Here is a 72089-nt window from a genome sequence, read left to right on the forward strand (position 1 = left end):
AGTGATGTCGTCAAGTCTGGAGCTGGAAGTGACATTGTCAGGCCTGGAAGTTACATCATCGAGGTCGGAAATGGAAATGACATCATTGGGCGGGATTTCCCATGGCAGGTCTGCAGGAGAAAAAGAGAAAGGGTTAATGCACTCCACCCTTCCCTGGTCCGCCATGGAATTACCCTCATTTGTGCCATTTGGCTGTCTTTCATACCCACGTGTATGTTGAGGGTATTCACATAAAATTTGTGACTCAGAAACTCATGTTTCCCATCAATCCGAACACAACAAACGCCACTCAGTGTATGTAGAGATGAATGGAAGAGGAACGGAGCTCCCAAAGGATGGTTCTGTAAGGCGCTGTGCATACAGTGAATACACACTAAAAATCATCACATGGCAACATTATCTTCAGTTTGAAATGTCACTAACCCTCTAAATCAGGGGATTAATATGTGGTTATGGGTGTTTTGTTTAAATCCAAATGCTTAATAAGAAAGAAATATTAGCCCATAACAAATTTTATTCAATTATATGGCTCGTTAGTGATTTCATAATAAGGAGAACTGCAGTCTGTTTGCTTTTTATTGCTAATAAGGAACAATTAAAAACAGTGAATGTTATGTGGACCTCGAACCCCGGACACAACCAGACACCGACTCACAAAATCCCAGAAATGCACACATTTATTATTTCCTTCTCCCTCTGCATCCACAATATAGTGCACAAACCCCAATACTCTCTGTTCAGTCCGTTCTTTGGCTTTCCTTCTCTTTCTCTTCAGCAGCCTCCACTCCTCCCATTGCAAACTCCGTCCTCTGCCTCCTGACTCCGGCTCTCCAAATGGACTGAGGTAGCCTCTTTTACAGTATACTTCACCCCGATATGCTCCATGTGCTTCCTGATGATCTTCCGGCAGCACTTCCTGGTGTGGCAGAAGTGCTGCAGTCCAGGGCTCCATAATCGTCCGGGCGCCCCTTGGCGGTGGCCGCGGGCCCAAACAGGGATGAGCTTCCAAGCACTGATCTCGTGGCCCCCATGTAGACCAGGGCAGCTGCCCTCTCGTGATCCAGGGGAGGTATTGTCCCTCTCCCAGTCCTTCCAGGCGTCCTGGCTGGGCAGGATCCCCAGCTGTCTGCCACAGCTGATTAAGCGAATATCTAAAACAAGTGTAAAAATGTTGCTTGAGCAATAAGAGTTTCAACAGAAATTATTCACTTCTCATTAAGGAATTGGGTAGGAACAAAAACTTGCAGCCACTTACGGCCCCCCAGGACTAACATTAACAAAATCTGCTCGAAATCAGCAAAGTACCATAGTGACCTGCTGTCCATCATGGTCATTTGTAACCAATAGTTGTAGCCGGAGACTTCTACATACATTTTTACTCTCTGTCAGGTCCTTCTTTCAAAACTTTTATGTTTAACAAATATTAACCACAATTAGTTACAAACTCTCCACAACCAACAACTAGCAATAGTACTGCAATTAATGGAATTTTGTCATTTCCTGTGTTGAAACTGTCTATGAAAATCAACACAAGCCTATATGAGCTTTAAAAACATGTATTTTATTTACACTCCTAACACATTTTGGATAAGACCCATGTATTGTTATGCCACTTGAGAGTTCCCAAGCATGCAAGTCTCAGACTGTTCCTAAAATGCATACTAGAGGGGGAAATCCCATCAAAAACTCTGGCTAACAACACTTAATCTTTATAAACTAAAAGGTTTCTTTTACAAGAGGTTCTATGGTGCACACATTGTAAAAAGGAATTACCTGAAAGGCAAAGCAATCTGAGGTGAATAAAGTCCAAATCCCAAATCCAAAGCAAAGTCAAAAACAGAGCACAGGTTCAAAAATCCTGGAAATCTCCAAAGAACACGTAAATCACAAAAAGCACAGGAACTCCCTCCTCCCTAGCACATTTAACAATGAACTGCCAGGAGCTGTGGGAAACTCTTGCTTTTTGATCCCATCTCTCAGGGAACTACTCACAAAACACAACACACATAGCATTGACACATTGATCAAATTAAATAAAAAAAAAATGCAAATAAATACAAAGCAAGAAAATCAGAAAATTAACACAGAAGACATAAAACAAAAACTTGAACCGCAGCCAGTGGAGGAACTCTGGCTGAAATTTAACTTCTGTAAAAATATTCAATAGGCTAAAATCTGAAAATTGTCCCATTGAAGAAGCATATAATCAAAATCTTAAAAAGTTTAAACTTTCTAAACAGTCATCTCTAAATGTAACTAAATACATTTCTTTTCGAACTTGTCTTATATTGTTAACAAGAATGGGTTATGAAACCGAAAACCTTTGAATCTCAGTTAAACGATCGATGAATCAGACTGAACAATGCCACACACGTGTGCCTGCAATGAAGAAAAAATATTGAAACCTGAGAAAAGCCTAAAATGACAATATATTACAGTCAGGAAGATGGGAGAAAAAATCGCAAAAATATAAAGCAAATGCAAATTTATTAAAAATATGCTACTGCTGTATTTCTGGAAAATGGTGATAATTAAAAAGTGCCATTACTCAGCAATTATGCTTGAATTAAAGCCACAGTTAAAAAAAAAACAAAAAACATTGTGCGTTAGGAAAGTAGGGCGAAGTCGAGCAAAGCGACCCCTTTTATTGGCTAATTAAAAAGGTTACAATATGCAAGCTTTCAAGGCAACTCAGAGGTAAAGTTTATGTGTGATAATGTAATGTAATGACTGAAGAAAGGGCCCCTCAGGCACATTTTTAGTAAACTAAAAAAACTGAAATAAGTTAACAAAAACGTATTCAGAAAAATAAATTAAAAAAACAGTGTTCAGTTAATGTTTTGAAAATCATGCATGTGCCCTGCCCAGGATTGGTTCCTGCCTTGCGCCCAGTGTTGGCTGGGATTGGCTCCAGCAGACCCCCGTGACCCTGTGGTCAGATTCAACGGGTTGGGAAATGGATGGATATTCCAGCGCTGACTTTATATATTGAAGATTTGACTTTATATATTCGGGAATGACTTTATATATTCTGACGCCGACTTTATATATTCAGAAAATCAATGCATTTTCCTGTTTGGCACCCCATAATATATATATATATATATATATATAACTTATGGGATATTAATCTGGTCAGTTAAGTAGCAGAGGGGGTTGTTAATCAGTTTCAGCTGCTGTGGTGTTAATGAAATTAACAACAGATGCACTAGAGGGGCAACAATGAGATGACCCCCAAAACAGGAATGGTTTAACAGGTGGAGGCCACTGACATTTTTCCCTCCTCATCTTTTCTGACTGTTTCTTCACTAGTTTTGCATTTGGCTACAGTCAGTGTCACTACTGGTAGCATGAGGCGATACCTGGACCCTACAGAGGTTGCACAGGTAGTCCAACTTCTCCAGGATGGCACATCAATACGTGTCATTGCCAGAAGGTCTGCTGTGTCTCCCTGCACAGTCTCAAGGGCATGGAGGAGACTCTAGGAGACAAGCAGTTACTCTAGGAGAGCTGGAGAGGGCCATAGAAGGTCCATAACCCATCAGCAGGACCAGTATCTGCTCCTTTGGGCAAGGAGGAACAGGATGAGCACTGCCAGAGCCCTACAAAATGACCTCCAGCAGGCCACTGGTGTGAATGTCTCTGACTAAACAACCAGAAAGACTTCATGAGGGTGACCCAAGGGCCCCATGTCCTCTAATGGGCCCTGAGCTCACTGCCCAGCAGCATGCAGCTCGATTGGCATTCACCATAGAATACCAGAATTGGCAGATGCACCACTGGTGCCCTGTGCTTTTTACAGATGAGAGCAGGTTCAGCCTGAGCACGTGACAGAAGTGAAAGGGTCTGGAGAAGCCATGGAGAACATTATGCTGCCTGTAACATCATTCAGCATGAGCAGTTTGGTGGTGGGTTAATGATTGTCTGGGGAGGCATATCCATGGAGGGTCACACAGACCGCTACAGGCTTGACAAAGGCACCTTGGCTGCCATTAGGTATCAGGATGAAATCCTTGGACCCATTATCAGACCTTATGCTGGTACAGTGGCTCCTGGTGCACGACAATTCCTGGCCTCATGTGGTGAGAGTATGCAGGCAGTTCCTGGAGGATGAAGGAATTGATACCATTGACTGGCCACCACACTTTCCTGACCTAAATCCAATAGAACACCTCTGGGACATTATGTTTTGGTCCATCCAATGCCACCAGGTTGCACCTCAGACTGTCCAGGAGCTCAGTGATGCCCTGGTCCAGATCTGGGAGGAGATCCCCCACAACAGCATCTGTCATCTCATTAGAAGCATGCACCGATGTTGTCAGGCATGTATACAAGAACACAGGGGCCATACAAAGTGCTGCGTACAATTTGGAGTTGCTGCAATTAAATTTGGGCAAAATGGACTAGCCTGCCACATCATTTTTTCACTCTGATTTTTGGGGCGTCTTTGAATTCAGGGCTCTGTAGGTTGATCATTTTCATTTCCATCAAACGATGTGGCATCCTTTCGTTCCTAACACATTACCCAGTCTATATCAGTATAGATATCCAGGAGGATTTCTTTTTCCCATTGAGATCTGATGTATTTTCAAAGTGTTCCTTTAATTTTTTTGAGCAGTTTATATATATATATATATACAGGTCCTTCTTAAAAAATTAGCATATTGTGATAAAGTTCATTATTTTCTGTAATGTACTGATAAACATTAGACTTTCATATATTTTAGATTCATTACACACAACTGAAGTAGTTCAAGCCTTTTATTGTTTTAATATTGATGATTTTGGCATACAGCTCATGACAACCCAAAATTCCTATCTCAAAAAATTAACATATTTCATCCGACCAATAAAAGAAAAGTGTTTTTAATACAAAAAAAGTCAACCTTCAAATAATTATGTTCAGTTATTCACTCAATACCTGGTCGGGAATCCGGAAAGTATTCACAGCGCATCACTTTTTCCACATTTTGTTATGTTACAGCCTTATTCCAAAATGGATTAAATTCATTTTTTCCTCAGAATTCTACACACAACACCCCATAATGACAACGTGAAAAAAGTTTACTTGAGGTTTTTGCAAATTTATTAAAAATAAAAAAACTGAGAAATCCCATGTACATAATTATTCACAGCCTTTGCTCAATACTTTGTCGATGTACCTTTGGCAGCAGTTCCAGCCTCAAGTCTTTTTGAATATGATGCCACAAGCTTGGCCAGTTTCGCCCATTCCTCTTTGCAGCACCTCTCAAGCTCCATCAGGTTGGATGGGAAGCGTCGGTGCACAGCCATTTTAAGATCTCTCCAGAGATGTTCAATCGGATTCCAGTCTGGGCTCTAGCTGGGCCACTCAAGGACATTCACAGAGCTGTCCTAAAGCCACACCTTTGATATCTTGGCTGTGTGCTTAGGGTCGTTGTCCTGCTGAAAGATGAACCGCTGCCCCAGTCTGAGGTCAAGACCGCTCTGGAGCAGGTTTTCATCCAGGATGTCTCTGTACATTGCTGCAGTCATCTTTCCCTTTATCCGGACTAGTCTCCCAGTTCCATCCCCACAGCATGATGCTGCCACCACCATGCTTCACTGTAGGGATGGTATTGGCCTGGTGATGAGCAGTGCCTGGTTTCCTCCAAACGTGACACCTGGCATTCACACCAAAGAGTTCAATCTTTGTCTCATCAGACCAGAGAATTTTGTTTCTCATGGTCTGAGAGTCCTTCAGGTGCCTTTTGGCAAACTCCAGGCGGGCTGCCATGTGCCTTTTACTAAGGAGTGGCTTCTGTCTGGCCACTCTACCATACAGGCCTGATTGGTGGATTGCTGCAGAGATGGTTGTCCTTCTGGAAGGTTCTCCTCTCTCCACAGAGGACCTCTGGAGCTCTGACAGAGTGACCATCGGGTTCTTGGTCACCTCCCTGACTAAGGTTTTTCTCCCCCGATCGCTCAGTTTAGATGGCCTGCCAGCTCTAGGAAGAGTCCTGGTGGTTTCGAACTTCTTCCACTTACGGATGATTGAGGCCACTGTGCTCATTGAGACCTTCAAAGCAGCAGAAATTTTTCTGTAACCTTCCCCAGATTTGTGCCTCGAGACAATCCTGTCTTGGAGGTCTACAGACAATTCCTTTGACTTCATGCTTGGTTTGTGCTCTGACATGAACTGTCAACTGTGGGACCTTCTATAGACAGGTGTGTGCCTTTCCAAATCATGTCCAATCAACTGAATTTACCACAGGTGGACACCAATTAAGCTGCAGAAACATCTCAAGGATGATCAGGGGAAACAGGATGCACCTGAGCTCAATTTGGAGCTTCATGGCAAAGGCTGTGAATACTTATGTACATGTGCTTTCTCAGTTTTTTTATTTTTAATAAATTTGCCAAAATCTCAAGTAAACTTTTTTCACGTTGTCATAATGGGGTGTTGTGTGTAGAATTCTGAGGAAAAAAAATTAATTTAATCCATTTTGGAATAAGGCTGTAACATAACAAAATATAGAAAAAGTGATGCGCTGTGAATACTTTCTGGATGCACTGTATATATATATATATTTAATATGACTTTTTCAATACAAAAGATTTTTTTCTCAAACAAAATCATTGCAGGATGAGAGTAGCCCTTTGACAGGGCAAGAGCAGCCCACCGAGGCCGGCCTAGAACAATGATTTTCGAAACAACTGATTCCTGACTTTTTCTACCGCTACTGCCAAGACAGACTCCAGATAGACGAGTTGTTCATTTCAATCATAATCATAAAAAAGTTTAAGAATAAAATTGCTAAGAGGATTGCAAACACAATATTTAGAATTCATAACTACATTGAGTATAAATATTAACAGGATTTTGAAGATACCAATTCCAGAAAATATTTATTGAGACAACGGTATTGAAACCTTCACAAATTAAACAAATATTTCATATAAAAGATTTCATTGTACGAGTCACAAAGTAGAGAGGAGCCTCCAGCTTCAGTGTCCCGTCACTTCCTCATGCTGATAGTGGCTCCATGTTCTCTGTGCTATCTGGGAGTACACCACGCTGCTGCGATGCTCTTTTGGTGATTTGCTGACATCTTGTGGTGTGTATTGCAGTTCAGAGTACATAGGTGATACGTCTGCTTCCTAAAGACAGCCATTCAGCAAGAAAGAGTCACTTAACCATACATAAAATAATTAAATGCACATTAAAATATTTTATTCATCACAGTTCTCCAGAGGATCCCCAACTTATTCCAGGGTTGACTATTATTGATATACAGACAAGGACAAATGTGTTGGTCCTCTTACAGCTCATTGAAAAGTGCTGTATGCCACCTGAAAAGGGATGACATGAAGGGCATCGAGGAATCGAGGAAAGCAAAGCAACCATGAAAAGAGAACAAGTATTGCTTTAATATTCTTTAAAGATTTTCCAAAATGGCCTTGACACATTTGTTGGTATCCCTCAAAATGATTTTAAAACATTGGATTTGAGTTTTCTTGAATTTGTATCATACATGTCTCTAATCGTGCAATCAGTCATTCAGCCAATTGAAATGAAGAAAAGTAGCTACTCTATTGTTTGATATCATTGTGTGTGCCACACTAAACATGGACGAGAGAAAACAAAGGAGAGAGTCATCTGAGGAGGTCAGAAAGAAAATGATAGACAAGCATGTGAAAGGGCAAGGCTTGAAACCCATCTCCAAGCAGGTTGATGTTCCTGTGACAACAGTTGTAAATATTATGAAGATATTTAAGGTCCATGGGACTGTAGCCAACCCCCCTGGACACAGCCACAAGAGGAAAATCAACCCCAGAATGGACAGAAGAATATTAAGAATGGTGGACAAAAAGCTGCAGACAACTTCCAAAGAGATACAAGCTGAACTCCAAGGTGACATGTGACATTTTTTGAATGACAGTGGGCTCAATGGAAGAAGTCTCAAGAAAGAAAAACATATAAAAGCCCAACTGGAATTTGCTAATATGTATATTGACAAGCCACAATGCTTCTGGGAGAATTTCCTTTTGACAGATGAGGAAAAACTGGAGTTTTTTGGTAAGTCCAATCAACTCCATGCCCACAGACAAAAAAAATGAAGCTTTCAAAGAAAAGAACACCATCCCTACCATGAAATATGGAGAAGGCTCAGTTCCGTTTCTGGGCTGCTTTGCTGTGTTTGGCCCGGGATGCCTTGAGTCTATGTAGGGAGCAATGAAATCTACTATCAAGACATTCTGGAGTGAAACATACTGCCAAGTGTCTGAAGGCTCTCTCTCAGTCCCAGGTAATGGATCCTCCAACAGGATAATGATCCAAAACACACAACTAAAAGCACCCATGAAGGCGAAGAATAAAACTTTGGATTATTCTGAAGTGGCCTTCTATGAGCTCTGATTTGAATCCAATCAAACATCTATTGAAAGAACAGAACCATGCAGTCTGGAGAAGACCTCCTTAAAACTGACAAAACTGGAGCAGTTTGCCCAGGACAAGTGGGCCAAATGACTTGAAGTCAGGTGAAGAAGTCTCTTTGAGATCTCCAAGAATTGCCTGATTGAAGCGGTCGCAAACTCTAAATGTTATGCCGTGATATATGAGGTTAAGGGTCACATCATTTATGTCCATGCCATTTACATTTGTGTTGTTATTTGAAATATTTTGTCAAAACTCTAAAGCAAATTCTGTTAAACACAAAATGATGAGTGACAAATTCTTATTTCAGAGACAATTGATGGTTCATCTTTTTCCATGGAGGGGTACCAACAAATTTTTCCATGTCCGTATATCCAAATTTTATATACTGTATATATCAAACATATTTTTATATTATGCATATTGACCACAAAGCATTGAACTGTACTCAGTAGTATAACCAGGTCAATAAAAGCAACATGATAAGGATCAAAATTAGGTTCGTAAGGCATTATTGTGAATAATGGAGGTCAGTACTCACCATTGATGAAGCGCTTGTCTGGATTTGAGGTTCTGCACCTGTGCAGAGGCAAAATAAAAATACATATAAATTAATAATTTGACTGGGATAGTGAGAAGACAAAATGTTCTGGTATTATGTTATAGTAATTGCCTATTGTTACACTGTAATTACATGGTAATTACATGGGACTCTGGTGTGGTTATTACCCTGCACTTCTCTAACATCAGTAACTATATTAGTACATGCTCGTCGTTATTTCAGACTTCAGCGTGTACTTACATATACTAAATTAAACAGCAAGTAAATGATAATAAGTCTTAAACTGTGGTTATATTAGCAATTACTGCATAAGTACTTATATAAGTGCACTGTAATAAGTGGTAATATAAAGTGCTGGGCTAATTACTTATTAGCAAATCTTCATCTAAGACGATATGCTATACTGCTTATGCATAAAATAAAAAACAGGAACAGTTTAAAGTGAATGGACAGGCACTTTGTAACAATGTATTGTGATTCATTTTGTATCAATTATGATAAATACATAATTGAAAATAATCGACAAATGTTTTTCAAAAAAATCATTTGATTGGAGAATAATACACCCTGTGAGAAACAATATGACATAGAAAAATCGGGAGTGTTCTCCTCTAGCCTTTCTCGTATATTCAGATATGGGGATGGATATTTGAGGAGTAAACCTCAAGACAATGATTATATTTTTGTATTATGTACATTAAAGAACCATCAACAACAAATCAAATAAAATTAATAATGTAATGAGCAATTATTATAAAAGTAAAGTTGGATAAATCGGACTCTGCAACTGCATAAATAAAAAGGTAAAGTACAACTTCCAGTTAGCGGAAATAGCTCAAAAGTTGATTGAAATTTACATTTTGTACCTAATAACTATGCAAAATTTGGTTGACCTAAGTGAAAGCGTACTCAAGTTTTTGTGTTTACAGACACTCACACTCACACACAGACACACAGACATAATTCCAAAAATGGCATTTTCGAACTCAGGGAGGTCTAAAACATCGAGATTCATCAAAATCTCAAAATGGAAATTTTGGAGGATTCCAATACTTTCGCAATACTTCGTATATGAGAAAGTCAGGGAGGTCTAAAACATCGAGATTCATTAAAATCTCAACATCTTTGCATAATCTTTGCATAATTACAATACTTTTCCTATACTTCATATAGAAGAAACTAAAAAATAAAGAATTACACAGCCTCAGCTCAATGGCCAGCAATCATACTTTGGAAAAACAATATACACAAATATATATATAAATCCAATGTCTGTCTGTCCGCTTTTCACGAGAGAACAACTTGATAGATTGAGTTTTTTTCTATAATTTGCCTGAACATTCCGGTTGATTTTGTAACCTCTCTCATTGTATCATAGTTCGCTTGCAGAACCAATTTATTTGTGCAAATCCGAGAGTGACGCAGAGGGCCGAGGGGAGAGGAGGGGGCTGGGGCCCTCCTCATTAACGCTCCAGCCTTGGGGCGTATCTTACATCCACTTAGCTAGAGAATGAAAGAACTACTTAATCGGATTTTGATCGTGTTTTTTTCTAGAGTTTGCTTGAACATTCCAGTTGATTTTGTGACTTCTCTCATCATGCTAAGAATCGTAGTTCGCTTGCAGGGGCCATATAATCACGCTAATCCAAGACAGAGGCTGTGGGCCGAGGAGAGGGGAAAGCATGACGTCAGGAGTTGGGAGCCGGGCAGGGCCATCCTCACTGTCCTGTTTCATTTCTATGCTGACAAAGCCACGGGGAATGGCTAGTTATTAATAAAGAAAACCAGAAAAAAATGTAAGAAAGTTGTACGCCAATCATCACTGACCAGCAGACTTCCACCTACCTACATGCTTGGTATCAAACCACCATTTCTTGAAATTGGGGCTCAAAACCAAGAGCTCTAGAACAAATAAACTATAGAATTTTTAGACAGAGATGATTTTGTTAAGAATAAATAGAGTAAGGGCGGCATGGTGGCGCAGTGGTAGCACTGCTGCCTCGCAGTTAGGAAACCCGGGTTCGCTTCCCGGGTCCTCCCTGCATGGAGTTTGCATGTTCTCCCCGTGTCTGTGTGTTTCCTCCCACAATCCAAAGACATGCAGGTTAGGTGGATTGGTGATTCTAAATTGGCCCTAATGTGTGCTGTTTGTGTGTGACCTGCGGTGGGTTGGCACCCTGCCCAGGATTGGTTCCTGCCTTGTGCCCTGTGTTGGCTGGGATTGGCTCCAGCAGACCCCCGTGACCCTGTGTTCGGATTCAGCGAGTTGGAAAATGGATGGATGGTAATGACTGACTGACATGACATAATAATAATCTTCAAAGTAGCAAAATTATAGAACACTCAAATGTGGCAAAATAAAATTAAAATTATCAAAACCGCAACAGGGCTGGCACTCCTCAATGCCTTATTACAGGCAGATTTCATTCAAAGTATAATCACCTCTTACTTGTTTTAAAACTTGGCAAATATCATTCTCCATTTCTCATCCCCATCTAGAACGTTCCATCTTGGCAAGCTAAAAAAAAAATCTCCCCGAGGCTGTGCATTGTTTGAATCGTTACATTGCCCCATTTGCTTTTGTTAGCGAGTGCACTGCGAATACGACAAATAGGCAAATATGAAAAATGATCATTATACTTTATGCTCACTGAACTGTGTGACTAAATTAAGCTTGTGAAAATGGATGGATAAATACAGTAAAGAATGCATGCTTCAAAAGCTTAATAAATGAGTGAACCAAAAGTAAGGGGAAAAAAAACAATCAACAAATTTGGCTGGAACAAAAATCTGCAGAAGCCACAACCCTAAAGGAACCTTGATTTAGTGGGATAAGAAGTAAATGATAAAAAGTACTGTGCTACACCCTGAGTTTGAGTTTACTTGAGTTCAAAAAATGAATGGCTGGACTGATATACCTTAGTTTATTACGGAAACTCTTTTAAGGATTATGTTAACTTACCTAATCTTATGTTGGCAGAATCTGCAGGAAAAATAACAGCAGTGAGCACATTCTTCACTCGACGTCATTTTTTGTTGTATAAACTGTAGCATGTGTGGCTACCTTCGGTATATGTTCAGGGGGAGCAACCATGGACTATTTAATATCTCCCCCTGGACGTTAGATGGCAGTGCCTCGGTCTCCCGCAGGGCACCATGGGAATTGGAGTTTGGTGAAGCCCTGTTGGGTCCCGCAAATTTGCCGCCAAGGGGTGCTGCATCTGGGACTCCTGAGCCCTTATGGGCAGTATTTTCACCACACCCAGAATAGCAGCAATCAAGCACCTGGAGCACTTCCGGGTGGAACAAGCAGCCACCACTGAGGAGGCTGAGTCGGAAGGAGGAGGACAACGCTTGCTGAGAGGAGTGGTGAAGAAGAGCATGTTGTAGTGTGCTTTACTTTGGTTTATTTGGTGTGCTTACATGCTTTGGGGTTGTGTACTGCCTGCGGGGCATGGGGAAGACGTGCCCCACAGGTGAAGAGAAATAAATCATTTTTGTTGATTTTAACGTGTCAATCTGTGTAGGGTGCATATATAGCACCTTTATCACATATGTTAAATGGGAAATAGCCTCTACAATTGAACTGTCATAACATGGGGCCATGAACAGGACACAAGTTGGTTTGAAGCCTCCAATTTGCACCTCATATCAAGTCGGGCCTTCAGTTTTCATCCCACAAGAGGAACAATCCAAAAATGAGCTTGTCCTCAACTACTACCTGCTGGCTTCGGCTTAAACAGGCCTAAAAACCAGGAGCTTGATTTTAAAGTTCAAATTTTTCAAAATGCCCAAGGAAAGAATAAAAGTTAAAAACAGTTATAAACAAAAAGGACAACTAATAACCTTTATTGACAAAAATATAGAAGAATGTCAAAGATATTAAAAAAAAGCCAAAGGATCACACCTATAAAGACAATCCAAGTTAACTAGACCCACAGTCCGAAAGCAGTAAGCACAGGAAGATCCAGGAAAAGAAGGGTTTGGGGTGAGAGAGGAGAGAGAATTTAAAACAAATTGCTAACAAAGACTTTTAGGAAGCAGTGGTGAGAAAAACAAAATGTAAAAGATATCTGCCGACAGGAACAACCAGATGCACGTTTGCATCATATCAGATTCTGGCAGCCATTTTAAAACATTTTAAATGTGTTGATCGTGATCAAAATGTCACTTACCTCTCTTTCGTTTGATAAAATATGCTATCCCGCCTGCCATTAATATTAGGAAAATAAATATTCCCATTGTAACAAAACCTGAAAAAATAGAAAACAGGGTAATTCCAGATTTTTCAAACAAGGTTATATTTGTGTATGTTAAACCTATAATGTCATATTTTATTGTTCATGACAACAATTTAATTTCCTTGAAAGCTGCTTATATCAAATTGCATAAAATGACATTCTAAAACGGGCGGCACGGTGGTGCAGTGGTAGCGCTGCTGCCTCGCAGTTAGGAGATCGAGGTTCGCTTCCCGGGTTCTCCCTGCGTGGAGTTTGCATGTTCTCCCCGTGTCTGCGTGGGTTTCCTCTGGGCACTCCAATTTCCTCCCTCAGTCCAAAGACATTTTAAATTGTGCTTTGTGTGCGCGTGTGTGTGCACGCGCCCTGCGGTCGGGTTTTGTTTCCTGCTCCAACAGACCCCCGTGGCCCTGTGTTAGGATATAGTGGGTTGGATAATGGATGGATGGATATTCTAAAACCCACTTGGTCCATTTCAGGGTTGTAGAGCCAAAACCAACTTGAGCTCTCCAGCGTGCAATCCTGGATGTGATGTCAGCCCATTGAGAAGCCAATTCATGTACACACCCAGTGCAGAATCGCCAATCCACCCAACAAACACGTCTTAGAGATGTGAAAGGAATGTCAGAGTATGTGCACATGGGGGGCATCTTCAGAGCTCTGAAGACGTTGGCAGTCCCACCTCGAAAAAAGAGTGGGCACTGATGCTAACGGGATCTTCTCTTTCCACCTCCCACCCAGCACCAAAAAGCCTCTCAATCATGCTTAGCCCTGCCCACATCACCCTGAGTAGGCTCCACCCCTCCACATTGACTCCATAAAATCAAACCAAAAAGTGGAATCATAGACTGACCTGGTAGAGAATAGAAACAGAGCTCCAGCATACCTCTACTCATGTGTTAGGCTATCTGAAGCCATCTTGTTTTTGTTTGCTTGTTTCTGAGCTGAACGGCCGACTCATTTGCAGTTAAAGGGATGACCCAGTTGGTACCCTAGCCTTTTCTCATTGTGCTTTGGTCAACTTCCTGGCCATGTTACAGGGTCAAAAACCTCATGCAGCCTTCAGACTCAGGCAGTAGCATTAACCCCTGAACCACAATGCCACCCTTCATATATCACATACCGCGTACCTTCACTTTTAGAGAACGTGCAAAACATCACGAATGAGTGCAAGATGTTGAGCAAAGACACTGGGTATGTGAAACAGTAGAAGTGACCACTACACCTCCCTCTGCTTTTCACACAGCTTGCTTTGCAGGTGTTAACATTTACCGAAAGAGGAGAAGCTGCAGGTTTTCATTTCAGTCAATTTCCAATCAAGAAAGCAGATCTTGCTACTGAAATATGGCATTTAATTATATGATTATATGCTAGCACTCAGATTCTGATGTATCAAAAGTTTATATGCTAGCACTCAGATTCTGATGTATCAACAGTTTTTGATATTGTGCTTTTTTCTTCAAGAACATAGTGGGAATGCAAAAAAGATGACTATGTTTCAGTCCTCTAATATTTCTTTTTTATCTATCCATCCATCACCAAACCGGCTATATCCTAAGTACAGAGTCACAGGAGCAAATCCCAGCCAACTCAGGCCGTGAGATAGGAAATAAACACTGGGCAGGGCAACCGCAGTATTTCTTTTATACTTCTTTCCAAATATTTTATTGAAACTCTTTAAGATTAATGTACAAGGGAAAATTGCACCAGATTAGTTTTTGTTATTAATATTAATTTACAAAAAAAAAAAAAAAAATCCCCCTTTTAAGGAAAGACTAAGGAAATGAAGGGTTCCAAATCTTAATAAATGTGAACCAAAATTAAGGGACACAAACTATCACCAAAATTGTCTGGAATTAAATTTTTTAATTATCATAACCTTCCAGGAGACCCCGGAATTAGTGGGACGAGAAGTAAATTAGAAATGTGGGTTCTGCTAGACCCCGGGTTTAAATATAGTGGGTTCACAAAATGGATGGCTAGACTCATACACTGTAGCTTCTTAAGGAAAGATTTTTGGGAGTAATGTTAACTTACCTGATCTTGCATTAGAAGCTGTGTGAGAAATAAGAATAATAATTAAATATTTCAGTCATCATTTTAATCACACAGTATACACTTTCCCATGTTGAGAAGAAAACGGACATTACCATTGCAGTTTTATAATGTGGAGCCAGGAACTTTTGAAGGACAAAAGTGGGCATGAGGCCTCCAAAATAAACAGCACAAGCAGGCCAGAACCTTCACTTATGGGCACAGAAGAGACTCGCTTCAAAATCAGCCAGACCCCCAACTGCTACCTGCTGGCGCCGGCCTACACAGGTCTAACAATGTGGAGCTTGTTTTAAAGTCCAGAATTGCACAAACATATTAAAATGCCCAAAAAGGTAAAAAAATAAAAGTTTGGCTTGTAAACTAAAAATGCTACAATAATCTACTGGAGGGCTCCCCAACTCTGGTGCTGGAGGGCCCCAGTGGCTGCAGGTTTTCATGCCAACCCTTTTCTTAAGTAGTGACCTGTTTTTTGCTGCTAATGAACCTTATTTTAATTGACATGTTTTTTTTAAGATGTGTTTCCCTGAATTTCTTCATTTCTTTCTTCAAATTACACCCAAACTGAAATGAAATGTGATGTGAGCGAGCCAACAGAAAGTCAGGGCCTGAAACTCCTACCAATTTCACTTCAACCAGTTGCTTCATTAGGCTTTGATTACTGCACTGTTTTTGCTGCTAATTAACTTCTTTTGAATTTTATTTTAATTGACTTGTTTTTTTAAATTTGTTCCTCTGAATTGCTTCATTTATTTCCTTAAATGGCACCCAAGAAGAAATGAAATGTGAAGTGAAGGAGCCAACAGAAGATTACGTAAGTCAGAGCCTAAAACTCCAACCAGTTGCTTAATCAGGAGCTGATTCCTGTCGTTAATTAAACCCGTTCTTTAATTCCATGGCTTGTTGCTGCTCTCACTGTGTAATAGCAGGCATTTCTGAAATTGCTGATTTTATCTTTTCTAAGAGCACTGGGGACCTGAGCAGATCCACATTCCTGAGACCTTCATCTTTCTTTATTTTCAGATATTGTATGATGGACACCAGTTGTTTTGGCTCATTTTGTATCTCATTATTGTTTGGCTGCTAATTAAGGAAAAGAAAACAATTAAGGGGTCTGAGTCTTCAAGAGCAAGTCAATTAAAATGAATTCAAAAGAAGCTCATTAGCAGCAAAGACAGGTCACTCATTAAGAAAAGGGTTAGAATGAAAACCTGCAGCCACTGGGGCTGTGATCTACTGTATACGGAGTTTATTAACAAAAATTAAAAAGAATACCAAAAGGATGCACATAAAAAGGCAATCCAAGGTAAACACATCCAATCCATAATCTGAAAGAGGTAATCCAAGAACAAAAGCAGAACAATCACAACAACGTTAAATCCAAAAAAGAAGATAATACAATACATATTCAGTGCACCTCCGCTAGATCTTTCTTCTAATAAACAGCCTGCCAATGTGTTGCCGTGAGTAAGAGATCTTGGATTTGGTGCGCTAAAGGGTTATCACCAGCTGACATTATCATCACCGATCATCTGAGGTGGTGCTTGGGGACTTCAACACTCACATGACCAAGACACTTGTGGGGACTTGACTGGATGACAGTGAGACTGACCAACAATTTAATGTAGCATCAGCTGGTATTTAAACATTGTGCTGGACAATGGTGGTGAAAGGGACACAACATCACAATTTAAAAATGTGTCATTCTAAATCTCCAATATTACCTAAAGATAAGATCTGGATAGTGGCTGGAAGAATGAGATTCTAAATATAAATTCCCAAAGTAAGGTCCCTATTCAGGGTTGCTGGGGTTATCGTCTGGGATAGGGCGAGGAGCTCAGCAATACAGGAGGACTCTACAGTTAAACTGCTGCTAGGCTGAAACAAGAGGGACTTGTTGAGATGATTTGGGTCTTAAAGTTAGAATTTCCCCTTGACATCTCCCACAGATGTTCCTCAAGGCATATTTAGGGAACAGCCTGACTTTGAGAAGATTTCAGGGCAGACCCAGGGCTTGCTAAGGGGTTGTGGATCTCAGTTGGCCTGGAAGCACCTGGGAAAAATGCAGAAAGTGTGGTAAAGATTTGTTAAAGACAAGGCGGCCTGGTCAGCTGCTACAGTCCTCACCAAGATAAGCGGAGGGAACGTGATCACGAAAAAGATGAAAATAATCTGTGCACTTGCCTGTTTCTGTATTTTGTGTTTCGGTGGAACTGACGACCTCTGTGTGGAGAAGAAAATGGCAAAACTTTGTAAAACAATTGGAACAAAAGAGTTCATTATTTGAGGTTTTATATTTCAGAGCATGCATCAGTTTTAGGCATTTCACAAAATACACATATACTGTATTATTATTATATATTGAATTATTATTATTACGGTAGCATATTTGAGTATATAAACTGTCTTATCGGTGTGAAAAAAATTAATTCATCATTGATGTTTTTTTTTTCCTAATACCCCCTGTGGAACGGGACCCAGACACAGACAGACGGACATCGTTGTTTCTCCCAACCCATGTTTATTTACACCAACTATTTACAATATATACAAAGTCCAGTGCACTAACCCAGTGCCTCCAGCACCGATCCCCCAAAATCCGGGCCTTTCACAGTCTTTACCAAGCCTCTCTTCTGGCAGCCTCCAGTCCTCTCTCCAGCTCCGTCCTCTTCCACCCAACTTCCGCTCTCAAATGCAGGGAGGTGGCCCCTTTTATACCACCCCGGATGGGCTCCAGCTGCTTCCCGGCACTGCTCCTTGCACACACCCCCGTGTGGCGGAAGTGCCGGCTGCAGGGTTCATCAGGCACCGGGGCTCCGCCTGGCGGTGGCCACTGGCCCCTACAGGCCCTAACTGGCCACCAACAAAACCAGGGCGGTCACCCTCTCGTGGTCGGGAGGAGGCACCAGCCCTCCTCTGGTTCCCTCGGGCGTCCCAGTTGGGCTCCACCCCTAGCCGCCTGTGACACCCCCAATACTGGCATTACTTTAGTTTACCATTTCATATTGAAAGCAAATTGAAATTTTTGCACACTTTTTAACTCTAATATTTCATTATGTGGTGCTTTTTGGTTAGAAAGGTGTGTGAAGGGGTAATGTCTTGGGTTTATCAAATAAGGGAAAAATAAAATAATAAAATATATGAAAGATACAGTGCCTATAAATTTCATTCGCCTCCTTGGAAATTTTCACATTTTCTTGTTATACAAAATTAAGTCCCGGTGTTTTTAATTTTCCTTTTTTTGACAATAATCATCAGGAAAAAGAATCTTTAATGTCTAAGTGTTAGCAGATTCCTGCAAAGTGGTGCAAATAATCACAAATATATGAAGAACATTCAAAAAATTTTCGCACTTTGTATTTTTGTTGGAAACAATAAAAGTGGGAGGAGTAGAAATTGAGCATTAAAAAGTTGGTATGACGCTGTGAAAATTACATCACAAAGGAAGGTGACTATATAGAAAAGTGATGGAATTTGTTTTTGAAATTCTTAATAAATAGAGTTAAAAAAAGGTGCGGAAACTTTTTGAATGTCCCTCATCTAACACAAAATCACTGATCACTTAAATATTCACCCTCTTTAATATGACACCCCGAATATCCATACTGGTGTTTCCAATTGATTTTAAATGTCACAGTTCAATGGAGGTCACCTGACTGGCTTTTCCATCTGAATGTGCACAATGAAGACAAAGGAACACTTCAAGCAAGTCTATGAACAGCTCAAGTCAGGAGATAGAGACAAAGAGTTGGAAATCTTATAGAGCTGGCTGTCCACAAAAACTGAAGAAGGTGAATGAGGGAGACCACTAAGAGACCTCCTAATTGTCTAAAGTGGATGAGACTTGGGAGACTGTGTGGGCAATAACCATTGTCTGGGTGCTTCACCAGTCGAATCTTTATGGGAGAGCGGAAAACACACAAGACATCTTAAGTAGAGTTTGCCAAAAGGCCCATGGGAAGCCATTTAGGAGAAGGTTGTGTGGTCTGATGAGACACAAATTGAGCTTTATGGCCATCAGTCTAAACACCATCTTACACTGCTCATTATCAAAAACACATCAACTCCACCATGAAGCATGTTGGTTTGAGCATCAGGTTGTGGGGATCCGTCTTTACAGGAGGTCCTGGATATTTTCTGAAGTTAAAGTGAAAACAGCGGAAAATCTGATGCACTCTGCAAAAAACCTGCACCTTGGAAGAAGATTTGTTTTCTAGAAAGACAATGACCCCAAAGCTACACAGGAGTTTCTTCATAACAGCAACGTTAATGTCCTGGAGTGACCGAGTCAGAGTCCAGATCACAAATTGGCAGATTTCCCCCTGGGAATAAATAAAGTTCTGTCTAATCCAGCTGAGAATTTGTGGCTGGACTTGAACAAGGCCATTTACTCAGGGACACCGGGATACCTGATGGAGGTGAAGCAGTTGGCAAATAATAATAATAATAATAATAATAATAACAACACATTTTACTTTTATAGCACCTTTCCCGTGCATAAGGATGGAGAAAAATGGCAGAGCTGATAAAGAGAGACCCACGCACACAGACTCAATGCTGTCATGGCTGCCATCTACTAAATGCTGACTTGAAGGGGCGAATGCTTACAGTACGTCTTCAATTATTTTGTGTTTTATTTTTATAATTTATTGGAACAACTTTGTAGAGATCTGTTTTCGTGTTGACATTAAAGAGTCTTTTTATGTTGATCAGTCTCAAAAAAGCCAAATAAATACGGTGTTGTACTGTGTTAGCCATTATGAACATAGTGAGAAGTCAAGCAAAATGACACCTTTTATTGGCTATTGGCTATTGGCTGTTGGCCTGAGTTGCCTGGAAAGCTTGCATATTATAATCTTTTAGTTAGCCAATAAATGGGGTCATTTTGCTTGACTTCTCACTAAAAAAGCCAAATGAAATCCACTGGGGATTTATTGTTGTGTAATAAAAAATGTAAAACTTCCAAGTTAGCACTGCGTAACATAGAATAGTAATGCTTTGTAATCTTCTTATATAATACGCTACCATGGCTGTCCATTTTTTCTGTCCAGGATTTTAAATCATCTGTAGCTTGCAAACCGTTTGAACTCGTTCAGGGGCAGCTGTGTGACAGACAACTCTGCGAAAGGACAACTCGGCGAAAGACAACTTGGCAAAAAGACAACTCGGCGACATCCTTTACCAGTTAGGTAATACAGTAGTTAGGTTCAAAGAGATTTTTTTAATGATATTTAAATCACAGCGTAGGGAACCGGAAAATCCACAGAATCACCTGCTTTATGAGAGTCCCAATACGTTGAGAGTAAAGATATTCCTTAAGCCGTACTCGCAGGTCACCTTATGTATTCTAAATAACGTTATCATATGATTACAATCAATACAATTTATATAAAGGATTAGCAATTTTGGTTTCAGAAGATAATGTAAGATAGAGTTTATTCCATCTGCAGAAAAATGTTTGTTCATCAGTTATATGAATTTATTTTCAACATGTTAAATCACGCTGTCATTTAAATATAATTAAAAAATTTCTTTGAACCTAATTATTACCTAACTGGTAAAGGATGTCGCTGAGTTGTATTTCGCCAAGCTCTTTCTTCGCCGACTTGACTTTTCACTGGGCTGTCTTTCGCAGAGTTGTCTTTTTGCCGAATTTTCATTCGCCAAGTTGTCTTTTTTCACCGAGTTGACTGTCGCCCAGTTATCACCGAACCATTTGAACTATTGACCTGAAATTTGGTACACATATACTACGTGACGTCTACTATCTGCTTTCGGGGTGATGATTGACCTCCAAGGTTATTCCTCTTTTAATTTTATTTTATTGTAGAATCAACTCTTGGCAGTGGCCAGCAGGGCGGCAGTGCAGCGCATGCATACGGGTGCCGTTTTCTCATCCCTACCACCTTTGCCATCACTTCCCCTCCCTCTTCATATCTTAAATAATTCTTGAGGCAGACTGAAGACTTAAGTGCCAGCTTAAGTGAAAAATTAAAAAAACATACAAAGTAATTGCAACACAAACACTAACTTAATCAGTTTTAACGCGAAAAGATGCAGAGGAAAGAAGAGATGAAGCAGCGGGCCGCTAGGGTGGAGAATAGAAGAGCTGCTCAGGAAACAGCAAGCGCATCAACCTCTGAACAAATGAATGATAAACAGAGACAGAGAAAGACGATGAAAACTAGGAATACTCAACTGCATGTTATCGTGCAGTGCGCCATTACTGGAGCTTTATAATGCCTGAAATCTGAACAAGTCATAAATGGCTAATTTTATTATCAATAATAATAATAACACTTTTGACTTTTATTATTGTTATAAAAATAAAAACAGTAATATCAAGATACAGATCTTTAGAATGTTCATCTTTATGAATGAATTATTAGGATGTCACGATGATGTAAGGGTTAGCTCTCCGTGACTGTTGGCCTGGCCTTGGGCTCTGTATGTTCCTGTTGTGTTTGCATGCTTTATTTCTACAAATCCTGTCCTATACCCCATTCGATATACACATGTGTTCATTTATTTTATGACCCTAAACTTAACCTTTATGAGTAAGCATGGCCTTTAATGGACTGGTGTTGTCTAGAGATGGTTCTTGCTAAAGAAATGCGCTTGCACTCCCTCAATCATGAATTACTTTCCATGGAGTTGACAATAAAGGGGTAGATTGCTTTTTAATTCATAAAATAATACACATGAAAAAATTCATTTCATAGAACAGCTTTGCATTAATTTCTGTTGAGGGAGGAAACTGATTTTGCCTCCTTGTACCTAAATGCAAATATGAGGGTGGTCGGGACTCACCGTTATTTCGTAGGATGAGAGATGCACTCTTGACGATGTAAGGCGTGCTCAGCGTGAACACACACCAGTAACTCCCATCGTTATTCTTGCTGACATTTGAAATTGTAAACTTGGTTGCAGGCAAACCCACCATGGACTTTGTGTCGAGCAACTCTCCATTCTTGTAAAGCTCAAAGGTGCCCCTCGCATCGAGCCCGAATCTCTCCTTAGACGGTAGCAGGCATAAAAAGATTAAATCTGTTCCTTTATCTGACTGCTGTTTTTCAACTGTCAGATGAACCAAATGTTGTGCTTCTGTAAAAGAAAAGAAAAATCTGAGAGCAAGAACTGATGGCGTTCTTAGAATTTTCAGAGAGACATTTACTGGATTGCTGATTTGGCTTCTCCAGTCCTTCCCATTCATTTTACATCCAAACATACATTTATAAAATCCACAGAGCTGCTTAGGAATTTACTGGTGTTTTAATTCATTACATGAGATATAAGGGGTCATATAAAAAGGTGTCATAGGGAACTTATGCTTTTATTCACCACCACCTATTTTTGACAGATCTCATCTAAAATTTGGTGAGTACTGATATGTTGTACTTATGCAAAATTTGCTAAAAACCTGTTTTTTTGTCTATGCTCAGGGATTTAAATATTTATCAAAATAATTTTAAAGTTAGATAAATCTCCCATGACCATTACATATCTCCCTTTAGGATCCAATACTACATCTGATGCTACAAATGGTACTGTTTTATGTATGAGAATTCCCACCCCTCTAGTTTTCTTTGTAAAACTAGAATGGAACATTTGGCCAGTCCAGTCTTTTTGCAGCCGGAACTGATCCTTACTTAGTAAGTGGGTTTCCTGTAAAAATACTATTTTAGCGTTTAAACCTGTTAGGTGAGAGAGTACTTTCTTTCTCTTTAATTCGTGATTCAGGCCTTTAACATTCCAGCTTATGAAGTTAACTGTCCCATCATGGAGACACTGATTCTGAGTTTTTGATGTCATTTTATAGTCTTAACTGGGAGTGAGACATCTTTTGGTCTTAATTTCCTACGGGATTTAAATATTTAAACATTTTCCAAAAACTTAGTAAGTTATCTTCATACATTTTACTCTTATGAATCAAATTTTTGCATTCTACCTTTACTCAGAAATGAGCAGACTCCTGCAGCATTGTGTTATATATTTTTGTAACGCAGACATTCATTGTTTGCCAGCTGTGACTTGAAAGAAGCGACCTGTAACTTGTCATTTTTGTTGTTGACTTGGTCATTAATACAGATATTTATAACTTCCCCTGCATATGAGATGTTGCTGCTATATTTATATACGTATACAAAGGTTTAAATGTACTTATGTGGCCGTGGTAAACAGTTTCCACTGAGGCCAGTCGAATTGGTCTTTGCACATGAGTTTGTATTGTTTCAGAATTAAACTTCAGTCCATTTCACAACTTTCATTAAAGAACAAGCATTCTGCATTTTAATGCAAATGTTCCAGCAAGAACAGTCCACCTCCATAGTCACTGAATAAACATTTACATGCAAAGTGGAAAAAAAAATAAATTAACTTTTAAAAGAGCATACAGTGTGCAAAACACTTTTATGTGAAAAATGAAAACTGCAAACGTGTTGAATGGCATTGTCATAGATAGATAGATAGATAAGGCATTCTATAATAAATAGATAGATAGATAAGGCACTATATAATAGATAGATAGATAGATAGATAAGGCACTATATAATACATAGATAGATAGATAGATAAGGCACTATATAATAGATAGATAGATAGATAGATAGATAGATAGATAGATAGATAGATAGATAGATAGATAGATAGATAAGGCACTATATAATACATAGATAGATAGATAAGGCACTATATAATACATAGATAGATAGATAGATAGATAAGGCACTATATAATAGATAGATAGATAGATAGATAAGGCACTATATAATAGATAGATAGATAGATAGATAGATAAGGCACTATATAATACATAGATAGATAGATAGATAGATAGATAGATAGATAGATATGACAAGCACTGTATAATAGATTGATTGTAATTCATTTTTCTCCTGGAATGAATAACACAGTTACCCTGAGGAATGGAGAGATTCAGAGCATACTAATGATGTACAGTACTTAACTTCTCTTTTGTTTTTTTGCAGGGATATTCCTTCTGAATAACAAATTTCATTTTTCCAAAATGCTACAAATGTTGTCGCCCTCTCAAAACTGTTCTGATATTTCTGGTAAGTAAAAGAAAACTTAGAGAAGCCGACATGGCCCACAGTTTCATAACTTAAGAGATTCTGAAAGGCCTGTTCAGGTTTCAATCAGCATTGGTATTTTAGTTCAGCGTAGAGCTACAAAAGGCATTTCTACAGCGTATGAAGATTTTAGAGTAAATTACCATAAAGTACGTCTCACATATTTTATTGTCTTACGGTGTTCTTGTCCCTTAATTAGTGATATAATATACAGAATTTTCATATATCTTTTTATGTTTCCTTTTAGAGTTCATCTTATTTACCTTTATGTTTCTATATGGATACGTAGTAGAAAATGAATGAATGGATAGATGAATGGTTTCTCTATGGATCCCAGTTTTTGGCATAGTGCTTATCTGACATTGTGTGGAGAAAGATTTATTTTACTTTATTTTAGCACTACTAAGATCTAAATTTTCTAACTGATGAAAATGACCCTTATGTCACCTTCGTGGATAACGCTGTGGTCAGGTGGTCAGCATTGATCCTTAAGAGCAGCAGGGTCGAAGTCAAGTTCATGCTCTTTTTCAATGTGTGTCGCCAATAGAGTGGTGACAGAAAAGTGATAAAGCGGACATTGAATACACCAGCCTGTGTTAAATGCTCGGCACAATATATACAAGAAACACACCAGTCCGCTAATGCAGTTGTGAGTATGTGCAGTCGTCGAGTAGTTTATGACCAGAGGATCAGTACCATCTGTGAATGTAATGGTGCAGAACTCGGACGATTCTGACATTTTCATGTATCTGTGTAGGTTTAATGTGACTATAAATTGGTTCATCCAGGGTAGACGAGTGAGTTGTGCCCGATGACAGCACGGTTGGCTCCTGCCTTCTGCTTTGTGCTGCCAAGATAAACTCCAATTTTTTCAGTCCTTCCAACAGCTGAAATGGGTTCCACCATGAAATGGATTTATATGAACACATGAATAATTTGGATCCTTAGATTCTTACAAATGTTAAAAAGATTTTCAAGCACAGTTAAGCATTCCAGAAAAGTAAAGTTTCATGTTACCATATTAAATCATCTCAAAAACTATATGTGCTGTATATTAATATTCAACTATTAAATATTTTAAAGAATAAGTACATTTTCTGAGGATACATACCTGCTGAAATCAGCAGCATGCCGAAAGCTGATAAACAAACAGGAAAAATTAAAATTACAAAAATTCAAATAGCATTCTATATTAAATAATACAAAAGAGACAAGATGAACGAAAAAGCACAAAGAGCTCACCTAGCAGAGCTTCACACACAATCCACATTGTAAACCTTCTCACAGCAGGAAAGATGAAAAAGAGTGAAAGTTGCTGTCACCAAGGCTGACCTTCTGAAGTGGTCAGCAGACCATCTCTAGTGCTGAATGTGTGTGATGTGAACCTAACAGAAGATAAGACGTGAAGATCCAAGCATAAGCATAAGACCGCCCTCAGCAAACTGGGGGACTCGTGGGACCACAATGCACCTCTGCTTTTAGAAGCAATTAATTAGAGCAAAGGCGGGCAGAAGAATTTCTTCAGATATTTCAAGGTCACATAATACGGCCATCACCTGCTTTTATTTAATAATAAGTCTAAGTCAACCTTAAAGTTTTAAACTGAACATTACAGTTAAAATAAAAGCTGAGTAATGTCATTGCTCAAAGAAATGCAATGAATAAATAACTGAAATAAATATAATTTATATATCATATATTGCTTGATCAGCTGCTGGATTGCCGCGGCACGTGATCTGCATCTCGCATGGCACTTTGAACATTTAAAAGCCTGTACATCAGCTGTCCTACTCTTTGTCTTTTATTTCCGGCCCCAGGCGTGGTTAAATCTTTTGGCACAAAGTCTCATCTCATCTCGTGAGACGTGAATTCTTGATATTTTTTAGTTTATAATTTAAAAAAGGAATAAGAATCTGAAAATCTAACAACATCACATTAAAGTTCTATAAATTCTGAAAAGAATGATGCCAGACATATATATGTAGGTTTTAAAATAAGCCCGATTTAAAACGTGATGAAAAATGTGACATACTGTAAAAATGTCACCGTTGCACTTTTAGGCTTATGATTTTATATATAGAGAGTAGATAATACCATATATGAGTACATATGGGCTCTGCGCATGGTAACAAACAATCAGGACTTATAGTCAGAGTGCCAACAGTTACACCAGAGGATATAGAAAAGTATACAGGGGGTCCTCGGGTTACACAGTTCCGTTCCTACAACAGTGATGTAACCCAAATTTCGGTGTAAGTCGAAATACAGCCTAGCCTAAGTTACTTACCTATCCAAACACATTTGCAAAATCATAATCTAGAACATAAAAACACAACTAAGCCACAGAAAAAGGAAGAGGACATAAATATACTGTAATCTATTAACAGAAAAAATGACAAAAAATGAATGTAAAAAAAAAAACCTCCTTACCTTTATTCCTTCTGGTCTCTTCACAATGTCTAATTTCACTTCCATCGAGATGGTTTTTCTCTTCTTCGAAGCACTACCATCTGAAGACTCGGACTTTCATTAAGGAGTCATGATAAGGGCCAAAAAAGTCGCTAAACAAAGCAACACAACACAGTTTGTCTATATAGTCTGTAAGTACGACGCTAACGGCGTAAACCGAAACACTCAGTTATTAAGTTTTTATGGGTGTGAGTGTTGTAAACTCAAAATGTCGTATGTTGAGATGTAACCCGAAGGACCTCCTGTATTCTTAAAGTTAATTTGCAAATTTTCAAAGAGAATCATGAGCATATAAAAAATAAGCATTATATACTCGTGCATGTTAGTATAGTAAGGATTAAATCACAAAAGGAAAGCACCGATATTTCCAGAGTGAAAGTCAGGCATGTAGAGAGAGGCTGACAGGCAGAACCAACCCCCCCTTCTCTCTAAGGCGGTTAACGTGAGAGATAATGGTGGCAGGATCTGGACGGTGTGGTGAGCGGCTGGAGGCGGTGCCCAGCCGGGATGCCTGGAAATATCAGAAGAGGGATTATGCCTCCCCCGGACCACAAGGGGGCAGCCACCCTGCTTGGTATGGGGACCATGGGAACAGAGCATGTAAACTCAAACATATAGGGTCCCGTGGTCACCGCCAGGGGGCGCCCGGATGCCTGAAGAGCCCTGGACATCAGCACTTACGCCACACCCCGAGGTGCTGGTGGAAGGAAAACCAGGGACACAGAGTGGTTCTGGGTGCTCAGCCGGCACTTCCTGGTGTGGCGGAAGTTTATCAGGAGGCACCTGGAGCACGTCTGGGTGAACATTAAAGGGGCCGCCTCCCTCTATTCAATAGCTGGAGTCCGGTGAAAGAGAACAAAACCTGGAGGAGAGGAGTGGAGGCAGTCAGAAGGAAAGGCATTGAAGAGAGAGGCCTGGACTAGTGATTGGTGCAGGCGCACTGGGTTGTGCATGGCATCTATAAATACTCAAAATAAATAAACCAGGAGGCACCCTGATCAGATGCCCGAGCCACCTCATCTGACTCCTCTCAATGCAGAGGAGCAGCAGCTCTACTCTGAGCTCCTCCTGGACAACCTGTGGAGGAAACTCATTTCAGCCGCTTGTATTCACAATTTTGTTCTTTCAGTCACTACCCATAGCTCATGACCATAGGTGAGGGTAGGAACGTAGATCGACTGGTAAATTGAGAGCTTTACCTTACCGCTCAGCTCCTTTTTCACCACCACAGACCGATGCAGAGCTCGCATCACTGCGGACGCCGCACCAATCCGCCTATCGATTCTTCCCTCACTCGTGAACAAGGCCCCGAGATACTTGAACTTCTCGACTTGAAGCAGGATCTCGCCCCCAACCCTGAGAGGGCACTCCACCCTTTTTCGGCTGAGGACCATGGTCTCGGATTTGGAGGTGCTGATTCTCATCCCAGCCACTTCACACTCGGCTCCGAACCGATCCAGAGAGAGCTGAAGATCACAGCCTGATGAAGCAAACAGGATAACATCATCTGCAAAAAGCAGTGACCCTATCCTGAGCCCACCAAACCAGACCCCCTCAATGCCCTGGCTGCGCCTAGAAATTCTGTCCATAAAAGTTATAAAAATAAAAATTGCTAATCCTTTATATAAATAGTATTGATTATAATCGTATGATAACGATAGTTAGAATACAAAAGGTGACATGTGAGTACGGTTTAAGGCACGGGTGTCAAACTCCAGACCTGGAGGGCTGCAGTGGCTGCAGGTTTTCATTCTAACCCTTTTCCTAATCAGTGTCCAGTTTTCACTGCTAATAAACTTCTTTTCCCTCTGTTTTAAAAGGCCAGTTTTTAAGGATTAAGTCCTCTGAATTGATTCTTGTCCTCATTAAATGACAGCCAAACAGAAATGAGACATGAAACGAGCCAAGAGATGACCAGCTACATTGGGGCTTCAAACTCCAACCAGTTCCTTAATGAGAAGCTGATTCTCACTGTTAATTAAACCCGTTATTCAATTCCATGGCTTGTTGCTGCTCTCTTTTTGCCAAAGCAGACATTTCCAAAACTGTTGATATTCTGTTTTTTTCTAAGAACTCCTAAAATGTTTTGGTAACCTGAGGGATCAACCTTACTGAGACCTTCATCTTTATTTTCAGATTTTGTTTGATGGGTACAGGTGAGCTGGTCATGTCCTGCTTGTTTTATGTCTCATTACTGTCCGGCTGCTAATTAAGGAAAAAACAACTAAGGGGCCTGAGTCAAGCTAATTAAAGCTAAGGCTAAAGAAGTTAATCAGCATCAAAAACTGGTCACTAATTAAGAAGATGGTTAGAATGAAAACCTGCAGCCACTGCGGCCCTCCAGGACTGGAGTTCGACACCCCTGGTTTAAGGAATATCTTTACTCTCACCGTATTGGGACTCTCGTAAAGCAGGTGATTCTGTGGATTTGCCCTACGTTGTCATTTAAATATCATAAAAAAATCTGTTTGAACCTATTACCTAACTGTTAAAGGATGTCGCCGAGTCGTCCTTTCACAGAGTTGTCTGTCGCCCATTTGCCCTGAACATGCGACTACACATCTGACACATGAATTATAACTTTTCTCATTGACTTTTTAATTTTGAACCTTAATTTTGAACCTTGAACCTCATTGTACCTGGAATTTTGTTATCTCCATTCTGCATGAACACATGAGATGAAAAATGTGTTTTTTGTTATTACTACAGTGCTACTAGAGGAGTTAAATAACCCGGGGAAAAAGAAAGTATTATTTTTAACTGGAGTATTTCTTTAATCTGTGGCTTTGTAATCTTCAACCCAGTGGTGTAGCTACTGTTGAAAAGATTACTCTCAATAAAATTAACTTCCTCAAGAAAAGAGCAATGAAAAACAAAGAATGAAGGTAAAGGAAGCAATCATGGATTGGGAAAAAATACGTCTGGATAACGTAAACCGGTAAGTGTATCCTGTGCAGTGGTGACAGGTTATCAGATTGAATATAACTGAGAGTATGGAGCGGTTCATGAGGAGAATGTCACAAAATTTTTTTCTTGGCTATTAATACAAACAAAATGGGGTAAGTAACAGAGAATACAAAGATTATTTTTTGCTAGAGTTTTTTGTTAATCTGTGGTTTGTAATTTTCAATTCAATATTGCAGCCACCTCAGTAAAAACAGAATTCCATGATTAGGCAGTAGTTGCTCTCAAATTGAGTCCTGCAGTCTTTTGTTCCAACCCTAATGTAGAATTCGATAACTGATCTCTGATTGAGAAGTGCTTAAAATTATGATGGGAATTAGACCAGTGGATCAAGACTGCTACTTTAAAATGAGTTCAGCAAGAGCATGGAGATGAAAAACATTTGCAAAAAAACGCATGGAATACAGTAAGTGACCAAGTAATATGATAGACGGGAAGACTTTAGGGACCTTCAAAACACGACTTGAGGTTATTTTGCGGGGTTTAAATGAATAGTAGCTTTGTCGTTCTGAGTGCCCTGCTCTCATCTAAGTTTTTTCTAACGTTCTAATAACAGAACTTGTCGTTTCGTTTTTCGGCTTATTAGCGTTGCCACTTTGCCTTGCTGGCTCTTTCTTTTGGTGTGGCTTTTTCTTTTAGAGAATATTTTCCAAATGATTTGTGGATCGGACCAGATCGATAATTCTCAATCTTTTATCTTTTCTTACTTTTGAAATATTCTTCGAAAACAGATTCTTCATGACGACCACACACAATTGTAAATGCGGCCAAGTTAATTGTTAATTAACAAGAAGCAATGAAAAACAGAGAATGGAGACTAAAGGAAGCAATTAAGAGTTGGGAAAAGGAAGCCAGGGTGACATAAACCGGTGTGTCTATCCTGTGCAGAGAAGACGAGCGACCAGATCAGATTGAATATTACTGAGAACTTACTAGGAGAACCAAATGAAACAGAAATCCAAACACTTTAATTAAATGAGTGAAGTGAAAAAGTGACAATAATTTACAATTCTCCACAGCTCACGTGGACTGGAATGTTTCACCTCCCATCTTCTTTACTTATTTTACTGCCACCTTTATCCAAGGCGACTTACAACATTTATGATACAATTGGTTCCATTTTTTTTTTGCTTTTCCAATTGTAGCACAAGCAGGTGAAGTGACTTGCTCAGGAACACACAGGTGTCAGCAGTGGGATTTGAACTCACAACCTCAGGGTTTGAGGTCCAAAGCTTTAACCACACGTCATGCCTCCATTAGTTTTCACGGTATGGTCAGCACAGCCTCTCTTCAGTGTGTATTTCGGCATTCTCAGACTGGAGTGGCACAGTACAAGTCTTGGATTTTAAGGTAATTTTTGAGTACACCATATTGCAGTCCTCCTGTTTGGCCATTTCACTGGTGGTGCATTTCTTGAGTTTCACCTCGGAGTAAATAACAGACGCATCTTGAGGAGCATCATTCTGAAATAACAACAAATTAAAAAGTAAAATTAGCCATTTGGATCTCTGAAGTCAAAAATCACTAATTTGAATTAAAATATTTCCTATTACCCGTGTTACAGGTGACACCTGACATTATCAAACAGCACTACGGGGGACACTGTTATGCTGTATTATATGTGTATGCTTGTCTGTGTGTGACATCAAGCTCAAGTTTGTTGTCATGTGCACAGAATGCATTGTTAAAAGAATAAGTGTTTGTCTGCCTGGTTGCTATGTCTCTGTCATTCCAACAGACAGTGAATCACAAACATTAACACTACTTTTACAAATCCCATACCAATGGCATATAACTGAGACATATGTGTTGTATTTATCATTCCAACAGATGGTACATCACAAATATTAACACTGCTTTTGCGAATCCCATACCAAATGACATTAAAAGAGACATATGCATTGCTTGTATCATTCCAACAAATGGCACATAACAACCATTAACTCTGCTTTTACAAATAGCTCGACTCCATAAAACTACTCCTACTTAGAAAGTAACTTTGACAATAAACAAAGTATTAGTTAAATCAGACAACATGAGAAAGGAGAGAAAGTCAAAATCTAGAAAGTAACAAAAAGAATAAACAAGGTGAAAACTCTCGCTGAAACTCTCACTACAGAAGATTTTTCTTTATACTTTCTTGTTTGAAAGAGATCAAATGAGTGGATAGCAAACTACTATGTGCCACCATCTTTTATAGGTGAAGTACATTGAGAAAGCATGTCGTGATATCTGTATTATATAACCACAAAGGACAACAGCAGCTGTAAACAAGGTGGCTGCTCCCATGAATCTGTGCTGCAAAATTCTGGAAAATGGCAATGTGCAAATGTTGCCATCATCACAATTTAAAAAGTCAATACAAAATGGTTTATACAGAACATCCATCTAACTTGTCTAATATTTACACCTGTGTGTATTCCTTGTAATAATAATACTTTTTGGAAGAAAGCTGAATAAAATGTGAAGGACTGAGAATTAATTATCCATTTATGGCTTCAAATCATTTGGGTGACATCCATGGAAAGGAAAAAAGAATCTGCAATATAAGAATGAGCTGACATGGCAGAGTTAAAACAGTAGCAAGCCATGGAATTAAATAAGATCTGTTATCAGTAAGGATTGGTTTGTAATTAAGCGACTGGGTTACAACAAAAACCTGTCCTGAGTGATTGTTAAAAATAATTTAGTAAGTTGTTTTTTTTTTTTCTAGTTTGCATATTCTCCTTTTTCCTTGTGTGGATTTTCCTCAGAGTCCTCTGTATTTCCTCCCATATGTCCACAGACGTGTGTGCTAAAGGCTCATTTAAAATGGAAAAAATAGCACATAACACTGGAAATGCAGAATGGGCTGCCACATCAGTTTATTCATTCATTCATTTTATCAAATTTCATGCAAACTTTTTAGAATTTCCATTAAATTATAATTTTTTTTTTTATTGCTTAGTTTGTTAGTTTTTTTTCAATTGTGTGCACTGTTGAAGCTTGAAAATTATATTTTTCATTAGTAACTTGGATGGAAATACTTACCAGTGCTGAACAGTCTCTGTTAGTTTCATTATCTGTAATGGAGAAAAACATAACATTATCTGTAACAAAAGTGAATTACTCACTTAGGACACTGGTGACGATTAAGTGTTTGCTTTATTATGTTAGCATTAGCTGTGCTACCTGCCTAAAATGGTTTGAAATTTAAGTAATCAACATAGACATCTGTGTTAGCATTTGCAGTTCACCGTCTATCATGCATATACAGGGTGGTCCAGATCTAATTATGCAGATCCAGATCATCTGGATGACTTTGATTTATGCGGGGACGATTCCAGTTCAGCGCAAAAACGATTCTTCATGTCATCAGTTTGCACATTTCTCGATGGTCCGGGATTTTTCGGGTGATTTTCTATGTAATTAACTTAATAACTTATAGAGTAATGAAAATTGCATAATTAGATCTGGACCATCCTATAGTAACAAAATGCATTACTACAAATATTTCTGAGGTGGCATCTGGTGGAATGACAAATACAATGTACACATCTCTGTTATATGCCATTTGGGATGGGATTCATGACGTTAGTGTTGATGTTTGTGATGCACCCTCTGTAGGAATGACGATTGCAATGCATGTGTCTCTGTTGTATGTCATTTGGCATGTGGTTCATGAAATCAGTGTGATGTTTATGATGCAGCATCTCTTGGAATGACAAATGCAATGCATAGGTCTCTGTTATTTGCCATTTGGTTTGGGATTCATAAAAGCAGTGTTAATGTTTGTGATGTGCCATCTGTTAAAATGACAGATCACAGCAACCATACAGATGCACATACAATTACCCTTTTATAAAGGGGATGTAGTAGTAGGGTGTTGTAACATGTTCGCCATTATGGATGAAATGAGAAGTCAAGCAAAATGACACCTTTTATTGGCTAACTAAAAAGATTACAATATGCAAGCTTTCAAGGCCTCTTCTTCAGGTAAGAAGCCAATAAAAGGTGTCATTTACTTTGACTGCTCATAAAGGGGGGTGCTAATTTAATTATTACATTTTAAGTTATATGGCTGAAAATGAAAGGACACATACTAGATCCTTGGTATTTGAACACTTTATTTCTAAGGATAGAAACTGCCAATGATTAACAACAAAGTCCGTCACAATCACAGACATATCTTAAGGATTTGTAGAATAACATTTATGTTGACCGTTAAGGCAGACTGTTCATGACTCAAACATAACTTACTTTTTTTCCTAATGAGAAAGGTGACTATTCCTCCTGCTACTGACATCAGGAAGAGAATCACCCCTGCAGTGATGAAGAGAGCTTGAAGAAAAGAATATTCATGTTTATTCTGAGCAAGTCCATATAAAAAATGCACACGATAGCATCATTCAGCCCACCTAATAAAATTTAGGCTTGAAGTGTTTAACCTAAAATTCAGGAACTCAATGCAGAATGTCTTCTTAAGCATTGCTCAGTAAAGTATGCATTTGTCGTATCCTGTAATTTGAAAGCTGCTTAAATTGAACATTACTGAATATTATTATTAATCAATTATTAAATCAGATTATTCCAATATAAGACATAGTGGGGCAGTGGTACTGCCGCCGCCTCAAAGTAAAGAGACCAGGGTTCACGTCCAGGGTCCTCCCTGTGTCTGAGTGGGTTCCTGCCTGGTGCTCCTGTGCCACACAGCACTCAGATGAACGACCAATCAAATGATGTTTTAAAAGTGCTATGTAGACCAAGAGAAGCCCTTGTTAAGGTCTTGTCTTATTACATAAGAGTAACTGAGTAATAGATGCATTTTTGCAGAACCTAAACTAAAGTGTCACCCAAAATTATTTAATAAACAAAACTGTAATAACTGACTCGTGGATCAAGTAAAATGCGAAATGCTCCAACTTTCATATCCGTTAACTTAGTCACCTGACACACCTGAAAAATACGCCAGACGTACATCGTCTAACTTGTTTAAATTACAATGACTGGGGTTCCTTAGTAAGCTAAAGGTGTAATCCTGGTCTGCAACCCACATTGGGGTTCTGAGGCTGACCAGAGATGCTTCAGTTTGAATATCGATTAAGGCTGATGCTTCGGAAGAAGTTCCTTTGACACGGAGACAACAGTTTTAACTTACCTAACCAATTCAAAGGTGAATCTGAGGGTGAAATAAAGAGACAAAACAAATAAACATGAGAAAAGTTCAGGTACTAATGTAATTCACGTCTAGTAATGACAACAGTTAAAAAAATATTAGAAATCCCAACAGGCCATTAAAGAAGAATAGCAGACAATTCAATGCTTCTACTTATGTGCTGATTAAGTTTATTTTTATTGATTGATTGGATGTATTATTTGTCCTGTGTATTCTTCTTTTTTATGTTCCTGCTGCTGTATGTATCTGAATTTCCCCACGGGATCAATAACGTTTTATCTAATCTATCCAATCTAATTTAAAAGTTGAGCGTAGTAGGTTCTTCCAGCATTTTAAGAGTGACATAATCATTAATGAAGTTAAGAGGAAATTACAAATACAGAAAATGTAATTGTAAATGTTCTCATTTTTCAAAATTCTTCACCTGGTAAGAAGTTGAAAGCCTCGCTGTAGTCCCAGAAACAGAACTAAAGGTTAATTTAAATAAGATGTAACTCTTGTAACTTTTATCCATGAGTGTTTAAAGAAGTTAGTCATAATACATACACTCATATAAAAAAGTTTGAGAACCCCTCACAGCCTCTCAGCCTGCATAATAATTGACTCTCCTTTCAACATAAAAGATAACAGTGGTATGTCTTTCATTTCCTAGGAACATCTGAGTACTGGAGGGTTTTCAGAACAAAGATTTAGTGACGCAGTATTTAGTTGTATGAAATTAAATCAAATGTGAAAAACTGGCTGTGCACAAATGTGGGTCCCCTTGTCATTTTGCTGATTTGAATGCCTGTCACTGCTCAATGCTGATTAATTGGTTGGATGAGCTCGTTAAGCCTTGAACTTCATAGACAGGAGTGTCCAGTCATGAGTGGTCAAAGGTATTTAAGGTGGTCAATCGCAAGTTGTGCTTCCCTTTGACTCTCCTCTGAAGAGCGACAGACAGCATGGGATGCTCAAAGCAACTCTCAAAAGATCTGAAAACAAGGATTGTTGAGTCTCATGGTTTAGGGGAAGGCTACAAAAAGCCATCTCAGAGGTTTAAACTGTCAGTTTCAACTGTAAGGAATGGAATCAGGAAATGGAAGGCCACGGGCACAGTTGCTGTTAAACCAACTCAGGTCTGGCAGGCCAAGAAAAATACTGGAGCGGCATATGCATAGGATTGTAAGAATGGTTACAGACAACCCACGGATCCCCTCCAAAGACCTGCAAGAACATCTCGCTGCAGATGGTGTATCTGTAAATCGTTCTACAATTCAGCGCAATTTGCACAAAAAACATCTGTATGGCAGGGTGATAAGAAAGAAGCCCTTTCTGCACTCACGCCACAAAAAGAGTCGCTTGTTGTATGTAAATGCTCATTTAGACAAGCCAGATTCATTTGGGAACAAAGTGCTTTGAACTGATGAGACAAAAATGGAGTTATTCGGTCATAACGAAAAGCGCTTTGCATGGCGGAAGAAGAACACCGCATTCCAAGAAAAAACACCTGCTACCTCCTGTCAAATGTGGTGGAGGTTCCATCATGCTGTGGGGCTGTGTGGCCAGTTCAGTGACTGGGGCCCTTGTTAAAGTCGAGGGTCAGATGAATTCCACCCAATATCAACAAATTCTTCAGGATAACGTTCAAGCATCAGTCACAAAGTTGAAGTTACGCAGGGGTTGGATATTCCAACAAGACAATGACCCAAAACACAGTTCAAAATCTACAAAGGCATTCCTGCAGAAGCAGAAGTACAATGTTCTGGACTGGCCATCACAGTCCCCTGACTTGAATATCATTGAAAATCTATGGGATGATTTGAAGCAGGCTGTCCATCAAATTAAACTGAACTGGAGAGATTTTGTATAGAAGAAAAGCCAAAAATACCTCCATCCAGAATCCAGACACTCATCAAAGGCTATAGGAGGCGTCTAGAGGCTCAAAGGAGCAAAAGGAGACTCAACTAAGTATTGATGTCATATCTTTGTTGGGGTGCCCACATTTATGCACCTGTCTAATTTTGTTTTGATTCATATTGCATATTTTCTGTTAATCCAATAAACTTAATGTCACTGCTGAAATACTACTGTGTCCATAAGGCATGTCAGATATATAAAGGAAGTTGCTACTTTGAAAGCTCAACCAATGATAAACAAAACCCCAAAGTATTAAGAGGGGTTCCCAAACTTTTTCATATGACTGTATAATCACATTTTCTTTTAATATTGAAAGCAATTATGCAGAGTTTGCCGATAGGTTCCCTAACACTTAATTATCGTGTTGTATAAGAATTAGCTATAACTACAGAATACTGAGCACGTCTGAAGATTGAAGGGTCATCTTTTGAAAAGGACTTGAGAGTTGACTGGCTACTGTCTACATCCAGGATGTAAAAGCCATTAAGAAAGCCAATTAATTGGATATTTTGCAGCTCAACATATGGGTTATAAGTTGACAGAGGTGATATTTAAACTATGAAACACAGTAGGTTAATGTTATATGGAAAAATGTAGTCAGTTATGCTCTGCATATTATAAAAACTGCTAAAGAAAGTTGCGGAACAAGACTAATTAAAGGACTGTGGGCTGAAGTGTTTGGTGAATAGATGGATTCCGATTAAATGTAGCACTAATATTATACCTTACACTGAAAAACAGACACTTGGAATACTTTACCAAGTAGCATAGGTGACAGTAATACTTTGGGGTCTTTCAAATATCCACTCAGGGTTATTTTGCAAAGTTTTTGTGTAAAATAGAGACTTAATGGCTTTGCTGGATTGAACGGCCTACTTTCATCAAAACATTTATGTTCCTACAAAGCGCAGCTCCCATTTACTACTACCACAGTACACTTACTGCAAAAACAATCACACATGTTTTTTCAGAATGCTCCTTTTCTGCCATTGGAAATGATCTTGGTGATATATGTATTTATGTAATTTTAACATTAAAATTTTTTACCATTGAGACCTGTAGTAAAATAAACACCCAGATTAACTAACAAATACCCAAAATTAATATAAAGAAAATCAGGAGTGGTCTCCCTTCGACTTTCTCATACACGCAGATATAGGGATGGATATTTGAGGCATAAACTGCAAGACAATGATTATATTTTTTATATTATGTACATTAAAGAATCATCAACAAGAAATCAAATCAAATTAATAATATATTTAACAATTATTATAAAAGTAAAGTTTAACAAATTGGACTCTGCAGCTGCATGAATAAAAGGTAAACTACCACTTCTGGTTAGTGGAAATAGCCCCAAAGTTGATAGAAATCTATGTTTTGTACCTAATACTTGTTTGCAAAATTTGGTTGACCGAAGTGAAAGTGTACAGACACACAGAGACAGACACACAGACATAATTCCAAAAATAGTATTTTCGGACTCGGGAAGATCTAAAACATCGAGATTCACTAAAATCGTATTTTTGGATGATTACAATACTTTCCCTGTGAGAAAGTAAATCGGACTCAGGAAGGTCTAAAACGTTGAGATTCATCAAAAAGAGGATTCCAATATTTTCCCTATACTTCGCATACAAGAAAGCCAGAGAGGTCTAAAACTTTGAGATTAATCAAAATCTCGACATCAAATGTCTGGACGATTAAAATACTTTCCCTGTACTTTGTATATGAGAAAGTAACAATTCACACATAAATGACTGAGTGACTTATGTCCTAATGAAATCAGAAGAGTATTAAAAATACATTTTATTGGGATTAACACAATTCTGCTTTTTCTTATAGTGTTACCTTACCTGATTGTTTGCCAGCACTATCTGAAAAGAAAGAAAAACACGTATAGTAAGTACAATCACTATGACCTGCAAAGGAAGCCATCTTCAGTTTAATGAACAACTCAATAAATCATTGAACATTTATGAAGTTTACAAGATTTGGAGGACATGAAAGCCTACAATCTTTGCCTCTCAGTGTGTCATTTCAGTGGACATTTGTAGCTATTTAGGTAAAATCTACTTTAACTAAGAAAGCATTTGACCGAGGAAACTGGGTAAAACTACTAGGCATATTGAGAGACTTTTGAGTAGATTAGACTAATTAGGAATTTGTACATCAAGTAAGAACCACATGCAGACTAACACAAGAATCGCAAATAGGAAGTGGTAATAGACAGGGAAGCTCACTCACACCAATCCTGTTTAACATCTACAGTACATGGAAAAGAATAATTAAAGAAGCAATCACAAACCACAAGTCAGGTGAGAAACTTGGAGGAAGATGGATTGCATCGATAAGATTTGCAGTTGAAAAAGCAATCACATCAAACAATGAAGACTTCAAAGACATTGAAGAACAATGAAGGGCTACAGAAACTAATGAACAAATGAGATTACACATGCAAGATATATGGTCTGGTCTGGTCAGGTCAGGTTGGGGAGCCTGCACTGGTATAGGGTGGTTGCCACACCCACCATCCTATGAAACAGGTTGGGATCCTGGTTGGCAACCCCCCAGGTAGACTCTCGGCCAAGCCCAACCCATTGGAAATGACCCTCTATCTGCCACAGCCAGGTGTTACGTGGGTGTTCCTTTGACCTGGCACATCCATTTAGGTTCTCAACAATGAGAATTCTGTGAGCCGGATCACCCTCAAGGAATCGCACCACATAGCCGTAGTGCCGTAACTGAAGTCATGTGCCTCATTCGGGACTCCATGAGCAACACACAGTCAAACCAACGGTACCCAAGGATTCTCCAAAGAGACACATTTTAAAGGCGTCCAATTTTCATCTCAGGTCACTGGAGAGCGTCCATTAAAGAAAAGAATAATAACAACAGTACTCGGGAGTGTTGCATCATATGGAGCAGAGACATGGGCAACAACGAAAGGGGATGAAAAAGGATTGGAAGCATTAGAACTGTGGCTATGGAGGAGGATGGGAAAGGTCAGTTAGATGGATAAATGAACGAGTGAAAAAGTGTTGGAAGCAGGGAGATGAAGGTAACAAAACTGGACGGGACATGAACTAAGAGGAGATAGATTTATTTAATTTTTAAATGATTTTATTTAACTTGACTCCTCTTTCTGTTTGTTTGTCTGGATCAAATCTTGCAACTGATTTTAAACCCACTTTTGGTGAAGCGAATTTCTTCAAATATTGCATACGTGTCCAGTATCGATGACAATACAATAATCTATCAGAATTTATGCTATCACGTAACAAATTTTGGCAAAATCAACGGTTCTGCAGTTCCAATTAATGCACACACAGCAATGATGGAGAGAGAATATAGTGTGATACAGGAGCATATAAGCGAGAGACCTGTCGGAGTGGCTAAATGCGCCTGACGATCACAGTGAGGAGGTATTGCCGTTCTGTACTCGATATTTTTAATTTGTAGCGACCGACCGCCAATCCCATAAGAGCCTGAACAGAAAAATAGAGACGAAAATATAATTCTTTTTAGTATTCAAATAATTCTGCAAAGAAAGTATATTATGTAATATTTTTAAAGAAACTTCCCGTTCATGAAAAATGATTAAAGAAAAGTCATTTGCAAAATACTAAAAAACTAGGGCAAAGGTAGAAGGGAAGAAATCAAGAGGAAGGCCAAACTGGGACTGGTGATTACCTGAAAGATGGTAAATCATACCAAGAAATGAAAAGCACAGCAGAAGACAGAATACAATGGAGGAACTGACCGTATATATGGCAGTCAACAAAAGAAGAAAGAAGAAGACTTTAACAGACATTTCATGTATTCAGCAATTATTATTTTTGCTATAATTTGAAATTTTTGTTCATTTACTTGCCTGTTGCTGTGGATCTCGTCGGGCTAACTGCCTCTGTTTTGGAGAAACAGAAGAATATTATCTAAAATATTTTTCTTGTGACGCACATTTTCAATTTATCAGCTTCTACTGTTATGGAGTCATTACTGTCACAGGTAGAGAGTGTAATGAAATTCTTAACTTGCATGTGTTAATCAACAAACAACACATCGCCACTCTCAAGCGCTGTGATTTTAACAACTTACTGATTTTTGTCCCCAAAACTGCACAGCAGTAGGCAGTAAAGGACCAACTCTGGACTGGGCACCAGTCCATCAAACTGGTGAATGCCGCTTCACACAATAAAGATAGACCAGTTTGTTCATGTGATCATTTTGAGCATGTTTTAATAACCACATGGCTTAAAGCTTTACATTTAAGTTATAAAACAAAGCACATAATTAATTCTATTTGTGACACTAGGCATTAGTGTAGTGCGTGCCTCACCATTGCTCTTGAGAATGACAGGGGCGCTCTTCTTGATGTAGGATTTGCCCAGTTTTAACACACACATGTAACTCTCCTCACTTTTAGTGTTGGTTTGAATGGGAAATTTTGCCTCCTTCAAACCCCACGTGGATTTTGACTCGAAGAGCACTCCATCCCTGTACAGTTCAAATGTGCTCTCAATGTTGAAACTTTTCTGTTTTGGCAACAGACATGTGATGGTCACTCCTACTCCTTTGTCTGTCTGATTTCGTTCTACTTGTAAAAGAACTGCATCTTGTGTTTCTACAAAAAACAAATATAAAAAACGGAGCTTTCATTATAATTTTAACACCACTGTTCAAACATTCCACAAAAATTTGTGGTCATTCCTTCTCACATTTCTTGGTGGATTTAAGGAGTCTCTTTTCTCTAATCTCTCTAATGCTTTTTTGGTTCTATTCGATAAATGTCCTGACCATTTAAAATGTAATCGAATTTCATGTTTTTTGCTTAAATTACAATGAGATCAATAAAGAAATGGAAATGAAAAACCCACGCATGTGAACATTTATATAAAGTTTCACATTATTCAATGTATACAATAATACATGTTTCACTTCACTTGATTTTCATTGTGTGACAGCTCTTTAAATATTTTTTAATCTTTTCTGTCAAAAATGTTGAACTCTTCACAGTAAGACACAACAAAGTTAAAACAGTGTGAGGTAAGAAATGTAACAAACACAATTAGAAGGATAAATGGTAAACACTAATGAAATGGCGGAGAGATAAAATCAATAGAACATATAAAAATACATAATACATGATATTAATTCAATAGATAAGAATAATTTATTACATTTTAAGTTGAACTAGCAAATATCAGCTGTTAAAGAACTAATAAATGTTAGCATTTAGTAAACATAAAGAAAGGTCATGTTAAGTGTGCCCATTTTATATTCTCAATTTAGCATATTTTATTTTTTTATAGAAATGAGTTTTTAAAATTCATTTTATTTCCTTACTTATTTACAACACACTGATATTATCACTTTGTTTATCCAAAAAAAGTTTTTCCTAGTTTGGCTATGAATTTGCATACGTTCGACTTGATTATAAGCAATGTTATTTTTCTTAAATAAAATGAATAAAATGTAAAGAAAAAATATAAAAAACTATACAAACTTAGCATTAGTGTAAGGCTTTGTATATTAATTTATTTTAAAAGAATGATTAACAAATTGAAACTTCACAGTTAGATAAAAATGAGTCACGTTCAAGAGAATAATGACGTGCTTGACACAAAAACAGCAATTTTATAAATCTACTTTTTTAGATTTTTTGATTAACATAAAACCATGGATACTAAGAAATACTTTACATGATTAAGGTTAAGGATAAAAGAAGTTGGTTGGGCTGAAAATCGGCAGCCATTATAATCCCCCAGGCCTAAACATGAGAACAACCGCTATGTATGCAATTAGTCTAGGTTTTTTATGCAGTGTAAAATTACAGAAGCATTCATTTCTTAAAATAAAATTGAGTAAATAAATAAATAAATAATAGAATTTACATCTTGCCTGAAGAAGCGGCCTGAGTTGCCTCGAAAGCTTGCATGTTGTAATCTTTTTAGTTAGCCAATAAAAGGGGTCATTTTGCTTGGCTTTTCTCTACATTCATAATGGCTAACACGGTACAACAACCTAGTACTACAGCAAAGGGTATGTAAGTAAAATATGTATTCATTTCAGGTATTTGGAGTTATGGCTATTCCTGCCTACCTTGTGTATATAATGTTGCCTAATATTTTGTAGGTCCCCTTCATGTCATCAGAACAGCTCTGAACTGTTGAGACATGGACTCCACAAGACTTCTGAAGGCATCCTGTGGTATCTGCAGCAGAATCTTTAAGTCCTGTACATTGCGAAGTGGGGCCTCCATGGATCAAACCTGTTTTTCCAGCACGTTCCACAGATCGGATTGAAATGGGAATTTGCAAGGCCAAACTCTTTGTCGTGTTCCTCAAATCATTACGGAAGAATTTTTGCATTGTGGCCTAGCACACAATGAGGACACTGCCATCAGCGAAATACTGCTGCCATGAAGGTGTGTGTGTGGTGTGCAGCAATCTTTACAAAGGTGGTAAGTGTCAAAGTAACATCCGCATGCATGCCACGACCCGAGATTTTCCAGAAGAACATTGCCCACAGCATCAAATTGCTTCCACTGGCTTGCTTTCTTTCCATAATGTATCCTGCTACAATGACTTCCCCAGGTAAACAATGCACAAGTACCCGACTGGCCACATGATCTAGAAGAAAATGTAATTCATCAAACCAGGCCACCTTCCTCTATTGCTCTGTGGTCCAGTTTTGACACTCATGTGCAATAAACACTATTGGCAGTGGACAGGGGTTAGTTAGCATGGGCATTCTGTCTGGTCTGCGGCAACACAGCAAGCTGTGATGTACTATGTGTTCTGACATCTTCCTCTCATGGCCACCATTACATTTTTCAGCACTTTTGTGCAACAGTAGCTCTTCTGTTGGATTGGACCAGTCCACATCGATGAGCCTTGAGTACCTACGACCCTGTTGCTGGATCAGCAGTTGTCCTTCGATTGGATCACTTTTGGTAGGTACTAACCACTGCATACCGGGAAGCACCCCACAAGACCTGAAGATGCTCCGACCCAGTTGTCTAGCCATCACAATCTGGCCCTTGTCAAAGTCACTCAGATCATTACGCTTGCCCATTTTTCTGCTTCCATCACCTTCAAGAACTGAGTGTTCACTTGCTGTCTGATATCTTCCACCCTTGTGTGGTGCCGTTGTAACACGATCATCAATGGCATTCACTTTACATTGTCAGTGGTTTAAATGTGGCTGATCGGTATATATGTGGGGGTGTATGTGGGAGAATGTTTCCACTCAGTTCACTTTAACATTTTTTGTTTCCATAATGTAAGCCCTTTTGTAATAATTTATAGTCTGCCTTTTTTGACATCTTGTACATTGCTTGGTTATTATGCTTTCTGTTATTATATTGCTCCGTGTGTCTTTTGTTGAATGTCCTTTTTGGTTATTTAAATGTCTGCTTATATTATCAGCTTAAAAAATCATTAAGTTCAATAATTGGAATATATACTGTATATATACTGTTGCTGAAGGGCTGATATTCTTCTATATATGAGTAATTAAATGCTGTTTGTTATATTTTGCTGGACTCTTACTTAATGGTCTAAAATAAGAAGAAGCACTTCAAGAGTCCAGTCAAACCAGTTTTCATTTTCCAAGTTTTTGCTGCACTTTTTAGTTCAGGTCATGATTCCTTAATTTTCATCTGTCCAAAAACCTCAACTACACTGGCAGCTCAGGATTCGTAAAGATTCCCTCGTTTTGTTTTTTTTTTTCCCTTTTTTCATCTTCAATAAGCTCAGTTGCTTCAATAACTTCAATAAACACAGTTTCTTGCCTAAAGAAGTATAGTTTCTGGCATTACTTGTAATAAATCCCCTTATATTATTATGTAAAGAATAGTCTTCTATAAGGACATACCTGGAGATGTCAACACAATACCTGAAACAATAAAAAGAAATGATAATAGTCAATTTAAAAAAAAAGACACGACACCTTTGGTACCACCGGTCAATTGATATCCTGATTGTAACCCTGTATAAAAACTCAAATGGCTTACCTGCCAGCGTTAAATAAATTATCCATCGCATGCTTCTTGGTGCTTGTTGGTGAGATTATAAACAGCAGTTAGAATTAAAAAAAGAGTGAAAAGTGGAGATTTGCCGTCACCCCGTCTGAGCTCTTCAGTTCGGAAAAGGATTTCGTTCCTTCAAAATGTGAAAACGACTGTCAGCCAGGCTACATTATCCGAACTGAGGAGTGAACATCTCTTCAGCTCAACGCAGGAGCAATGAAGTGAGTCAGCCAATGGAAAATAAGACATGAAGACCTTACACAAGTGGCTTTGGGAGGGGCTAAGCTTGTGACCACCCAAATCAACCCCCGCCCCCCTCAACCCAACCACCTCTGCCCACTTCTGTCTGAACGACACCTGTGTTTGTAAAATATAACATTGCGGAGTGGCAGTTAGCAGATGTCCATTGGCTATTTCACATTCATTTCAATCCATCCTTCCATTTACTGATGTTATCAGTTACTTAGCAGTAGAACACTGAATGCTGGATGATTTTCAAGTTTCAAATCCTTTGACAAACAACACCACACCAACTTTATTGTAGCAACAACTTCATGTACGTATTTTACACCTGCCACCTCAAACGGAATAGCAAGTGATGAGTCAACCTCTGATTATCAGTGAGGAGATAACTGAGCCCCGAGTGCTTAATAATAATAATTCTTTGTATTTATATATATATATATATTTATTTCTCACTACTCAAAGTGCTCAGCAATTGCAGGTTAAGGGCCATGCTCAAGGGCCCAACAGAGCAGAGTCCCTTTTGGAATTTACGGGATTCGAACCGGCAACCTTCCCATTACCAATACAGATCCCTAGCCTCAGACCAACCACACAGGCTTAGGGCCTGTGCTGACTGACTTTGTGGTGTCCTCTGTCACTAAAGCTCCAGGAAGTCCTGCTGCTTTGGACAAAAACCTGTATTGATCCAATTCCAAAGAAAGCAGGCGCATCTTTACATAATGACTATAAACCAATGACACTGACTTCCAATATCATGAAGACCTTCAAGAAGCTGGTCCTGAACTTATATGAGTCTACTTATGAAAGACCAATTGGACACACTTGCTGTTTGCCTGCTGGACACAAGTTAGCAAAACATGTCATTGAATATCTGCTCCATAAAGTTGGAAAAATCTGGCAGCAGTGTGAGGATTATGTTTTTTTGATTTATCCATTGCTGTTAAGGATTAAGCTCAGGGTGGATATAGGTGGATGACATCATTGTGTCCTGGACTGCAGTTTGTGAGGCTCAAGCACTGTCTGTCTCTGTGAGAGTCATGCTGGAGAAGCACAAGGAACTCTCCTGTCACTTTTTCTGTTCTCTCTCTTCACCTTAGTTTATAAGAACGGCAGAGGCCTCATGCATAATGCGTAGAATTCACACTAAAACATGGCGTAAGGACAAAAGCGTAAATGTTCATATGCACAAAAAAATCCAGATGCATAAATCTGTGCATTTGCCAACTTCCACATTCTTCCACTCCATAAATCCCAGTCAGTGTGAAAAGTAACGAATATGCTTGCACCTGCTGCCACTCCCCAAGTTCCTCCCAGAATTACACCTCTTTGAATATGCAAATCAATATAAATAGCCCTTAAGCTCAACGTTCTGTGAAAAGGCAATGGCAAAAGCATGGGGGAAATAGAAGAATTTCAGCGAATACCAAGTGGAGGCAAGGAAAAACATACAACATGATATAAACAACAAAAGGAAGTTGATCTAGTGACATAGAGTGTCGGAGAAACTCGAAAGTCGCACAGTGCCCGAAATAAAAAAGAAGTTGTCAGATATCAAAGTTAAAGTCATAAGCCGGGTCATAGCCCAGGTCATATGAAAGCTTATTAGGGTACAGAGGAAAAAAAATAGGCACACAATGTCAGCTTTAATCTATAAATTTCCACTTTAATAATGTAGTTTATTTTGTCATTAAAGTAAAAAATAATAAACTTCATCTTAAGATCATTTAATTTAATAGTTCCTCAAATCCCATCGTAATTAAAGTAGCACGTTAAATGCTTTGTTTTGTATTGGATCTTCTATGTACTCTATGTGTGTGAATCACTACGTGCTTCTTAAATGGGCTTTCTCTTCCTCCGACAGGACACAGAATCCATTACATTCAAGATATCACAGCTCTCTGAATAATTTAAATACTGAGATGCTTACTTGATATCATTTTCATGATGATAGGAATTAAAGCATGTGTTAAACATGGGAAGACTGTGGCACAGTTATAGTGACGAACTGGCGCCCGGTCCACAGATTGTTCCTGCCTCATACAAGATGCTTGCTGCGCCATGCACAACCTTTAATGAGATAATTTATTGCAGCAGTACTGCCTCTTTCAAACATACTAACTCCAATTCCTGTCCTTCCTTTTCTTTCTCCAAGTAACCAATCGCCACACAATCAGCTCTGTAGTAGACGTTAAGCCATCTGTAAGCTGGCTGTATCTATTGTAGGATAAGAACAGGCATCCCAGCTGGAGAGGAGCATAGTTTACAACCTGGACAGGAGGCCTGAGAGGAATTAAGAATTTCAAAAATAAATGACATCACTTTTCTACATGGTCAGCTTCCTTTGCGATGTAATTTTCGCAGCGTCATACCACCTTTTTAATTCCCAATTATTACTCCTCCCACCTTCACCGTTTCCAATGAAAATATAAAAGTGCAGAAACATTTTGAATGTCCCTCATAGATGGATTGGCCAGCTGGACACAAAGATAACTTTGTACCCAGCTGGTATAAAATAATAGCTGGACCAGCGGAAGCTGGAACTTAGGAGCAGTTCTATCCTCCATACAGCAGGTGGTAGTGGTTCTCGTGTGGCAGCCCAGATGGGACACCCACAGAGGTTTTTGGGAATTGGAGTCTGAAAATGAAGCCCTGTCGGGGTCCCTGGATGTCACAAGAGGGTGCTGTCAGGGTAGGACCGCCCTTCTTTCTCTACAGTGCAGAAGTGCATCCACAGAGACACGGCATAGCACCAGAGGTATTCCTGGGTCCAGCTAAAAAGGGAGCCCAATTCCTCATACCAGTGAGTCAGGAAGAAGCATACAACACTCAGTGAAGGAAAAGAGGAGGAAGAATTGTTAGTTATTTTTTGTTGTTTTGTGATTTTGTGGCAGATTATTGGAGAGAAGAAATGTATTGTGAATAAATAGATTTTATTTAATTCATTTAACATCTGGTGTATTACCTTGTCTTGGGTTTGGGACTCTATGTTGCCCCCTTGTGGTCACACTATATCTATCTATCTATCTATCTATCTATTGTCACACACATGTGCATGGGAGGCAGCTAAAGGGCTTAAATGAAGGCAGTTCGGAGGCATGCCGGGATGTGGCAGAGTGCACTGACTCTTTTTCTCACTGCCCTGTAGACCATTCCTGGGAGACTCCACCTGGCTCTCTTGACATCCGGGACCGAACCAATGGAAACAGACCTTACCAGCTCCGGCCCCCCTGATGTCACGTCCGGGCCTGATCCAATGAGTGATGAACACATGCCCGATCCATATGACCTCACTTCCTTTCTTCCCCTTTAAAAGCCTGCCTTTCCTCCTTTTCCCTCAGTCTTGTTTTGGACTCGTTTGTATGCACTTCAGTGCTGTATATTCTAACAAAAAGAACAACTTTGCAGCTGGGATACCAGATTATACGGGTGGCTGCCCCAAATCTTTATCTTGAGCATGTCTCGTTATTGTGACACTCGGTACTGTGACAATATTAAAGGGTGATTTCCCAAATCCCCCATCAAACTAGAAAACTGGAAAACTTCAAGGAGGAACTCAGACCTTACTTAGATCATAAATAAACCGAGTGGCTCAAAACGTCAAGGAGGAAAGAGACTTCCATAATGTAATCTTCAAGTGGAACTTCGGAACCCCCATTTCGCTCAAAACTTCAAGAGGGTGTCTCCATCCCATATCTTATATTAAACAAAACATCAAGGAGGAAAGGGACTTTATTTCAATTGTCATTAAAGCAAGTCCTGACAAGCTTCAAGGAGTATGGAACGGAATATTGCTTGCCCATCCAAATCATTTCTAGGCCCACTCACTTATCTATATCTGGCTACGCCACTATAACACACGTACTCACCCACGCACACACACACACACTTGAAATGGTGAGACATTAAGTTCCATGAAGGTCTTCAGATGTTACAGGCACATCACAACCTGTAATCTTTATGACGATGTGATGATGCTCTCAGTATTAAAAAGAGACTCAAAGGAAGACAGTTTATTGCATTGACGTCACTGAAGAAGAAATGCATATAAATTACAGTTCATGTTAATTCATCTTGATAGAAGGTCTTTATCATGTTTCCACATGCAATTGAATGATAGAATAGTGTGGCAGAGAGATGAGTCTTCATTCAGGGTGGTGCTATTTCTGCATACTGGGAGGACAGTCGCACATTCACCGCCTGCTTCTTTGGTGCAATCTGAGCGTACATCACATCTTCATGTTGCTTTTTTGGTAATATGCTTTTTTGGTGAGTGTTGTTGTATTGCAGCTCTGAGTACAAAAGTGTTGCATCTCCCTCCTGGTGGGTTTCATTCTGAAAAATAAATATTTCAAATACATACATCATTTTTACTATCTGTTTGCTAGATCACAAAACCACCATAGCCACAACTGACATGCTAATATCCGGTTTTATTTAATGCATACTGTAACTGGTAATAATGAATGCCATGTGTGATAAAGTAAGTACACCTCATGAAAAGTGTTATTTTTTTGATATATGGAAACAGGCAAACAGCAGATCTTCATGTAAACAGTGCCAACAGATAAATGACAAGAAGGATGAATAAAAACACACGGTCAGGGGCAACTGGGCAACAGACAACTCAGTAAAAAGACAACTCGGCGAAAGGACAACTCGGTGACATCCTTTACCATTTAGGTAATAGTTAGGTTCAAAGAGATGTTTTGCTGGAAAATCCACAGAATCACCTGGTTTGTGAGAGTCCCAATCAGTTGAGAGTGTACTAAATAACGTTATCATACGATTACAATCAATACAAGTTATATAAAGGATTAGCAATTTCGGTTGCAGAAGATAATGTAAGATAGAATTTGTTCCATCTACAGAATAATATAAATGATATAAATGTATATATAAATATTATATATTATATATTATTAAATATTATATATATATATATATATATATATATATATATATAAATTATATACATTTATTTTCAACATTTTAAATCACGTTGTTATTTAAATATAATTAAAAAATCTCTTTGAACTTAACTATTACCTAAATGGTAAAGGATCTCATCTAGTTGTATTTTGCCGAGTTGTTTCTTCACCAAATTGTCTTTTGCCGACTTGTCTTTTCGCCGGGTTGTCTTTCACCGAGTTGTCTTTCGCCAGTTTGTCTTTTCACCGGGTTGTCTTTCACTGAGTTATCTTTTTGCCGAGTTGACTGTCGCCTAGTTGTCACCAAACCAAAAACACAAGGAAAATTTGGCTTTTCAGACATTTTCTCAACAAAAATATCAATACATGTAATGGTCTACTTGGGAAAAAGCAAATCCACCCTTGGCCTCCAAAGCAATTTTTTTTCAGTTTCAAGATGCTTGTAGGTGTTCTTGAATGTCCTTCGTGTTTCAAATCCCGCCACAATATTTCAATGGGATTCAAAGGCTTGGACTAGGCCAGTCCATAACCCTCCATTTCTTCTTTTTGAGCCATTCATTTGCGGATTTGCTATTGTGCTTTGGGTCATTATCATATTGAAAGGTCCAGTTCAACTTCATCTTTTGCACAGATACCCTCACATTCTCCTCGGAGAAACTTTGATGTGATGCAGATTTCACATTTGACTTGATGACTGTAAGCTGCCCAGGCCCTAGCATGCATGTCAAATGTGTGCCATCTCTTTCTGATTGTATATGCATAACGCTTTGACATTCATTGTTGCAAGAGTTAACTGCAGATCAAAAGGTGAACTTTTGGATTCTTTTAGGGACTTCTTTTTGTACCAAATGATCAGCTCCTGGGCTGAATTTCCTTTTCTGTCCAGTCTTGGGTAAATTAGCAGTTGTTTGAAATTTACGCCACTTGTAGATGATTTCATTTCAGTGGAATAATTTGATTTCAAATAGTTTGGTGATCTTTTTAAATATTTTGCCAGACTCCTGGGCATCCACAACATCCTTTGTGAGGGCTCTTATCATCTTGGCATGATGACTCCACACACATGTCAATAGCAAGGAGAAAGAACACCAGACCCTTGATAACTGTGGTTTAAATAAGATGGGGCCAACCTGCAGACTCCCTATGGAGGTTCTAATCAATGGCACCTAATCTAGGATGGCTGGTTCTAACTTGATTAATCCAAAGTGGTGATAAATGTAGGGCCGGACTTACTGTTTCCATGTGAAAAATCTGTACTTTAGTTAATTGAGATTATGGCAATGAATTCACCATGTCAGTTTGATGTGTCATGTGCTCAAGTATATCACCTTTATCTGTAGGTACTGTTTGCATGAAGATCTAAAATGTCTGCCTGTTTGAATATTTTGAAAAAATCAACATATATATGTGTGTGTGTGTGTGGAAACAGACTCCAATAAAATACTTCAAATATTTGATATATTGAAAATTAAATTTAACCAATCATAGTCAGGCCTACTTGTCTGTATTAATCTGGATTATGGCTCAGATCTGAGATACATCATTTCAATTTCTAAATGAAGTATAATGTATAGACACTTATTTTTTGACATTTTGTTCAACAAATTGTGTCCCTTAGAGTAAAGAATTGTGGATGTATAGACTTACTGGTGTTGAAGCAGCTGCCTGAAGTTGAGCTTTAGCACCTGTTAAAGGAAAAAATCAGAATTAAATGAATTAAAGGACATATTCAGATCCTTTTACAAAATCCTATCCTATTATGAAATAGAGCTTCTCTTTAGTTGCTGTTTGTGCACAAAAGCTAATCCAGGATTTGATGTTTCTGTTTTTTAATATTTAAGTGTTTTCATAACTGTTAGTGCTTTTGGAATGTTGCGTATCTTGAAATATAGCAGTACAAACCATGTTGTATTGGTTTTTGTAAATATTTTAGCAAACCCCAGTGGGTGAGGGTGGGGTGTTTGGTGGCTACTGGCCATTGTTTCTGTTACACAAAACTGTTCAATAAACTGACTGAAATGACACTGTGATCTGTAGAGAGAGTAAGGAGCAGGTTGAGGAGACCCTGGAGAGGTGGAGATATGAGAGGAGAGGAACGAAGGTCAATAGGACCACCAAGACAGAATACATGTGTGTGAATGAGAGGGAGGTCAGTGGAATGATGAGGATGCAAGAAGTAGAGTTAGCCAAGGTGGATGAGTTTAAATACTTGGGATCAACAGTACAGAGTAATGGGGACTGTGGAAGAGAAGGTGAAGAAGAGAGTGCAGGCAGGGTGGAGTGGGTGGAGAAGAGTGTCAGGAGTGATTTGTGACAGACGGGTATCAGTAAGAGTGAAAGGGAAGGTCTACAGGACGGTAGCGAGACCAGCTATGTTATATGGGCTGGAGACGGTGGCAGAGTTAAAGATGCTAAGATTTGCATTGGGCGTGATGAGGATGGAAACGATTAAAAATGCGTACATTAGAGGGTCAGCTCAAGTTGGACGATTGGGAGACAAAGTCAGAGAGGTGAGATTACATTGGTTTGGTCATGTGCAGAGGAGAGATGAGGGGTATATTAGGAGAAGGGTGCTAAGGATAGAGCTGCTAGGCAAGAGGAGAAGAGGAAGGCCCAAGAGAAGGTTTATGGATGTGGTGAGAGAGGACATGCAGGTGATGGGGGTGACAGAAAAAGATGATGAGGACAGAAAGATATGGAAGAGGATGATCAGCTGTGGTGACCCCTAACTGGAGTAGCCAAAAGAAGAATAATTAAAAATGAATCACGGCGTTCTGCTTAATAGAAAAATATTAATATGAAGGAAATATGATTAATTGAAATTAACTGCATATTAATCATAATTTAACATTTTAATTGTTTGATTATTCAGGATTAATTTTTTTTTTTAATTTAACAGCAGCCCCATTAAAAATAAATGAAAAAAATCAATATACACTCTTAAAAATCCTGCTTCTTTCATAGCATTTTGTGGTCTTTTACTAAGTTGAGTGGTTCCTTGTAGAGCCATTGCTTGACCAAGCACCATTTCATTTTGCGAAGAGTTCTTTTCTTTTGAAGTTGGCTCTTTGTGACTTGAAAGACTTCCAGATATGTAGGAAACAGCTGAAATCTTCAGCGTATGGTATGCTACCTATGATTAAGAGAACCTGAACTTGGTCTGTGTTGTTGTAAACAGCAAGGAAAAATGAGGAACCCATTGGTATTTGACAAAACTGTAAGATCTATTCACATTATTCCTCTGTTTATGGTTATTTACTGTATGGAGTCAGCTACAGATTTAAAACTATTGGAACCTTCACGTGGATGGGTCTTTTTGCAACCAAAAATGGTTCCCCTATGGCATCGCTCTGAAGAACCTCTTTGGCATCTTTATTTTTAAGAGTGTTAAGAGGATTATCAACATTATAACATCACATACCTTGTTTCCTCATGACATAAATTACTATTCCAACCATCACTAATATCAGGGATGCAACCACTCCGGCCACAATGTAGACACCTGAAAGAAAAGCCACGCTTAACTATGCACTGTAGAAGGTCCACTATCATGCAAACAAGCTTGAATTAGATAACATTTATTTTAGTAACTATTTTCCAACGTTGTTCTCTGTTTTCAGTCTGATAGCCATTTCACCTCTGATGTCAATTCTGTTGTCCGCCCTTCTGGACCAGACCCTTCCTGTCTAGAAGCAGGAGTTTGGCCAAGTGGAATGTTAGTTCAGTTCTGAACTTCACTTGGCAAAGACTACTCTGCAATTATTGTGTGGTTTCTAATTGCAGTATATGGGGTCACCAGGGTGGTGCCCCAACTCTTTCACATTTTTGTGTCTTCTTTGGTAGGGTAGGTAACTTTGTAGTCCTCATGTTCTTGAGTTGTACTACATAAGAACTTTCAATAAAGATATATTTATTAAATCCTTACCAGTACTCCAACCCCAATCTGTACCTGAAAGAAAGAAAGTGAGAGACTTTGTAATCACAATTTCGGGGTATATCACCTCAGTGTTTAGGACATTTACACTAACTTCCTTTTACCAAACTCCATTTATCCTCACTTTTCTCAATGTCAATTGCCGGTTTATTCCTTTTATCAAACAGTGGACTCAGAAAGTATTGAGAAACTTTGACGTTTTCACATGTTGCAGCTTTGTTCTAAAATCATTTACATTCATGCTTTTCCCCACATCAAGCAACACTCAATACCCAGAATGACAAAGCGTCAACAGAATTTTAGGACATTGTGCAAATTAAAAACTGTAATTTCAACTTCACACGGATATTCAGACCCTTTCCTATAACACTAGTCTCAGGTGCTTCCCATTCAATTGGTCATTGCTGAGATGTTTCTCCACCTTGTTTGGAGTCCAACTGTGGTCATTTCAATTTATTGGACACAGCTGAGCAAAACCCAACCAAGATTGTGTTAAGTCACAGATCTGGGGAAGGTGGAAAAAATACCACTGAAGGTTCCAAAGACCACAGTGGACTCCTGAATTCTTAAATAATAATCCTTTGCATTTATATAGTGCTTTTCTCACTACTCAAAGTGCTCAGCAATTGCAGTTTAAGGGTCTTGCTCAAGGGCCCAACAGAGCAGAGCCCTTTAGGCATTAACGGGATTCGAACCAGCAACCTTTGGATTGCCAGTACAGATCCCTAGCCTCAGAGCCACCACTACGTCTGTTGTTGGGAACAATCACATCTCTTCTTAGTGTTAGGTGTCCTGCCAATGTGCGCAATCATCAAAGAAGTGCCCTGGTAAGAGAAGTAACCAATTACCTGATGGTCACTCTGGCTGAGCTCTAGAGAATGTGTGGAGATGGGAGAAATTTACAGAAGGACAACCATCACTGCAACACTCCAACATTCTAAGCTTTATAAAAAGTGGGCAGACAGAAGCCTCTCCTCAATAAAAGACACACGGAAGCCCACTTGTAATTTACAATAAGGAACCCACACCTAAGGGATTGCTGCCTCTTTTGACACCCACAACAGCAAGAAGACAACCACTGAGGGCAAGTGAGTCTGCCCCTAATGGCTGGAAGACTATAAAAGAGCTGACACCCCAGATAAAATATCTCATATCAGCACCAAATTGTGAATGGCACAGAGCTACCAAAGTCGACTCGCTGATTCCCATTAAGGAGTCAAGAAGATTCCTGTTTGTTTTTTTTTTAAATATTTCTGTATACGCCATCGAGCGTTCTGTTTGATTGTATTTATTTACCCGTAAGGCATCCCAACACTTCCTTGACAAGTGTTCTTCCAATCATCCAAAATTTTTACAAAATAATTTGAAGAAATGCTTTAAAGGACCTCATATACATACCATACATAGCATGTGTAGGAGCACCGCATAAATATAATTAGCATTTAAAGTGAAACTGAAGCAATTCTCGTATAATTTAACGTAAAAATTACAAAATACATTCAAAGACGGATTTTGTCTGCTGCATAGGATCACAGGCACAACTAACACTGGAACACTTTCAGTTTGTTATCCTGTAGTTCAAAGAAAAGTCTGGTAAAATTAATTTATTTCTAGAGCTAATCCAGTGTAGTGCTGCTAATAACAGTGCGTTACTTTATTTTTATAGCATGGATCTGTAAAAGTTTCAGAATTGTACTTGCCTGTTGTTTCTGTATCTTGAGTTCCACTGTCATTGACAACCACTGTATAGAAAAGACAATAGGAAAGCCTTATGGTTTGAACTGGTAGCAAAATTCATTAGTTTTTAAGATTTGTAGAATTATGGTTATGTTTAGGGTTACATCTATTCATTTAATAAAATATGTGAACCAATTTTTGATCTGAAACGCAAACACAAAACTACACACGATCTGCAAAGCCATAAATAGTGCCGGGTTTACATTAGGCTTTCATTTTCTATATGTTATCATTCTCACAAAAGGATCACTTTCAGAATAATTGTATTATTAAAATACACCTTGCAAACATCTCCACCACCTCCCATTGAGGACACTCCAAACTTCATTCAAAAATATATTAGCAAAACACATTTATTAGTGCGATGATCCACACCAAAACTCTCTCCCGTACAAAATATACGGTGTACTGAACGCACTTCTGAAATTGCCATCTTTCTATCACAAATCGCTTTCACAAAATATCAGATTCAGCGAAAACACCATTTTCAAAACAAATATATTCATTTTTTAAAATAAGTTATGGTGTAAGTCATTTTCATGCTCACAATGTTATTTGAAGTATATTTTGAGCTGAAAATGGCCGTGTTTCTCGTTCTTAACGTTAGTTGATGTGGAAACAATCCCAAAACCAAAACATTATATTCAACAATACACCTTAGAAACATTTCCTGCACCGCCCAGGATTTTCTGCTTCTTCATTCTGTCATTTTTAGCTGACTTTTCTTTTGGTGATTCATCATTTTTTGTGCTGTGGGGTTTTTTTTTTTTTTTGCTACTCATGGATACCTAACAAACTTTTTATCACGTTTCACTATTTAATATTCCTTTTCTATTGTATATGTTTCAAATGTTAATCTGGTTATCACAAATTGATTACAAACACTGAGATTAAAACAAGAATTTTAGCTTACAGTATATTTACACCTAGGGGCTTAACGTTGTCGATTATTATTATTATTATTTTTTTCGTGTGGCTGACTCACGCTTTGCATAAATCAAGACCTGTTTTATGTGAAGAAGACTGAATTAATTTCATTAATAAAAGATGCTCTAGGTGAATATGAAATTAGTTTTTATATCAAAAAAGATTTTTGTTTTGTAAGATGCTCTTAATTTTAAGACGCAATTATGACTGAAATCTGCTTACATTTATATTGGCAGCTGTCCGCACATTGCGGTTCCCGGGTGGTCTCCCCTTTATCCCGCAGGGTGACAGGTGCACTCTCAATGCTGTAACGTTGTCCCATCCTGAACACACACGTGTAGCTCCCATCGCTGGCCTTGTTAACACTAAAGGTGGTTGCCCTCACAGCATGCATGGGTTTGGAGGTGACCAGGTGTCCATCCCTGTAGAGCTCAAAAGAGCTGATTGAGCTGCTAGTTATTATTTTATCAGTTACCAGCAGGCATGTGAAGATCACATTTCTTCCCTCATCAGACATCTTCTTTTCTTTTTGAAGAATGACTGACAATTGGGATTCTGAAAAAGATCATATTTATATGAATGGTCACATTTCTACTGCTGGGTATTTTCTTCTCACTTTCCCCAAGAGTTTAACATGTTTATGGTCTCTTAAGTCAAAGGAGATTTTTTCATAGCTGTTTGAGGAACCCTAGGATGCTGAAAAAGTAACACACGTACGTACGTAAGTGGTGAATTTAATACTGCAATAATTGAAATAAGATAGCATTTGCATTTCTTTCATAGTGCAAACAAAAGGAATCAATGAAATATTGAAAGAAATTGCTATAATATTTATTTTAAATTGTATTAATATTACCCTGATTACTTAAATGTGGAAATTACTTGTCTGTGTGCATATTCAGTTCACAGCACAAATTTCAGATATAAGTAAAGGTATACAGTTAAAACTTACAAAAAATTAAAGCGAACACAACAAATTATATACACCAATTAGTCTTGACCATGGGCCTTAACTACTACATTTAAAGTTGATATACCACACATATATAGTACAGTATTATTCTGTTATTATCTCTTTTATTGTTATATTAATCACAGTATCCCAGATTACCAACCACTGATGCTTACCTCGCATACACCAGACTTCGAGATCCTCCATTATTGCAAATTCTTGTTAGGCAACCCACCCTGCTTTGTCACTCCTACTCCTTTGAATTCATACCCAGGGTTTGCTTGTGGAGCTCTGTCAGTAGTTGTATTTAACTTTCCTGTTAAAATCCTTAATCCTTCTTCTTTTATGTCATTTCAGTTGGCCGTCGCTTTTATTTTTCTCCCTAATTTGCTATTTAGTCTCTAATGTGTTGTTTCCGATTCTACTCTGTTGTGAGCACTGAAGTTCTAACAAATCATTTTTACTTATGTAGATTAAGTAACATTTAACCATCATAACTTATCGTGCAAACAATAATCTTGAATTTTATTTTACATAACATAATACTCTCAATCACACTTAATTCAGTTAAAGGTCTGGGAGGGCTAAAATAAATTCCGTCAGCATCAGACACAAGGAGCTAAAAAACATCTGGTGCCTCAACAGAGGGCCAATTTAGAGTCACTTATCAACCTAACAGCATATACTGAATTTGAAAAACCTGAGATTGTAGATAAAAGAAGAACATGCAAAAGCCAACTGACAACAATCAGACATGGGATTGGAATGGAGGATGATGGATCGTTGAAGTGTTGACCACAATGTCACTCATATATTATCATGTGATTGTGAATTATAATCTGATGGGTACATAGACTTTGTGAAAAGTAATTTATAAAATAAAGAATTATTGATTGATTGATTGAATTAAAGAAAATTGATTAACTCATTATTAATTTTTAAAACACAAATGTAAGGTTATGTAACAGATAGATAGATAGATAGATATGAATTTTAGTATAGTAGGCAGGGATAGATAGATAGAAAGATAGATAAGTATGAATTTTAGTATAGTAAGCAGGATCACAAAATAAATAGAGAAGTGTTTTAGTATAGTAGGCAGGATAACATAGATTGATAGGTACTCTCTCAGACATTTTTGAGGTGTCTTGCTCACCTACTGTTTGTTTTTATACTTCACGTCTCAGTGTGTGTCCTACACTTTTTCTCCTCTTTAATTGTCTCATCCTCTGTTTCCCTAACACTCCCTTTTTTGCTAGTATAACTAAAGACAAACTGAACAAAACCAAACCCAAACTGACCAATCAGATTGCTCTGCAGGACTAGACACACACACACACACACACACACACACAGACCATAGCATTTTATTAGATAGATAGATAGATAGATAGATAGATAGATAGATAGATAGATAGATAGATAGATAGATAGATAGATCTTTATTGGTCGTACAGGTGTCAAGTTGTCTTTTTACAGAATTCAAACAAATAAATAAATATTAATTTATTATTACCAACAACAAATACATCTGAAAATGGCTGGAAAGAGAGAAAACTAAAAAAAGAAAGCGTCTGACTTCTGATCCATCTATCTATCACAAATTTCACATAACAATATTGAAAATCTTTTTCATAGAATGTTTGTCTTAGAGGGGCAGAAGTGCATTAGTCACTGATATATGGTGGTCTTGTAAAGCTGGCTTGAGCTTTCATTACCTTTCCCTCTTCTTTTCCTATAAAACTCAATATCATTTAGTATTTTTGATTCTATAACCTAACCTAACCTAGCAATTTCACTGAATGAGAAAAAAAAATCAACCACCGTTTGGTGTTTGCAGTTATTTGAAGCTTCAGGAAAATAGTTTCCCAGATTGTAGCTTTCATATTACATCATGACATCGACAAATCTGCCCGGTCTAATTCAGGGTTTCAGGGTGCTGAGTGGTAGGCTCTCCATTGCGGGATTCATTCCGATTAACCCTCACGCGCACACAGATAACTTTTATCCTAAAAGCAGTGATGTATTACATATTTCAAGTAAGAAACTTTGTGAACCTCTTTATTTATGGATTGCCTCCTTAAGGCTCTGTGAAAGAATAGATTTACAGAATGAACATACCTGAAGAGGACAGCAGAATGCCGCCAACTGTAAAAATAAAGGTAAAAGTAAGCAAAAGATGAGTCCTGTGCCTCTTATGTAGAAAGCAGGAGATGTGCAGCAGTAAGGAACGAGGTCCTACCTGTCAGTGTTATATAAATTATCCATCTCATGCTTCCTTTTGTTTGATAAAATGTTTCCACACAGTGATCAGGGTAAAAAGATCAAAATTGTTATCACCAAGCCTGAGGAGCTGAAGTTAGAAGAAGAACAGTGCCTCATCGTGACAGCAGTGAAGTGATCCAGTCAGGCTAAACTAAGAGACGAGGTCTCCACCCAAATGTCACTGATGGAAGAAAACCTTGTGACCAGGTCCTTTCAGACAGCCAACCAGATAGAGATTAACAGGTCACCTGTGAGTTTCATTTGAATTTTAATAATGGCAGATGCATCCTGAACATGAACAACTTTCATTTCACAGTTACACAATTTTTCCATTGCAGTAAAAGGTCACCGTGAATGTTTAATACAAAATATTAGAAGGGAAAGCCTGGGTAATTTAAACTGATATTTGTCTGCAAGCAACACCTTCAGGTGTAAAAAATTGAAAGAGAAATGCCTGACCTGTATTTTGAGGGGTAGAATGTGAATATTGAGTGAAGGATGATCAAGTTATAGCCACTTAAATCAAATTAGCAGAAAATGTGCAAAAATGAGGCTGAGTTCAAGAAGTTAAGGGCCCCAGCTATGACATCAATCACATAAGATGACAGAAATTCTCATAAATGGTCATACCTGCTCAGGTTTACAGGCTATTGATTCATTGTTAATGATAATAATTTTTTTGGTCAGTAGAGATAGAAACGTCTTTTCCAGTCCAACCATCCATCCATCCATCCATTATCCAACCTGCAATATCCTAACTACAGGGTCACAGTGGTCTGCTGGAGCCAATCCCAGCCAGCAAAGGGCACAAGGGCAGGAAACAAACACCGGGCAGGGCACCAGCCCACCGTAGTCCAGTTGAACCAGAGTAGCTTTTACCAGATCATTATCTGAAGCATTGCAGGAAAACCTGAGAATCCACATAAGGAACAAACTTTTCAGATAATCTGAAGTGCTACAACAAGAAGGCTGCATGAGCACATAAGTTCAAAGCTGGCCTGAGTGTAACACACATGAAAAATCTGAACAATACCAAGAACAGTTGAGAAAACCTCAAAGTAGGTTCAAAAATGGACAAAGCCTGGAAGAGATGAGCTGCACAGTTCCTGGGTCAAGCATCTGACCAGAACTACGCCGTTGAACAGCATTGTGCAAGAAGGTCAAATTGATGAGTGGAAGTTAACCAGCAATGTCATGCTCTGGCATTTGTTTTAAATGTTTTTACCGCTGTACTTTGTCCTGTAAAAATTTCTGCAACATCATTTTGGAGGTTCTAGAGAACAAGAAATCTAGTGGTGATTTTATTTTGTTTGTTTTGATGTTTTTCTAACATTGTTAAAAAATTAATCATACTAGCCAACCCGCGGCGTACCATACGCCGCATAATCAGGCCGGTTTTTTAATTATTTTTAAGAACAGGGAGAAAATTAACATTTAAAAAATCGGTAATGTAATAAATCAGCAAGAAAAGCAACATTGTAACAATGCACAGAACGAACCAACACACAATCGTCCGTGACTGAAAACTGGCGGACCAGCATCGCGCCTTCTCCTGCCAGACGGAGGGATGGGGCTGGACGGAGCTCAGGCGCGGAGGGTGGGACGGGAGGAGAGGAGAAGGACGTCTATTCCGCTCCCTCCGTCATGCTAGTCTGCTGATTTCTCGTTCAGTATGCACTGCCCGCTCATGTGCCCACCTCCAACTCGTCACTTGAGTCGTTGTCGTCTTTCCACAGTCCAGATGCACTTGTGACTCACGTAGACTTTTCATTGCTCTGTGCGGTTTTGGCTGCTTTTTTATATATAATCCACCAAGACACCCGACCACGGTAGTAGCGAGGTTGGAGGGGGGTGTGTACAAAGGGCAGGGACCTAATCAGTGAGAGCGTATTAGTCGCACCTAGTGGGAATTCCACGGTTTGCAGCCCGAATGGGGTTCAACGGCTTACCCACGCCTCTCTGCGCCGAGGATATCCTCTCTGTGCCAGGTAGACACACGCTCAATCTCATGCATAATTATGTATTGAATGCTAAACACTTCTGGAAAGACACGGTTGTCTAAAACGGGTTGGTGTTAGAATACAACAGTAAGTGAATGAAAAGATGGAACTCTGGAGAGAGCAAAACACAACACAATAGTGAACCCGCGGCATAACAAACGGCGTATAATTATTTATTGATGGTTGAACACTTCTGGAAAGACACAGGGACACCCCTCGCAAACTGTTCTACATGCCGCATACAGCGATTCACATCTGCGACAAACAAACTGTTTTACAAACTGCATACAGCGATTCACATCCGTGACATGATTTTTCCTAGATGGTCCTGTCGCGTCCACCCTCGCACTCGAAGCATACACACTGCCTAGTCATGTGCCCGGTCGCTAGCCGCGTCCAGCCTCGTTCTCGAAGCATACACACTGCCTGGTCATGTGCCCGCTCGCAAGAGAAACTCACGGAGAGCCACCCACCAGCTGCCTGTGTGTGTGCCTCTGTCTGTCTCTGGCGCTGCCTGTGTGTGTGCGCGGCTTTCTGTTGCGCTGCCTCTGTGTGAACCGGTCAGGCACAGAGAAGGTCAGCTGCTGAGAGAGCGTCTCAACTGTTGCAGGGCCTGCATTGGTGAAGTAGGTGAGACGGTAATGAAACAGAGGCACAGGGCTTATTGGTTTTTAAAGACTGCTTCCTTCATTGTGTTTTAATCTCAGTTTTAAAGGTATTGTTTTAAGGATCCCATGGGATACCCCTCGCAAACTGTTTTACACACTGCATATAGCGATTGACCTCCGCGAGAAACATGCCTCTAAGAACAGTCAACGTGGCTCAGAGTTGCATGTGAACTCTACGACAGACGAACATAAATGACGCCGGTTTTCCTGTGTCATCGCGTCCGAGTTGGTGGGCGTGGTTCTGCGAGTTGTCGTCATATCCAATGGTCTTAGAGCTGGTGGGCGTGGCTCCTTCCTGCGTGCGCCATGGGCGTCTTACTTGTCGGCAGCTTAGTGAATTATGTACTGTATATAGATTCTCCTCTTGCACCATTAAGTTTGTTTTTGGGCATCAAAATCTTTAGACCTGAAGTGTCGCTAGGGATCGTGGGGTTTGTGACATCACTACCATGATGGTACAACAGTCAGCATCATGCACTTCCTGCTATTCAATGTATGAACCTTCAGTTGTTATAGTGCGCTGGATTGAGTAGCGTGGTATATCAGTACCGGAAAAGTACCGAAAAACCCAAATTTGAAAAACAAGCATTTCAGGGTTTTTCCTTTCAAAAGCAAAAATCAGCTTTCCTTTCATTTCCCCCAATGATACTCGCTATTGGATTTATGGGAAAACGTCTCTTTCATAGACCTAACAAAATGAAACTACACACTTCGATGCAATCAGAACTTCACAGGGGACTCCCCTATTATTGCGCTGATGCGATCGCAACTATCAAGAGGGAAACGGCCTGTAGAGCGCAGTGATGGTGAGGGACACCAGGGAGACCCAATCAATTGTGCTGCACACCAGGGAAGATGGAGTAAGACGGGAGGTTTTAGAGTTATCCGTTATTTTTTTCAGAACCATTTTGGTACAGGTACTGAGGTCTCAAAGATGATATCGATATTGGAGTCAAAATTTTAGCACCGATTTAAGGCTAGTGGTTGACCACAATTTTTCTGGTTTTCTTCCTGGGCTTTTGTTAGATTCTTTTCCTCCCCTTTGAGTATTTCTCCTTGTCCTCCTCCTTATATTTCTGTTTTCTTTTCTCTGGACCGATTTTGAAATAATTTGTTGCATCTGTTACATTCTCTTTATTTGTTTGATTGAGTACTATGCTATTTTCATTTGTTTTTACTTTTCAAAGCTGAAAAAAATTTAAATTCTTGTCCTCCCTGGTTACAAGTTCGGCTTGCTTTTCCTTGACTGTGCTTTGTCTCCGTATTCCAAATTTAAATGAACCTGCTTCCTCATGGGTAAGCAGTACAAGCAGAAACTCCAGGCACATCACCAGCCAGGTACCAGCTCATAATCTGACTGTGAACAACGTTCAAGCTAACGCCGACTGAATTGATTGGATTACAACGTGTCCGCAGTGGGTCAAGTGTTGAAATACTAGAGGCATGAAACCTCAGGTCCAGATCAAAAAGCTGATCTTTGAAAATTGCTTATGAAACCTTTGACTCATTAAAATGCACCTGGATTCCAAAATGTTTGAGCGATATTATCTAGCGATCGACAATATCAGAAGCTTTGTGAAGGAGGCAATGGGTCGATGGAGAGGAAGTGGGTCAGTTGAACATCAGGATAGCGATCTTTCAAGAGGGTACTCTTTCACCTCTACAGTTTATAATCACGATGATTCCACATTCATTTATTCTGGATGCGGATGACAGGCCTCTGTTACCAGACTTCAAATACATCTGTGATGCTTTCCCACCTCCTTTATGTGATCTGTTTGAATAGTCACCAACTGAAACTGAGTTGGTTGATGAACGACGTCTGGATATATGTGTGCATGTGTGCATAGGGGACACCTTATGGGCTCTAGCGATTGTAATTATCCACCACTCCAGAGGTTGGCGCTGTGTTCTAATACCGTTTCTCTTCCTCCAACTGCAGAAGGATGATTGACAGCTGTAACATCTCTGACGTCACTTCCGGTGTCCATCCACCCGCCCCTTCCTGCCGGATGAACTTATGACCGTAACTTCGACCATTTTGAAAAGAGTTCACTTTGGAATTCACATCTGAAAAGACGTTTTCACAATTATTGCTTGTTTTCTTTTGCACTGCACCATTCCAGCTATACAGGGCACCAAGGATGGTGCCGCAGCTCTTTATCGTGGCCTCTCTGTTCTCATACAATAGTAACGATATCGTTAAGGATTTCAGATCAGATAAATGTGCCACATTAGCTATGAAAAAGAGTTCAAGAAGAACTTAAGGGGAACATCAATAAGAAATACATTAGAAGAGTAAAATGAAAAATTCAAACTCAATGGTAGTAATACTCACCAGTACATACTGGTTCCAGTACATAGGCCTAAACCACGGGTGATCAACATCGGTGGTCCTAGAGAATTAGACACCAGTCCTTTCCGATAACAGATCTTATTTTATTTCATGCCTTGTTATTGTTTTAACTCTGTCACGTCAGGTCATTTGGAGATATTTTTTGCTTTCTAATGATATCATCCAAATGATCTGAAGCCTAAAATAGATGAGTTATTTTCTGTTCTTCACTTTTTACTCTTCAGTTTTTTCCTGAGTACTTAATTAAACCAAACAGTGCACGATGAACGCACACAGATGTGAATTGAAACAAGCAAAATGGAGAACTGCTGGCCCCTTTGTTGTTTGTCTCTTATTGCTAAGAACTGTGAATGCAGCTGTTTAAAATTAAAATAAGCAACTAACGGTTCGAAATTGCAATAAGCGAGACAACTAAAATGAAGCAGAGGAATGTCACATGAGCAAAAAGTTCTCCATCAGCAATAAATTACTTATCATGACCCAATTGTATTAGAATAAAAACCTGCAATCACTGAGGCTCTCCAGGATCGGAGTTGGGCCCCCCTGATTGAAATAGTCTGAGTCTTAAATAGCAGATCAATTAAATGAAGTTAATTAGCTGCAAAAACTGGCCACTAATTAAGAAAAGGGTTAGAATGAAAACCTGCAGCCACCGTGGCTTTCCAGGATCAAAGTTGGGCACCCCGGGCCTAACCTCGGCTTTACTGTTCAGTGTCCATTTTTCTTTAAAAACATAACCAAACTTTTCTAGCTGATGCAAACAGCGGCCGTCATAAGAAGCTGAGTGTGGAAAACTTGCTTCCCTAAATTTATGGATTAGCACTTCTACAATTTTTTTTCATAATTCAGAGGGTTTCATCTGTTTATGCTCTCATCTCAAGTTCAGGGATCCCAGCTGAGAACAGAGCACTTACTCAAGGTCAAAGCTTAGATGGGGTTTAAAAGTGACACTGACATCAACAAATCACTAGATTTGTGAAAAATGCTGTCAGTTCTGGCCGAGTGATGACTCTGTGGTCTGTGCTGGTATCTGGTAGATTTGCTGATTCAAACCCCTTTACTACCAGAAGGGATCCTACTCCATTGGGGCCTTCAGTAAGACCCTTAACCTGAAAACTGCTTTAGGAGTGCTATACAATGGCTGACAACCAAAGGACATACAGAAGGCCAATTTCTTCTCAGGGATTAATAAAATACGTCATCATCCCCCAGCTCTCCTCATGTAACGGCCCATCTTCTGGTATCTTCTTCCATGCTCTTGAGACCTTCTTGCGATGACACGTATGGATTGCCATCCAGGACTACCTGTGCAACCTGAATCGGCTGCAGGTACCACCTCATGTTACCAGTAATGATAAAGAGACTAGCAACATGCAAAACTAGAGAAGAATCAGTCATGAAGGATAAGGAGAGAGAAATTGTCTGTGGCTATCATTCCCTTTTTACTTTCTCGTATACAATGTTCTTTATACAGCCTCCAGTTAATCCAAAATGCTGCTGCAAGAATTATTACAAGAACAAGAAAATATGAACACATAACTCCAGTTGTTAAATCCTTACACTGGCTCCCGGTGAGGTTTAGGGCAGATTTCAAAATCCTCCTTTTAACATATAAAGCATTAAATGGCCGAGGTCCGGCTTACTTTTCTGAACTTATCATGACTTACAAACCAGAGCGCACATTAAGATCTCAAGATGCCGGTCTGCTTATGATTCCAAGGATTAATAAAATAACAGTGGGAGGTCAAGGTTTTAGTTACAGGGCCCCTAAACTATGGAATGGTCTGCTTGCTACTATAAGAGATACCCCTTCATTCTCAACTTTTAAATTCCAGCTGAAGACTCACTACTTCAGTTTAGCACACCCTGACTAGAGCTGCTGATTAACTGTACAGACTGCATCTCTCTAGTTAGTCAATAGCACTAAAACATAAGTAACTTGATAATTATAATTTGTTATTAACCCTCACCTATTCTGTTTCTCTTCTCGGTACTCAAATGTGGCACTTGGTGCCACGGCCCACCTGCTAAAGTTGTTTGCCTGCCTAAGGTAAAGTCATCCCTGATGGAGGATCACAAGAATAGTGGGGTAGAGGGGTCCTTTCATCGGATTGGCTAGCCCAGTGCTGTTTCAGCTGTGGAATGGCCAATTGGGGGAGGCAGCTTGATGGCTGAGGTCTCCATGACTCTAAACAAATGCAAATCATATCATGTGACATCATCTACTGTTAAATTCTGCTCTGCACTTGTAAAACTTTTATTTTTATACTGTACTGAGGATTTGTTCTGTTCTGTGTATTGTATTGTATTGAGTTGACCCCCTTATTTTTGACACCCACTGCACGAACAACCTACCTGGAAAGGGGTCTCTCTTTGAATTGCCTTTTCAAAGGTTTCTTCCATGTTTTCCCTACAAGGGTTTTTTGAGAGTTTTTCCTTGTTCTCGTAGAGAGTCAAGGTTGGGGGGCTGTCAAGAGGCAGGGCGTGTTAAAGCCCATTGCGGCACTTCTTGTGTGATTTCGGGCTATACAAAAAATTGTATTGTATTGTATTGGAATCATCCAAAAATTACATTTCAAGATTATGTTTAATCTCAACATTTTAGACCTCCCGGAGTCCGAAAATACCATTTTTGGAATTATGTCTGTGTGTCTGTCTGTGTGTATTGTGAACTTTGACCCGGACACACACAGACGGACAATATATTTACACCACACACTATTTATTTACACTATTTACAAATTATGTGCAACCCAAAACCCCAGTGCCTCTTGCACCGATTCCCCAAAGTCCAGGGCTCACAGTCTCTGTGCCTTTCTTTCCTGGCGCCTCAGTCCTCTCTCCAGCTCTGTCCACTTCCACCCGACATCCACTGCTCACTGAAGGGAGGCGGCCCCTTATATATGATTCCCGGACGAGCACCAGGTGTTCCCGGCATTCTTCCTTGCCACGCCCAGCGTGGCGGAAGTGCTGGCTGTCCTCCCGGCAGCTCTCCGGGTGTCCTCCAAAGTCTTCCCCCCGACACTTCCTGGTGTGGCGGAAGTGCCGGGCTCCCGGGATAATCAGACACTGGGGCGCCGCCTGGTCGGTGGCCACGGGTCCCTACAGGGCTGGGCTTCCAAGCCCTCTACCCGAGGCCTCCAGCATAACCAGGACGGACGCCCCCTCTCGGTCTGGAGGAGGCACAAGCCCTCCTCTGAGCCCGACCGGGGACCACAGTATGTAAACACGATAACTTGAGTATGCTTTCACTTAGGTCAACCAAATTTTACAAACAAGCATTAGGTACAAAACATAGATTTCTATCAAGTTTTGGACTATTTCCGCTAACCGAAGCAGTACTTTGCCTGAAAAGTTTCCCCAAAAAAATTCAAACTTTGATAATTTCACATTATATTATGGTAAAGCACCACATTCTAAGCATTTTTTGTCACTTTGCATTTTTTTGAAAAACGACCATTTTTTGAGATAATTGCCATTTTCCGTTTGACATTCAAATTGCTAAAAGTATTGAGACGCCTGCCTTTACACACATGAACTTTAATGACATCCCATTCTTAATACATAGGCTTTAATATGGAGTTGACCCACCCTTTGCTGCTATAACAGCTTCAGCACTTCTGGGAAGACTTTCCAGAAGGTTTAGGAGTGTGTTTATGGGAATTTTTGACCGTACTTCTAGGACAGTTTTTGTGAGGTCAGGCACTGATGTCGGACAAGAAGGCCCAGGTTGCTTACAGCCTCCGCTCCAATTCATCCCAAAGGTGTTCTGTCGGCTTGAGTTCAGAGCTCTGTGCAGGCCAGACAAGTTCCTCCACACCAGATTTGCTCGTCCATTTCTTTATAGACCTTGCTTTATGCACTGATGTATGTGCAGTCATGTTGGAACAGGAAGGGGTCATCTTCAAACTGTTTCCATAAAGTTGGGAGAATGAAATTGTCCAAAATGGCTTCGTAAACTGAAGCATTAAGAGTTCCTTTCACTGGAACTAAGGGGCCAAGCTCAACCCCTGAAAACCAACCACACACAATGATCCCCATTTTTGCTTTACGTAAACAACCATTTGCTTACAAGTATTACATTACACACATTACTAAAGTCTCCTGCAACTTTTGACCCACTTCCGCTTACTGAAAGTGGTCATTTACCTGAATTGTTCACCAAAATATAATTATCATGGCAATTTTTTATTTATGCAGTTATTCAACTTCACTTTTATAATAATTGTTTGGATTGGTTGTTGATGGTTCTTTAATATACGTTGTGGACTGTGCCCGGCAGTTTATCCCGGCCAAGTCCCCCAAGCCGCCAGATGGAGCCCTCCCTGCAGTATGGAGGTGCCCCTAAGACCAGCAGGGAGTCATGGACTATGTAGTTTTTATCCTCAGCCCTGCTGGATACCACAGGGGCCGCAAGAGGGAGCTGCAGGGAGGACCAAAGACTTATTTGTGCACTATGACCCGGAAGTTCGTCATAGGAAGAGCGACGGACTTCCGGGATGAAGAAAAGTACTTTTTACCTGACCCGGAAGTGATACAAGATCACATGGACTGGGGATTGGGAACACTTCCGGGTCAGGGAATATAAAAGGACTGAGGGAGCTCCCAGACGGCGAGCTGAGCTGGGTGGTAGGAGGGCAACGCGTCTGGGAGTGGAGGATTGTGATTATTGATTGGTTATTGTGTATTGATTTATGAATAGTGTGGAGTGGAGGGTGCTTAGTGCACGTAATTATTATAATAAAAAGAATTATTGTGGCACTTTTACCAGGTGTTTGGCGTGGTACCTGAGGGTTCAAGGGAGCACTACTGCCCCCTACTGCGACAACGTAATATAAAAATATAATCATTGTCTTGCAATTTACTCCTCAAATATTCATCCCATATCTGAGTATACGAAAAAGTCCAGTGAAGAACACTCCCGATTTTTTGGGGGGTTGCCTTGCTGTTGCCTCTCCGGGTCACCTATTGTCACTTTCATTTGCACCAAAGCCGGTGAAGCTGATTCAGAATCGCTTATGTTTCAAAACTGGCCAGATTGATATCCCTGAAGCTTCGTTGACATGGAGTCGGACTCTGATGATGACGTGTTACCTTCATGTTTTTTGAGCAGTGTATATTTAATTAAAGTGGTGTCCTCTAAAAAGTGAATGAAACACAACACTAAAGCAGTATGGCAAGAGGACGCAGAGCCTCCAAACAGAGCCTTGAGCCCTCTGGTCTTTTATAGAAGGCTGATCTAAGAAATGACCTGGAATGATATGTAAATTGCTCTCAATCATACAGTAGATTGAGATGCAAATATGCCAGCTAATCACTAATGGGGCCCTAAGACTGCTAGAAATAGGTTTGTGGCAGGGGACTGGCTCTGTTTTTTGGGCAGTAGGTGATTATCATTCTTATTTCGAAGAGAGATACGCATGCATCGGTGTAAATCTGTGGTTGTACAGGAGACCACACAGGTTTTCTGCCCTGTTCATTTATGTCATCCCTAATTACTCCCTCACCGTACCGCACAAAACAAACTGACTGAGAATCAAAGGTCAGCTGATATGAAAAGGCCTCTCCAAAGCTAAAAGTTGGTGGAAGAGAAACATGAGATGTGGACATGAAAAAGTAGGCCAACAGTGTCCCCCACCCAAGCTGGACATCCCAGAATGCACCTTTGCCCTCATGCTTGCTTTTCCTGTATTGTTTCTGACTTCTGTTTTTTAAATTAATACTCTGTAGGCATATACCACATTGACAAGCGATTCACTGTTTTAAACGCTAACAGACATCTTTACTGCATCAGTATAGAACAAAGACGGGTGGCAATGAAAAGAGCTCAAGAAGTCTTTTCCATATTATGTTTAACTGTGAGAAAGCGAGCGCAAAGATTCTCAAAATAACTCGTGTAGGTGTTTGTGTCGCAGATGACGTCCAGAGCGAAATCACTTAAAGCCACATCGCCAATTTAAGAAGCAGGCTTACATTCACCACAGAAATTAACGATAAACCAGTCATCATATTTTCCATGTCTGTGATGTTTTAAAAGCTTCATTACAACAGAGAAATCTTTCACAGAGCAGACTCTTCATCTCTTCATAAAGCCACTTCCATGCTCTGTCTAATATCACTTTAAATCGAAAAGAAAATGTCATTTTTGTGCAGGGTGTAGTAGTGACCGACTCACAGCCTGGGCGGCCTAGCTCAGCATTTCTCAACCTTTAAGTATTTGCGACCCGAGTTTTCATAACAGTTTTAATCACGCCCCTCTAACGTTTTTTTTTTTTAAAAGGATCCCACTAATACCAATTTGTTCTTTTTTAATTAATGATATATCATAGATGCATATTTTATTATACCTACTTAACTTTTATCGACATTTATCCAACACTATATTCATTTTTCTAGTATCAGAATGTAGTTTAAGTTCATTTCTTTTGGTTTCAATAGATGTATTTTTCATATTTTTGATTCTTGTTTTCTTTTTTTCACATCTTTGTGCCCCCCTAGGGGGGCCTGCCCCACAGATTAAGAACCACTGGTTTAGCTGGAGGCTTTTCTTCTGTTTTGATGGAACATGAGGGAGTCAGCCAGTCAGTGGAGGGTACAACGCAGGACCCCTTTCTCTCCGGGACGGTAGTTCGTCTCACAGCAACACCTATTTAGGCAGAAAAGAACATACAGTATCAGATTGTCATCATGCAAGCCTGACAAAAAGGAGCACTTGCTTGATAAATTTTGGCTTTTAGGAATATCATAAAAAAATGAAACAGAAGTTATAACACCAGGGTGAATTTCATTATTAATGTTAGTTCAGCCCTTCTATGAAAACATACACAGTTAGTAATCCCTGAGGAACAGGATGAGGGGTGTAGTCTTTGTTCCCTCTACAAATCAGTTGGGATCTTCAATCCTTTCTTCCTTTCTTCAAAATAAACTGCTCAAAAAAATTAAAGGAACACTTTGAAAACACATCAAATCTCAATGGAAAAAATAAATCCAGCTGGGTATCTCTACTGCTATGGACTGATGTGGTGATGTGTTAGGGATGAAAGGATGGCACATCGTTTGATGGAAATGAAAATGACCAACCTACAAATTATCACCCCGAAAATCAAAGGGAACAAATGATGCGGCAGGCAGGCGAGTTCATTTTGCCGAAATTTCATTGCAGCGACTCAAAATCGTACTCTGTAGTCTGTATAATCCCCCCAAGTGCCTGACAATGTCCTA

At 39.3% G+C, this 72089-nt stretch overlaps 3 protein-coding genes across 4 annotated transcripts; all 3 read right to left on the bottom strand.

Annotated features, from left to right (window-relative positions):
* Positions 1-6918: 6918 nt before the first annotated feature.
* On the bottom strand, positions 6919-25662 carry LOC120536370. Its single transcript, XM_039764695.1, has 9 exons — positions 25579-25662; positions 25448-25474; positions 22058-22351; positions 17375-17470; positions 15233-15250; positions 13133-13210; positions 11920-11940; positions 8937-8974; positions 6919-7119 (listed from the first exon to the last, which is right to left on the bottom strand). Exons 1-9 carry the CDS (start codon positions 25604-25606, stop codon positions 6967-6969), a joined length of 753 nt encoding a protein of 250 aa, XP_039620629.1. The 5' UTR covers positions 25607-25662; the 3' UTR covers positions 6919-6966.
* A 5305-nt stretch (positions 25663-30967) lies between these two features.
* LOC120536371 lies at positions 30968-45009 on the bottom strand. Its single transcript, XM_039764696.1, has 7 exons — positions 44841-45009; positions 44702-44722; positions 41163-41447; positions 38680-38700; positions 34009-34089; positions 32800-32831; positions 30968-31232 (listed from the first exon to the last, which is right to left on the bottom strand). Exons 1-7 carry the CDS (start codon positions 44869-44871, stop codon positions 31044-31046), a joined length of 660 nt encoding a protein of 219 aa, XP_039620630.1. The 5' UTR covers positions 44872-45009; the 3' UTR covers positions 30968-31043.
* Positions 45010-48888: 3879 nt separating this feature from the next.
* LOC120536186 lies at positions 48889-59971 on the bottom strand. 2 transcript variants are annotated; one of them, XM_039764514.1, is made up of 8 exons: positions 59822-59971; positions 59701-59727; positions 56850-57182; positions 55664-55705; positions 53955-53978; positions 53451-53531; positions 51677-51714; positions 48889-49433 (listed from the first exon to the last, which is right to left on the bottom strand). In XM_039764514.1, exons 1-8 carry the CDS (start codon positions 59850-59852, stop codon positions 49248-49250), a joined length of 762 nt encoding a protein of 253 aa, XP_039620448.1. In that variant the 5' UTR covers positions 59853-59971; the 3' UTR covers positions 48889-49247. The 2 variants fall into 2 exon arrangements, with proteins under 2 accessions (XP_039620448.1, XP_039620449.1); XM_039764515.1 differs by lacking the exon at positions 48889-49433 and adding an exon at positions 50234-50322.
* Between the last annotated feature and the right edge of the window lie 12118 nt (positions 59972-72089).

The sequence above is a fragment of the Polypterus senegalus genome, chromosome 10 (genome assembly GCF_016835505.1).
Source record: "Polypterus senegalus isolate Bchr_013 chromosome 10, ASM1683550v1, whole genome shotgun sequence".
NCBI classification, from domain to species: Eukaryota; Metazoa; Chordata; class Cladistia; order Polypteriformes; family Polypteridae; genus Polypterus; species Polypterus senegalus.

Coding starts and splice junctions, on each gene's coding strand:
- LOC120536186 (XM_039764514.1), bottom strand. CDS start 59,852: ATGAGATGGATAATTTATATAACACTGACAG. Junction 55,706..56,849: donor GGACAGCTGCCAATATAAAT/GTAAGCAGATTT, acceptor TTTTCTATACAG/TGGTTGTCAATGACAGTGGA. Junction 53,532..53,954: donor AGATTGGGGTTGGAGTACTG/GTAAGGATTTAA, acceptor CTTTTCTTTCAG/GTGTCTACATTGTGGCCGGA.
- LOC120536370 (XM_039764695.1), bottom strand. CDS start 25,606: ATGTGGATTGTGTGTGAAGCTCTGCTAG. Junction 17,471..22,057: donor TCTCATCCTACGAAATAACG/GTGAGTCCCGAC, acceptor TTCTCCACACAG/AGGTCGTCAGTTCCACCGAA. Junction 8,975..11,919: donor TTCTGCCAACATAAGATTAG/GTAAGTTAACAT, acceptor GCCTCTGCACAG/GTGCAGAACCTCAAATCCAG.
- LOC120536371 (XM_039764696.1), bottom strand. CDS start 44,871: ATGCGATGGATAATTTATTTAACGCTGGCAG. Junction 41,448..44,701: donor TATTGTGTTGACATCTCCAG/GTATGTCCTTAT, acceptor TGTTTTTTGTAG/AAACACAAGATGCAGTTCTT. Junction 32,832..34,008: donor CTTTCTCATTAGGAAAAAAA/GTAAGTTATGTT, acceptor TCTCCATTACAG/ATAATGAAACTAACAGAGAC.